Source organism: Nothobranchius furzeri, chromosome 7, assembly GCF_043380555.1.
Source record: "Nothobranchius furzeri strain GRZ-AD chromosome 7, NfurGRZ-RIMD1, whole genome shotgun sequence".
Taxonomy (NCBI): domain Eukaryota; kingdom Metazoa; phylum Chordata; class Actinopteri; order Cyprinodontiformes; family Nothobranchiidae; genus Nothobranchius; species Nothobranchius furzeri.
Window position 1 is genome coordinate 68491214 of NC_091747.1, and position 60948 is coordinate 68552161.

General features: G+C 45.1%; 2 protein-coding genes across 3 annotated transcripts in view; one reads left to right on the top strand and one right to left on the bottom strand.

Moving 5' to 3' along the window:
* LOC107382357 (dual specificity testis-specific protein kinase 2) overlaps positions 1 to 18071 on the top strand; it is a 20145-nt gene extending 2074 nt beyond the window's left edge. The window contains exons 2-10 of the mRNA XM_015954474.3: positions 4740 to 4861; positions 6489 to 6537; positions 6876 to 7022; positions 11578 to 11660; positions 11939 to 12029; positions 12195 to 12278; positions 12410 to 12496; positions 12575 to 12668; positions 16272 to 18071. Coding sequence (XP_015809960.3) covers positions 4740 to 4861; positions 6489 to 6537; positions 6876 to 7022; positions 11578 to 11660; positions 11939 to 12029; positions 12195 to 12278; positions 12410 to 12496; positions 12575 to 12668; positions 16272 to 17443 — 1929 coding nt within the window. The 3' untranslated portion in view covers positions 17444 to 18071. The remainder of the gene's footprint in view (positions 1 to 4739; positions 4862 to 6488; positions 6538 to 6875; positions 7023 to 11577; positions 11661 to 11938; positions 12030 to 12194; positions 12279 to 12409; positions 12497 to 12574; positions 12669 to 16271) is intronic.
* A 14537-nt stretch (positions 18072 to 32608) lies between these two features.
* On the bottom strand, positions 32609 to 58674 carry btr01 (bloodthirsty-related gene family, member 1). Of its 2 annotated transcripts, none has more exons than XM_015954473.3 (11): positions 58576 to 58674; positions 50709 to 51201; positions 43624 to 43798; positions 43259 to 43354; positions 39799 to 39888; positions 39582 to 39725; positions 37301 to 37448; positions 35274 to 35318; positions 35174 to 35200; positions 33932 to 34107; positions 32609 to 33435 (listed from the first exon to the last, which is right to left on the bottom strand). In XM_015954473.3, the coding sequence occupies exons 2-11, from the start codon at positions 51179 to 51181 to the stop codon at positions 33073 to 33075; spliced, it is 1737 nt and encodes a 578-aa protein (XP_015809959.3). In that variant the 5' UTR covers positions 51182 to 51201; positions 58576 to 58674; the 3' UTR covers positions 32609 to 33072. The 2 variants fall into 2 exon arrangements, with proteins under 2 accessions (XP_015809959.3, XP_054607812.2); XM_054751837.2 differs by having other exon boundaries at positions 33247 to 33435; positions 33928 to 34107.
* Positions 58675 to 60948: the final 2274 nt, after the last annotated feature.

Genomic DNA, 60948 nt, shown 5'->3' on the forward strand with positions numbered 1-60948 from the left:
ACAACATGGCATTCCAGCATTTTTAACAGCGTCCTCGTCTTTTCCGACAGTGCGAGCTATTTCTCTCCAAGAATTATTAACAACATGTTGATCACGGTGATCTCTGAGAGCTGAATCCTACAAATGTCCGTATTTACGAACCTCTGCCATACTAGTTCTTGCAGGTCCGCCATGTTTTTCCGCGTCCGACCGTCCGTGTGGTTAGAAATTTTCCTAGGTGCGCGGTGTGGAAAGTTTGGGCCGTGTGGAGACGCGGTGGAGGGGCGTGGTTGTTAAAATGACGCAATTTCGCCGCGCGGAGCCGTGCGGACCTCGCAGACGCGTCAATTATAAACCAGCCTTTACACGTTAGCATCGGCACGACCCCAAACGGTATCAAACGGCACCAGAATTTGGTTTCACACACAGGTCAGATTTGCATTTTTGGTGCCGAGGAGACTCTTTTTCTCAGACCTTCTCCCCTGGGTCAGACTGGGACCGAGGTGACACTACAGACTGATTGGCCGGCTGAAATTATGCCTGCCTTGTCCGATCTGTGAGAAGAATGAGCCAGCGGGTGGTTCCCCGCATGAGAGAAGAGAATAGCTGTGTGTGTGTGTGTGTGCGCACCTGTTCTCCGCATCGGAGCTCTCGTTATTAAAATAACGTGCACAGCAAATTAATACAATAATGTGGTTCAGAGTTTCCAAAAGCAACACAGCCCATGTCCGCCTTTTGGAGCGGACTCCCGCGCGTATTAAACCCCGCTCACAGGTTCGGTGGATTCTGCATTCCTGAGAAGTCCCTCACTGCACCTCCCGTTCCAGACCAAACTCACGCCATCCCGCCCGACACAACCCCGTCCGTGCAGCTAACGTGTAAGCGCCATAGTGAACTACACGATGAAACAGCCAAACGGAACCACTGTCCCATTCCTCGGCATGGAACCCCTTCTCATGGTGCAAAAGAACGCTAATAAAAACAGCACAATCAGAACAGAAGACTAACAACATCCACACAACCCTGGCAATAAAACCTTAACAAACCACATCAAAATAGAACGAAACAACTGAAAAGCGGTTACCCACAATGCACCTTCGCCGCTGCTGTTCCGCAGTGGGCGGAGTCACAACAATAGTCTGGCAACTGTCCATTGACCGCTCTCAGCCATGTGTCAGGATCTATGTTGTCTTTCCAACTGTCTCATTCTACTGGATAACAAATAACGTGACATTTGTCGCAGATTTTTTTCTGTCAATAACTAAAAGCAGTCAACGATAACTGACATTAACGAAAATCCAATCAGAAAATGGAAAAGATAGGCAAATGGCAAAAAGAACCAATCAGCATTTTATGAGGGGAGGGGCAGGGCCAAATGAAAAAAGAACCAATCAGAGCTCAGGTTGGACGTTTGAACAGGCTAGCGGTAACCATATGCCGGTAATAGTTGAACAATTTACGTGTAAAAGAAGAGAAAATGTCCACGGCTGGGAGGACGAGCGGTAAAGTGACGGTGTGTATTTTCCCTGGCGATAGGGGCTACATACCTACATCATTGCAAGCATTGTTTTTGTGTTCAAGTAAGACTTTACGAACGGATGGCCATTAGGGTCAAAAATCCTCAGGAGTACAACCTCCAGCAAAATGACAAGCACATCAGATTCCCTTTCATCAGTGGCAACGAGTGAAGAGGTCAATGTGTAAAACAACAACTTTATTAATGGTGACAGTTTTGTTACCATATGGCGTCGCCTACACACTTAGACCCGCTCCCATGTAATTTAGACCTGATTTTTATGGTTATATGTTACGAAGCCGGCAATATTTTTCAACAACTGGGCATGTTTTCATTCATTTACAATATTTCAATGGATATTTCCAGAGATTAATGGTAAAACTGCACATTGTCCCTTTAACGTGAGCATCTGAAAAGTGTTTGCTTGGTGAGTAGTAAGTAAGTAAGTAAGTAACTTTATTTCTATAGCACCTCTCACAGACAAAAAGGTCACAAAGTGCTTCACAAGTTAAAAGGCAACAACATATAAATACAGTAAAATACAGCCACAATATACATAGTGTCAAATACAACCAATCCGAATGAGACTAAGTTTAAAATGCCTGGAGAAACAAATGGGTTTTGAGATTGCTCTTAAAAACACCAACTGAGTCGATTGAGCGTAAAGACAGAGGTAGCTCATTCCAGAGCCTAGGAGCGACGGCCTGGAATGAGCGATCTCCTCGTGTCCTGAACTGAGTACGTGGGACCATTAAAAGGTTTTTTGATCCAGTGATCTCAGCCTGCGAGAAGGCGTGTAAGGGCAGAGCATGTCTCGAACATACAATGGAGCCAGACCATGCAGCGCTCTGAAAGTCAGCACAAGAATTTTAAAATTGATGCGAAATGTGATTGGAAGCCAATGAAGAGCTTTTAAAATGGGGGTAATGTGGGCCCTTCTGTTGTCACGGGTCAGAATTCTAGCTGCACAATTCTGGACTTGTTGTAAGCGGGACAGCTCTTTTTTGTTTAGACAAGAAAATAAACTATTACAGTAGTCTAAACGGGATGATGTAAACGCGTGACTAATCAACTCAAGATCAGCTTTAGACACCATTGTTCTGAGTTTAGAAATTTGTCTCAAGTGGTAAACACAGTTTCTAGTTAACTGCTTTGAGTGATGTTCAAGAGACATTCCCTTGTCAAAGAAAACTCCAAGGTTTCTAAGGGTAGGTTTTACAGACAAACTCAGATCACCTAACTGCTGGTGAATCCCTGGAACAGCATCATCGGGGGCAATCCACACATCCAGGGTTTCTCCTGGGTTTAACAGTTACAGCGGTAGGAGAGGGTGGAGTGTTGGAGCGGACCATCTGGTCATTTGATGGTTTTCATGCTGTAGCCGTAATATAATCAGTAGGGATGTAAGAAAATATCGATATGGCAATATATCGTGATTTTTTTCCTGCGATTATTACATCGATATTCAAAAGTCGCGTATCTAATTCTTGAAAGAATTTACATGCAAACTTTTGTGTATTTTCTTTTCGTTTTGTGCAATTCAATCGCCACCCGCTAGGTGGCAGCAGTGTGCAACGGGTTTTGTTTCCACGATTGAAATGTAAATCCCTCCATCATGGTTCAGATACCTCATGTTAAACATGTTACGTATCAGTTTGGACTGTTTATTGAACATTCTTACAATAAATTCAGTAAAAAAAATTGCTTGTAACGTCTGACTGAATGTATCGCAATATATCGTGATATATCGTATCGTCTCCCCTGTATCGTGATATGTATCGTATCGCCAGAATTTCAAAAATACACATCCCTGATAATCGGCATTCGCTGTTCTAGCTGTGTTTATGTGAGGATAAAATTTCAGGCAGCTCAGCTCACTTTGCTAAATTAGTGAAGGGAAAACTAAGAAGTTCACCTGAACACCGTTCTTACCTGTAGTGGAATTCTGCATGCTTTCCTCTGCTCTCCGTGGGGATTAGGGCACCGGGAGTGTTTAAACGAGAGAAAAGCGTGAACATGTCAGTGCCTGTCTGAGTAAAGTGTGTAGCGAAGCGGTTTACAGCCTTAAATCAGCCAAATAATTGTAAAAAGTAAAGCTGGCTACTTCGCTGATATTTTGCCTTTTGCTGGTTGTTTTTAGAACATAACCCAAGCGATAAACGAGGGACCACTGTAACAAAAATAATTTAATTGTTTTATTTATTTCTTCCCATTCAGTACTACCCTCTGTTTTCCTGTGGGAGTAGCTACCAACGACTGTAATAGACTTAAATGCTGTTTTAAAAGGGACGTATTCTAAGTATTTAGAGTGCAGTACCAGGATTATGCAAAGTAACAATACACATTACAAAATACCAGGGATGTATATTTTTGAAATTCTGGCGATACGATACATATCACGATACAGGGGAGATGATACGATAAATCACGATATATTGCGATACATTCAGTCAGACGTTACAAGCAATTTTTTTACTGAATTTATTGTAAGAATGTTCAGTAAACAGTCCAAACTGATACGTAACATGTTCAACATGAGGTATCTGAACCATGATGGAGGGATTTACATTTCAATGGTGGAAACAAAACCCGTTGCACACTGCTGCCACCTAGCGGGTGGCGATTGAATTGCACAAAACGAAAAGAAAATACACAAATGTTTGCATGTAAATTCTTTCAAGAATTAGATACACGGCTTTTGAATATCGATGTAATAATCGCAGGAAAATATATCACGATATATTGCCATATCGATATTTTCTTACATCCCTACAAAATACATTTTAAAGTAGGTATTCTGTATTCTGTAACTAGTTTTACAAAGTATTCTCTCCATTACTGCCGACCCAGTTCAGTCGACCAACGCCGGGTTTTCTGACCCTGCATGTAAACTCACTGACTGCTCAGTCAGTGTGTGTGTGTGTGTGTGTGTGTGTGTGTGTGTGTGTGTGTGTGTGTGTGTGTGTGTGTGTGTGTGTGTGTGTGTGTGTGTGTGTGTGTGTGGATTTGTGCAGATCAGGGGGGTGATGGGAAATCCATAAAGCCTATTAGCTCTACTCTATTATTACACAGAAACACGGAAGCCTCCACAGAAGTCTGCCGGTGAACGTCGGTCCCAAACACGTTGTTCACACCTCCAGTCCCTCACGTTACCACCGGAGCACCACCCATCTTCTGGAGAAAGCACGAATTTTCCCATTCCCATTTGGTTCCCTGTTGATTTTTCCTTGTGTTTGCTCCTCAGGTGCAGCACCAGATCACAGGACAAGTGATGGCTCTGAAAATGAACACGCTCGCCAGCAACAAAGCTAACATGCTCCGAGAAGTGCAGCTGATGAACAGACTCAGTCACCCCAACATCCTCCGGTAGGTTCCCCCTCCGTCCGCTGGTCCTCGGGTCTGATCCTGCTGTGGCGAGTTTAAAGTCATGGGAGTAAAATATTCTTGCTGCTCACTTTGGGCTCTTTGGGTTCTACAGCAGACAACCATCTGGTCTTTATGGGGTCCAGAAGTGTTCTGGGCTGTGTAGCTTTGTTTCTGCTCAGCTCTGTGAAGATCCCACTGCAGCACCATGGTTCTGTTGTAGTTCTGCTGTTGCGTTTGGGTCCCGGTTCTGTTTCATGACCTGGTTTGGTCCAAACGTCAGCTGTCAGGGGGTCTTGGTGGACTAAGTGAATCCCAAACCATCAGCCTTCCACCACCGTGCTGACAGCTGTGATCAGCTGTGTGTGCAGCAGTGCATTCTGGGTGAACAGTCTTGTGGTCTGCTCAGATGAAACTTTAAAAGAAAAGAAAGGAAACGATCTTTTCTGCGGCGCCTCTGGAGATAAAAATCAGGAGGCGCTTCACAAAAGCAAAAAATGAAAATGTAAAGTTTATTTTTTCGAAAAATGATTAAAAATGTTTAAAATGAGAAAAAAAACATAAAAAAGTGATTAAAAATGTGAGGAAAGGGAGAGAGAAAATAATAGGAAAGAGGGGAATCAACGGATCGTGGGAAAGGCAGAGTAAGAGCAGAACCAGGAGAGGGAGTTGAAGGTCCCACCAAACCTGAACAGGTGAGTTTAAAGGAGACCACTGAGTCCATTGATCTCAGGCTCAGGGGGAGAGATGTCCAGAGTCTGGGGGCCACAGCAGCAGATGATCTGTCACCTTTGGTCTTTAGCCTGGTGCTGCACAACCAGTAGTCTTTGGTCACTGGACCTCAGGGACCTGCTGGCGGTGTAGGGACTAAGAAGATCACCAATGTAAGATGGTGCTTGTCCATGTAAGGCCCTATAGACCAGAACCAGGACCTTGAAATGAACCCTGAAGTTGACTGGCAGCCAGTGAAGCTGGAGGAGAAGCGGGGTGATGTGGGTGTGTTTGGAGGACTTTACTAACCTGAAGTGAGCTGCCGTGACCTTTTAACCTGCTAACCGAGGCCTATAGAGCCTGAGCTCTTGGGTCTGTTTCTCTGAGTGCTGACCTCTGACCTCAGGCTGAACCTGCTGAGATCATTAGCTGTCTGGATGTTGTCTCCCCGTCGACAATCTTTCTCTGTAGAATCTGGTGAAGACCTTGGACCCGTCCCAGGTGGATGGGTGTCTTTGCTCCTTGTGTAAACACGCCTGTATGCTCCTGAGCAGCAGACTGATTCAACTCCTGCTAGAGGAGCTGATGCTGATCGTTTCTGACTACTAGTCTGATCCTGGACCTGCACGCGCCCCAGGTGGACTCAGGGCAACCACAGGACCGTCTAGGGTTCAGGTCCTCTTCTCCTCGTTAAACAAGATTACGACCAACAGGGTCTGACACACAGAATCTTACAAGTTAAACTCTTGTTTGATGCTTAACGTCAGCTTGGAGCTCAAAAAGAAATACTCATCAGGTTATTTCAGATCAGCCTTAGCTCCAGGAAAGAGCCTGTCCCCCTTAGTGGTGGCGTTGCCCTTGACAAACACCGGGGGCGCTATCGTTCCAGCTGTCATCCGGTTTCTTCCCCTCTCTTCAGGTTTCTTGGGGTCTGCGTGCATGAAGGGCAGCTCCACGCTCTGACTGAGGTAACGGCTTCCTCTCTCATTCTCACTGTGGTGCATGTTTGATGGATGTGTGGAGAACCTTCTGTCTCTTCCTGCTCTGCTCCTGCTCCTTCCCGTCATGCTGCAGGTTCTCTGATGGCTACAGAACCAGAACCCTGACCTTAGAACAGGAGCGTGGTTCTGTATCTGTGAGGACAGTGTGGGTTTGTCTGATGTAGTGAAGTGCTTAGTTTCACACCGAGCTCTGATCAGATCAGCTACATTGATGAAAATGAAAACTGCGGAAAGCTTCCGCGTCTGTCGGGTCACAAACCGCTGATGTTCCGAGTCCACTTACACCCAAACCTTGCTCTGTCTAGTACATTAACGGAGGTAACCTGGAGCAGCTGCTGGACAGCGACCTGTACCTGTCCTGGTGCGTGAGGATCGGCCTGTCTCTGGACATCGCCCGAGGCCTTCAGTACCTGCACAGCAAGGGCATATTCCACAGAGACCTCACCTCCAAGGTAGGGCTTCCACTGATGAGGGTGAAGGAGATCTGTGTTCAACGTTCTCTATGCAGGTCAGACTTTTTTCTGTGTTTGTTTTCGAATTACCACTCGGAAGCGGCCCACGTGATGTCACCAACGACTGTAGAAATGAAGAGCAAACCCTCCGTGAGGTCACCCGTAGGCTTCTGAAGGGACGAATTCAAGCCCTACCTCAGTGGTCCTCAAGGGCCACCGTCCTGCACGTGTTCCACGTCTCTGCTTCAGCACACCTGGTTCACATCGGCTCCTCGGGAGGAGACCAAGTGTCGCAGAGGCCTGTTAATCACTCACTCATTTGAGTCAGGCGTGTGCAGCAGGGGAACCCTGGCTCGAGGACCAGGGTTGGCAGCGCCCTAGTTAACCGAAGCTAGCAGACGTTTGTGGGAGCTTTTAGCCAGAAAAACGCAGCAGAGTGAATCTCGTGAAGCACAGATGTGTGACCTCATAGATGACTTTGCATTAAGAAAAAGGAGATGTGTGTGCAAAAGGCCTCTTCCAGTGTTGAAGGAGGCTCGTTTAATCTGTGCACAGTAAGTTTTGAATCTACATGATCCCAGTGAAACAGTCGGTTTGGAGTGGAGAGGGCCTCAAATCCCCCTTGAGACTAAATAATCGTAGACCTGCAGATGTTTGAAAGCCTTTCGGTGTGATGAGTGGAGGCTCCAGGGCTTTCCGTTTAGTGAGAACACATTTCTGCCCAGCAGACTCGTGAAAAGACGGCGGCAAATCGGACGGACGTTTTTCGTCATCCCAGAGCTCGTACGGCTTTAGTTACTTTAATTTGTCTTCAGTAAGCTTCTCTCTAAACCTCCCATCTTTGGATGGTAACGTGTGTATATATATCAGGGATTTAGTTTGTAAACTTTCTTAAAAGTGTACGATAGCAGGCCATGTTGTTTGTTTTTGCCACCCAGCCACTCGTGAATGCGCACAAAGATGGGGAACGAAAGTCAACATAACTCCTGTTTTATGTTTTTTTCACTGTTTCTAAAGGGGAAACCAATGTACTAAATACCTGCAGTCATCATCCAAAAGCATGTCGTAGTTTTCATAAATACAAAGTGGAAACACAAACCCCACCCCCCTCCTGCTTTTTTCACAAATCGCACACCGATCGTACCACCAAGATTTATAGTCGTTGAAACCCTATTTAAAGGAGCATTATGGAAGTTTGACAGCCAAAACATGTATAGAAATAATAAATGTCTTCTTCATACATTCTCCTGCAATGCCCTGGTCCTGTAGAATGAGCCCTGGCATTTTTACTGTGATTGCCTGTTTTTCTGTAAAATCACAGAAAAAGAGAGATGCTCGGGTCGAGCAGGCTGCTTCATGCGCGTTCACGCTCAGGCATCGCCCGTAGCATTTGCTATCCGTAGCTTTAGCAGCAGAGAGAGAGGCAGTGCCACTTTGTCGCTGTTCCTAACGCCTAGTGACAAAGCTAGCTACATTTCTGAGGACCCTTAGCTACTTTCTGTAGAACTTTCTTCTAGATATTTCCTGCTAATTAGCAACAAAACAGCCATTTTCGCTCCGAACCGTTCTTTGAACGTTGTTTCAGCTGTCATCAAGGATATAAAAGTTACAGATACAAAAGATGTCACTGGTGCTTTAGCTCACCTTGTAAGACGTTGGACTCTCGTGTTAAAGACCCGGGTTCGATTCTGGATGTGAACATAGTTTATTTAGAGTTTCTTTTTTACATTAATGATATATTTATTTACAGTAAGATGCCCAAATTTTTATTTGAGACTCGCCGAACGGCATTGAATTCACAGATAAAAAAGATGTGGGTTCAACTTTCATTTTGGAACAATTTTTCAAGCAAGGGAAGGGAATGATCTGAGCATGCAGGAGGACTGACCCATCATAAACCTTTGTCGGCTGTGCTGAAGAGAAAGCTACAGAACCACATTATTTAATTAATTAGCTGCACGTTCTCCTGTCCTCTGTCCTCCGGGCCACAAATACACACACACACACACACACACACACACACACACACACACACACACACACACACACACACACACACAGGACTGTCTCAGCTGTTATTTGCCTTAAGGAGTGTGCACGTACAGCATGCGCACCTCGTGCACGAACCTACTATTGAAGCTGCTATTACGCTTTTGGCCTGAGGGGGCAATCACGAGCATAAAAATTCAAAACTCTGTAAAGTCCCTTTAAAGCGTGGAATGTCACCTCTCTGGTGGGGGCGGAGACTGAGTTAGTGTGTGAGGTTGAGACGTTCCGACTAGAACACTCAGGGTTGACGCTGGAAGGACTGTTTCTTGGCTGGCCAGGGAACGCCCTGGGATTCCCCCGGAAGAGCTGGCCCAAGTAGCTGTGGAGAGGGAAGTCGGGGTCTCTGCTTATGCTACTCACCTCCGGCAGACGAAAACGGAGGGACAGATGGATGACCTAAAAATGTGTCACACTGAAAATTTTCAACTAGGAAATGAGAAGGGGGACAAAATTAATAAACAAAAGGTAATACAGGATCCAGAGAACGTCAGAATTGTTAGAGATAGCAGCATGACCAGAAGGTAGTGAGGAAGAATAAGCAGAATATATCAGAAGGTCATTAGAGACCCTAAGAAGAGCTGTTTCAGTAGAATGGGCTCTATGAAAACCTGACTGGAAGCTATCATAGATGTTCTGTTCATCAAGAGCAGCTGGGAGTTGTTTAGCCACAACCTTTCCCAAGATCTTGGAGATGAACGGAAGTTTAGAGATGGGTCTGAAGCTGCTATGGAGAGAGGGGTCGAGACTCGTTTTTTTAAGAAGCGGGTGGATTACAGCGTTCTTAAAGTAAGCAGGGACCTGACCAGTGTAACGTGAGGAAATATGGGTTTTCTGTCACAAAGGTGGTGTTGGACTCAGCTGGGTCAAAGCTGGGTCGCTGAGAACTTTCACCCACAGATTAAGACCTGAACGCCAGAGAGTCTGGGAGGAAACCATAACATCTGCCACCTGCAGCTTCGTGCCAGAAGATGTTGTTCCCACAGAAGTAGTCATAACATAACAAGTCTTAAAACTTTGTTTCTTGATTTTAATGTTAAAGTAACCATTATCATTTTGCTCATTATAAATGTGTTTAATCAAATGAATGACTATTAGGCTTTGGGTAATTATAAGAGATTTAATTAATCCATTCCTAATTAAATGATAATGTTGAGGATGTTTGTTGCTGACCTTCACACACAAACATTCACACACACCCACACACATCTTCTCACAGTAAACTCCAAAACACATTTGCTGACGCACACGTTTGCTTTGAGAAGAGAAAGGCTTTTGGTAAGTTTCAGTCTTATGATTTGAGTTCATGCTTGACAACGAAAGAGAGAGGACCTAAAGGGGGGACAGAGCCGGTTGGCTCGTTTCTTCCCCCCCCTTTTCCGCTGTTCCTGCAAGCCAGACAGAATAGCTGAATCGCAACTTCTAACGCAGACTCAATACAGAGTCTTTGATTTCTGAGTGAATTAACTTAAGAAAGCGCATCGACAAAACGCTTTACCATCAACGTGTACCGAGGGCAACTCTGGACCGGTTCGCGGCGCATCTTTGTCTTCTTTGCCAGCCAAGGTGCCCTGGATGAAACATCATCCTAAGGTGACGTCCCGGGTCCAACAGAGGGTCCAATTTTCGGTGAGGCAGAACACGACAGATAGCGTTTTGATGCATCTTTTCCAACTAAACCTAAGTTTATTCAAACCATCACTTTTCACTCAGACACCTGTTTCTTCCTGAAGCAAAATCAGATGCACACACGCATTCATCTCACCTCATGTTCAATTTTCACGTCACTTTGCACACCCACGCATCCATAACCACATCCTATTACTCTCAATCTTCATTCACCGACAGAAGGTCTATTTGAGCAAGAACAGCATATCAACTGTTAAAGATTGTCCCACAAAGTTGCCAATGTTGATTGTTATTTCCTGTTTGTCAATTTCAAAATCATTAGTTTAATTTGAAGAATTAAAACTTTTAATTGTCAAACTGGTTTCCTCATTGAACTGAAACACAGACACTCAGATATTATCGTCAGTTTATCGATGAAAACAACCTTTGAGTCTTCTTAACAATATAACTGAGTAAAGACAGTTTTCCTTACAATATGGCTGAGCTAACCAAAATTTCTTTACACCAGAAACCAGAGAAGCATTAATTATAGAGAGCACGCTGGGACCGATGGACTGAAAAGCACTTTTAAACAAAGATGAGGGTAGGATGTGATGAAGTTTGTGTTTTTTGTGTTCAGTAATGGCGTCGGTAGAGCGTGAGGTGGTCAGAGATGGACATGGCTGAAATCATGCACATGGTTGGATAATAACAAAGCTGGTTCCTTGGGTTCCCTTCGCTCTGGGAAACCAGACTGGAGGAATATTTAACCTCCACACCTCAGAAGGTTGTTTAGATGCAGCAGATGGATGTGGAGACGGCATTTCTTCCGGGGGGGGGAGACGGGGAAACGGCGTAGCCATGAGTTCCTGCTGGGGTCTGACTCTGTGTCTTCCTACAGAACTGTCTGGTACGCTGTGAAAATGGCCTGTTCACTGCAGTGGTGGGAGACTTCGGCCTGGCTGAGAAGATCCCTGATTACAGGTCAGACTGATGGTGTCTTATCTAAACAAATCCAGCATGAGCCCCTGGTGTCCTTCTGTTCCTCAAAAGGTTCTGTAGCCATTGCTGATGGACACGCAAACGTTAGGTGGGCTTTAGAGCTAGCTTACTAGACCGTTTTCACTAAGCAATGCCGTCAGTTGACGTAGATTTGCCGGCAGGGGGTGTGTCTTGTTAAGAGGGCTAATGTGACCTCACTGATGAACATCCAGATAACTAATCATGTCTAAGGCGTTCTAACTCCCAGGCTGGTTTTGCAGTGATGGTGCTGAGAAAAAGGCTTTAGCCATCGTGGGCTCTCCGTACTGGATGGCCCCTGAAGTTCTCCGAGGAGAGCTGTATAACGAGAAGGTAAGTGTGGGTGGTCACCTCGTGCGTCCTGTCGCTCCACTCTTAGCTGCTAAACCCGGCTCCCCTCTCCATCGTCTGTGACCCAACGGGGTGAAGAACTTCCAGATGATTGCCTGTGGTGACACTCATGACCTAGTCTGACTTCTCCTCTCCGTTTTGGCTCAGGTGGATGTGTTTGCATTTGGCATCATCTTGTGTGAGATCATCGCCCGGATTGAAGCAGATCCCGACGTCCTGCCGAGGACAGAGGTAGTGCTCTGCTGCAGGTTTCTGTGGTTCTGATCCGATCCAGCCAACTGAGCTCCGCTTGTTTAGAAGCCAAGATGAGAGATGAGTTCTGTTGTTGGTTTGACCTCAGGTGTGTGTGTGTGTGTGTGTAGGACTTTGGCCTGGACGTGGATGCGTTTGAGAACATGATCGGGGACTGTCCTCCTGCGTTCTTCAGCCTGGCGGTGACCTGCTGTGGTGTGAGTAGCTGCATCGTGTCTCCACTAACACAGCGTCACATTTCAGAGTTCTCACTTCACGTCTTTCGTTCTGCTCAGATGAGCGCAGAGCACCGCCCCTCGTTCTCTGGCGTTGTCTCCACCCTGGAGGCCCTGGGGAAAGAAGGAGACGGAGAGGTGCTCATTAGTCTTGGTAAGCCAGCCAGACACGTGCGTACGATCCACTGGTTCTCAGGTGTTCTGAGCAGTTGCTGTGGGTGACCCGCATTTGAACAGGTGTTGTGCTGAAAAGAGCATGTCTGCCGAGATTTGCGCGATCTGCTGTAGGGGCTGCATGACTTAATTTTTTTTTAAGTCGACCGTCAATTATTGAAAATCGAGTCAACTAAAACGTGCTGGATACCGACCCTCCAGGCCCGGAAATAACACAGTCGCTCCAAAGGGATTAACGGGGCTGACACGCGTTTAGCCGTCAGAGGCGAGGGACTGATGCGGCAATATTACTACCAAGTGAGGCGGAACGAATGCCGCAATATTCGAGCAACGCCATGCTGGCATGGTGCGTTTATAGGACACACCATTGCGGTAATATTACGCTGATATGCCGGCATGTGTGTCCTATAAAAGCACCTCATGACATGTGGGGTCCCCCAAGGCTCAATTCTAGGACCACTACTCTTTAATCTCTATATGCTCCCCCTGAGTCAGGTCATACTTAATAACAACATTGCCCATGACATGTGGGGTCCCCCAAGGCTCAATTCTAGGACCACTACTCTTTAATCTCTATATGCTCCCCCTGAGTCAGGTCATACTTAATAACAACATTGCCCATGACATGTGGGGTCCCCCAAGGCTCAATTCTAGGACCACTACTCTTTAATCTCTATATGCTCCCCCTGAGTCAGGTCATACTTAATAACAACATTGCCCATCATAGCTATGCTGATGACACCCAGATCTACCTAGCCCTATCACCTAGTGACTCTCGTCCACTGGACTCACTCTGTCAGTGCCTAGAGCAAGTAAACGTCTGGATGCAGTCAAACTTCCTTCAACTAAACAAAGACAAGACTGAAGTTATTGTCTTTGGCAACAAGAAGGATAGGATGGATGTTGTTGCTCAGCTAGACTCCAGGGGAATTTATGGGCCATTCCCATCTGTACCTGGTCGGCCCGGCCCGGATAGCATAGCTTGCTCACATATTTTAGTAGCCTGCCTTTCTCCAGGGTGCAACAAGGCTGTTCTTCAGCCTTCTTTCTGAGGTGGTCTGCTTCAGGCTGACCAGGGCCAACACACCCACTGCTGACCAGTGTTGCCAGATCCAAAATCCCACAATATCGTACAGAGAGGCCTAAATTATCGTTTTCAGTACAAATTATCGTACATTATAAATTTGACAATAACGTTCTATAAACGACTTCTCACTCCAATGTAATATAACAAAGAAGGTGTTTTATATTGCCCTGTTTAAATAAACATCTTTAAAACCAGTAATATAATGCCTATAAACGTGGAGAGTGTGTCGGCACCACACCGACCTCCACGCATTGACACAGTATGCACATTTGCGCAGTCCTATTTATTTCATTTCTACATAGGTTAAACGCACGCGACAAAACATCACAGCAGTGGAAAAACTGACCCAATCAATGACAAAGCAGCCTACTCACCTAGTTGCTGATCTCGATCTCCTCATCTGATTCACTGTCTGTCGCAGCAGAATGCCTTTAATCACCTGTACTAAGTGGTCTGTGCTTCTCATTGCAATGTTGTGCTCGGCTAAAAAGCCACATAGCTTGATTTCAGCATTTTTCACATCATTTTCAAACTTCTCTTTTTCATTAGTTTGCTGGAGACATTTAAGAATAGATGTCTGGTTTGGCGCAATCGTTTAACCCTTTCTTTGTGTTTAGCTCCCTTTGCGTGATTCTAGAGAACGGTGATTTCTGATACCATCTGGGTGTTGCAGCAACGACAGAAAGCCTTGGTTTCGTTCCCCGCAACAGGTGCAAGCCATCCTTTGAAAATAGGGTCCAACTCCCACGCAGGACGATAATCTTGTGTCCGGTGTTGCTTTGCTTTACCTTCATCCGTCCCTTCTCTGATTAGAAGCCATTGTCTCGTCGCTCTGTCCTCCTAGCTTAGACTTGACTCGGCGCGCTCGCGGGCAAACAGCAAAAACTGGCGGGCCACTGCCACGTTATATAACCTTACAGTTTCTCGCGAGAGTAGGCCCTATCATGTGATTGGGCTACTGATTGTACAGATCCAGAGTCAGTTTTTGTAATAGACACAATAGCATAAACCTGTAAGCACTGAGGTGAAATCTGACTTCAGAACAGTTTAAAATTATGTAATTGACTTGGGAAAGCCACAGCAAAAGACGGTGTTACTAGATGCAATGTGAAATTATCGTACATTTGAGGATTTTTGAAACTATTGATCGTACATCGTACAGAGCCCGAAATTATGGTACAAATACGATAATTATCGTACATCTGGCAACACTGCTGCTGACTGATAAGCCGGCTTACCAGTCAGCAAATTCACACCTTCCAATGGAGCAAGCCTCTGATTGGTGGGTAGAATCAGCCCACATGGGCTTAAGGCATGCTCAATTCATCATCATTCATTATCGTGCTGATTACCTAGAAGCTGAAAATGTCTCTGACTGCATTCCTTGCATACATAAGCAAGGATGTGTGGAATCAACCGGGCCAGGCTGGGGCCGACTGGAGCTATCCGGGCAGGGCCGACCCGGTACAGATGGGAATGAGGCAAAAGACAAAGACCCAGGTTAGAAATCTTGGTGTTATTATTGACTCAGACCTGAGCTTCTCTGCACATATGAAGGCTATAACTAAATCAGCGTTTTATCACCTTCATCAAACGTCAACAGTCAGAGGTCTCATGTCCAGACCAGACTTGGAGAAACTCATTCATGTGTTCATCTGCAGCAGGCTGGACTACTGCAGTGGTCTCCTAACTGGTCTTCCCATAAAAGCTGTGAAGCAGCTGCAGCTTGTTCAGAATGCTGCTGCTAGAGTCTTACCGAGAACCAAGAGGACGGAGCACATCACTCCTGTTCTTAGATCCCTACACTGGTTACCAGTAAACTACAGAATAGACTACAAAGTGCTGCTACTAGTTTATAAATCACTCAATGGCACGGGACCAAAATACACGTCCGATCTCATTCCTGTATATACACCCAATAGGGAACTGAGATCCCTGGAAACAATCAGCTGGTAGAACCTCGGGTCAGAACCAAACATGGTGGAGATGCATTTAGCTACTATGCTGCTCACATATGGAATCAGCTTCTCCATGACCTCAGACCTGCCCCAGCCCTAGTGTTTAAAACTAAAACCCTCATGTACTCATCAGCCTTTACATGAGTAGTTTCTTACCATGTGTCGTCTCCGCTGTAATCTGTGATGTAATTCTGTCTTCTCCTTTTAGCTCTAAATTATAATTTTTTCTGAGTATATTTTTCATTCGTGTTCTCCTGTTTGTTGTCGTGCCGTTTAATGCTGACTGTGAAGCACATTGAAGCGCCCCTGTGTTTGAAATGTGCTCTATAAATAAAGCTGCCTTGCCTTGTAGCGCAATGCATTTTTCTGCCTCTAGACGGCGCCATCAGAAAAAAACCCTCCGGATTTCTGCTTTAAGGTGCTACCTCTGTATGTTTTGGTGACCTTTACTTTCCAGATCTTTCCTGAACTTGATTTTATTAGCGCCGGCGCTCCGTGTGAAGTCTGATTTGTGCGTCTCTCCTCTCCTGTCACTCAGAACCGGTGGCGGTGGACGTGAGCCCATATCGGCGCCGCAGCTCTCCCTGTGGAGGCCTGGCAAGGAGCCAGTCAGACATGTTGCCTCCTGCGTCTCTGACTTCCCCGCTCCTCGGGACACCTCCGCGGGTCAACCCTTTTTCCCTCAGACAGGACCTGAATGGAGGACGGTGCAAGCTCCTGGACACTCCCAGCAAGTCTGTCATCTCCCTGACCTTCACCTTGCCTGCACTCCGTGATCCCTGCGTCTCCCCCCACCTGCTCAGGGGAACCCCGAGTATTCGAGCTCCACCACGGAGATGCCAGTCACTCCCCTGCACCCCAGAGATCGGCCGGACTGCAGCATTTCCAAGAGTTGGGAAGGAGCAGAGTTCCGATGAGAATGTCCACATATCAAATAGGAAGGATGAGAGGGGCATGGGGACCTCGTGGGTGTCAGAGAGGGGGGAGGAAACATTCCTTGAACAGCATCCAAATGTTACAGAACAAGCAGCTTCCCTGAAGAATGAGGAGGAGGAGGAGGAGGATTCAAGCATTCCTTTAGAGCTGGAGATGGTGTCTCTAGGCCGGCTGGATGAGGAGGCGGAGTGGGAGGAGAGTTTGTGTCTTACTGAACCCATGGACTGTACCAAGTCTCCAGAACCCACAAAGAGAACCCTGAACTCCACACCTCTAAAACCACTGGCCACCTCCACCTCTTGCTCCTCCCTACGTATGAAGAGTTGGAGGTTTCCCATCTCAAACGGACCTCCCTCTTTCCCGCCGCTGCCACGGTTGGACAATAACAACAGCTCAGCCCTTGTGATTGGCCAGCAGGTGCAACTGGGCGGAGGGCGGAGCTCTAACGGCTTCACCGGAGTCCAGCTCCCATTCTCTGACCCCCCTACTTCCTCTGAACAGGATGAGGTCATTTCCTGTCCTGGCTGTTGTCTGGTGGGGTTGAGATTCCCCTCAGTGTGCCTCCGTGGCTCTGCTGCTATTCCCGCCTCCCAGCGCAGGGCTTCGTTACCGCGGCAACGGTCATACCGGAACCTGAACAGTACCATAACGGCGGGCAGTATCTCCTCGTCAGCAGCCAAAAGACTCCTGAGTCACAGCACCAATGGACTCATGGTTTCAGGCTCACCTGTGCGTTGTGAGCCGGGCCAGTCTTTACCTGAGGCCCAGACCTAAACCTCCATATTCCACCTGAGGCAAGCATCAGCACCTAACCCGAAGAGCACCGAGCATTGCCGTGGTGATGCTGAACACCACCAACATCTGTTTGAAAGGTGCTGAACCTGTCACTCCAGTGTAAACAAGGTGGTGCAGCGCCACCATGTGGGCCGGAGGGTAAACCCGACTTCTCATCGAACAAGATTCAAGCAGGAGTTCTAGATGGTTCCTGTTCAGAGAACAGAGGCGGGCCCTGAGCTGTGTGCAGCGCCTCCTGGTAGTGTGGTCAGACTCGGTGTAGCCTCAGTGTCACTAGGTCTGTTGGGTCCCCGCTGATGGAGGTTCTGCTGAGGAGCAGCCGAGACGAGAGCAGCAGGTCCAGAACCAACCGCTGCAACAGGAATATTTATATAAACACGACTTTGTACATTTTATAGACACGTGTGTGTGTGTGTGTGTGTGTGTGTGTGTGTGTGTGTGTGTGTGTGTGTGTGTGTGTGTGTGTGTGTGTGTGTGTGTGTGTGTGTGTGTTTGTTTGTGCGTGCGTGTGTGTGTGTGTGAGAGAGAAATAGAAACAATGCGCGGCTTGTTTTATTTTGCTGTGGAACATCTTCAGATGTGCTGATAATAAACAGTTTGGTGTGAAGTGCTTGTGGTGTTTTTACTTCTAAAAGAGGAGGTGTGGGTATGTGTTGGACCAAAGACTTCAGGTGCTGAGGACTGATGAGCTAACCGCTAGTTACTGTTGTCCAACAGGTAAAACTGGATAAATGAGAATATGGTGCAAACGTTTATGTCAGTAATCCGACGCACTTTACTACGTTGTAGAAAAGCTTTAGTTGGTGATTACAGCTCCTAGGCACCTCTTGTATGCAGAGACCAGTCGCACAGCGCCGCTCAGGAGAGATTCTGGCCAATTTTTCCACACAAACAGCCCCACACCATGATGCTTCCAACCCAAGACGTAGCTGTTCTCGTGCGGTGCCATTTCTTCTAACATGCAGAATGACGCCTTTTATCTGACCGTAATCCCCATTAACTCATGATTATTCTCGGACTCCTCAGACAGGAACCTTAGATGGAACACCTGATCATGATTCCATTTAACATGCTCACAGGAACATTCAGCATTCTGGAAATGCACCCATAACCATTCCCATCAGAATGTTTTTCAATAAGATTATGAAGATCTTGGGAAATGTCTTTCCTGTGTGCCTCTGCATCTTCTTTGGTTAGGCAGGCTAGACGCCCAAGAGACGTACTGCTGCCACAACTGTAATACCACTCAACAGAAGGATGTCTAAACCCCAACTGCACACGGAAAACACATCAGAGCCTGCACCCTACGTCTGTCCACCTCCAGCAAGGTCCGTAAGCAGAACACAGACACTCCGGCAGCCCCCGAAGTCCTAAAAAATATCACTCACAAATATTAAACTTAATTTCAAAGCCTGCAAAGGAGATAAATGTCAACCTAATGGTAGGGTAATGAAAAGTGGGTGTCACGTTGCGAGTTAGGAGGAGGTTAGGACCCAAGATGCAGCAAACACCAGATGACTCGAGGCAGGAGCGGTTTAGAAGTAAACCTAAATCCTTTTTATTAGGATGAGGAACCAAAACACCCAAAAGGGTAGGAAGCCAAAAACCAAAGTCCTGAACACCAGGAGAACGAAAGCTCACGTAGAGCACAAAACCTAGAGACGAGGCACGAAACAATGCTGACACCAAACAATGGACCGACAAGATGTTGAGACACAGACAGGGCTTTATACACTGGGGAGGATGAGAGGGAGATGACCTGCAGGTGTGTGGGGAGAGAGACCAGGTGAACTGAGTTACTAATTAGGGAGGAAATAAACATGACCTAAGAATAAAAACTAAAGACAAGAAGAGCAGGAACATAACTAATAATCTAAGGAGGGGGAAAAAAACACCAATGGGAAAAAATCCACTAGAGACTAATAACATGAACAGCTGTAACTAAGGAAAATGACCTAAGGGAAAAACCTAAAGACCTGAAGGGCAGCAAACATAACTAATATTCTAAGGGGGAAGCTGAAACTAGAGGAAAAACTACAGGGGCGTGACTAAAAGGGGGCCAAGGGAGCACAGGACCTGGGAGGGGGATGCCTGAAGAGGGAAACCTAGAGGGCTGAAGATCTGGGGTCAAATGGGGAACACCAGGAGACACATGAGGAAGATGCAGAACAAGGACACATGAGGGCGCTAGAGACACAAAAGGAGAACCTCAAGAGGGATGGAGAACACAAGAAGACACACGAGGGGAGACGCAGAAGCAGACCATGACAGTGGGAAGAGATTGCGACAGGAGCGGTTCTAGCATCAGAGGTTTAGGGGTGCTGAGCACCTGGAAATCTGCCGGTCAGGCGAGATACATTTCTACATTTTAACACAATTTCATTCTGAAATTTATGAAAGAAAACCAAAATCACTGTTTTCACTGATCCAATTACAGCTTTTAACATCACAACATATATGTTTACCAGGTTCTGCTAACACTGGTCCAGGTTTAGAGAGCCTAGGTCAGTGGGTCCCACCCTTCTGTCCTGGAGGATCCCTTGGCTGTGTGGTAACCTCACCCTCTCAGCATGTAGAAGAGGAAGAAATGACCTTTTGTATAGCACCTTTCACGATAAAGACTACAAGGTGCTTGTATGTGCTGAATTCCCACTAATTTGGCGGGGACCCTGTCAGGGACCGAGTAGTAAAACTCCAGGACCATGGTATAAAAAGAATATCTTCTCAATTTATTTCCATAAATAATTAACCAAAATCAAAACAAAAATGGCCCCAAAGGAAAAAATGGCCACGGAAATAACCTTAACTAAAAGTAGCAAACAAGACACACAGGGGAATTTATACACAAAGGCTAGCCTACAGACATCGAGGAGGGGATAGACAGAGGAAACACCAAGACAAACAGTAAATAAACCTAGGAGACTAAGTCAACAAAGTATAACTACCACAAAAAGTTTAACTAATACCTCCTAACAAAATCTGGTAAACTCAATTAGAGCTTCAGAACGTCTGGTTTCTTCATGATCAAGTCCCCTGCTTCCAGGAGCCAGATGGAACGTTCCATTTCCTGCCTGGAGTTACACTGGGAGTGTCCTCTCTCAAATGAGAATAGTTAATGATCAAATAAACTATGTATACGATAAATTACTAAATGTGTGCACCCATTAGTAAACATCTTACAAGATTGCAACAAAATGAAATAATAAACCAGCGTGTGGGAAAAAAATATGTAAATAATACTAACACTGAGAAATGGCTGGAGGAACCTCCACAGACCCCTTGGTGGATCACGAACCCCAGGTGGGAACCATTGGTCCGGATGTTGTAGTTTTAAATATGAGCAGATTAAAGATGCTCAATGGTTGGAATTGCCCTTTAATATTTGGAAACTTGAAATTGAAGCCAATTGTTTAACTTTGTCTGAATTTCCACAACAAAATCAAATCAAATCAACTTTATTTATATAGCACTTTTCATACAAAAAAAAATGCAACTCAAAGTGCTTCACAGATTAAAATGGCCCCATAGATCCCATATTCCCATCCCAGCCCCCCTCCCCAAGTATAAAACTATTGACAATTACGGTTCCCCTCCCGCACCCAATTTCCAAGGTGGACATACAATCACCCAGACACTCGCGCGCGCGCGCACACACACACACACACACACACACACACACACACACACACACACACACACACACACACACAGACGTGAACAACAGAGTAAAATGACACTAAAAGTACCAGTAATATCTTTAGATCAATTATACGTATTTTCACTAAATGTTATAACATCAACAACCCAGAAATCAAAACTTTTTGATAATTTTTCTTTTTTTTCTTCTTGATTTTAAAAACTAACAAAAACAAAATGGTGGTTTTTATCTCCCACAGCAGATATTTCGGGCAGAGAAAACAATAATCAGTGACTTTGATCTCTGACAAAAGTTACATTTAAACTTAATGTTCAGAATTTTTCTCTCAGAAGTCTCAGAATGAATAATCAAGATTATTTCAGCTGTTCTTTCATGTTGTTCTAAAGGGTTTAGAACCTCATTATTGGGTTTCTTCAGCACCAGCCATCTGCTTACTGAGGAACCTGAGCAGCTTTAACCCTTCAGTCTCTGTTGTCACAGCGTTTCTCCACCGCGCTCGTCTCCCATTGGTCCAGGATCACTCTGTCGTTTCCTTTTGGTTTGGAGGTTCGTGAGCAGCGCGCGCTCTGGACCTGCGTCAAAGTCCCGCCTCCTAGCTTGATTGATTGCCTCAATCAGTTTATACAAGCTTGAAAGATGAAATGGGAGACAGTTAAAATGCTGGATGGTGTGTCAATCAGCAGGAGCTGAGAAGAGTCATGTAGATCCAGGACTGTCCCACAGAACGCAGGAGCCTGGGTCACCTGTAGAACTCTGTTACTTAAATATCCACTTTTCTTAGTGCTAGTTTGAGTTTTTATGAATGTTTTGTATGTTTCAGTACATAAACTGTATAAAGAAGAACTTTTACAACTCATAAGTTAAATAATCATTAAATGATATGATTGGATGAACAAATGTTATATGAATACTAATGAAATGCTTTGATTAATCTGTGCTTAAATTACTGAAGTTGAAATGAATATTATTATTACATTGAAAGATTAACAAGTGTAACCGCCCCTTCTTGTCCGTCCAGGGTAACTGGAGTTTTTTTTTCTTTTTGTTGCCTCAAATCACCGCACATACACAATCAGGCCACAGACACCTGGACCTGGATCCTGCCTCTACAAACAATCAGAATCGGGAATCGATAGGAACCGGAATCAAAACGAGGAACTGGAATCTGAACCGGAATGGTTCAAATTCAAACGATGCCCAAGTCAACAATTGCCCGAGCCTTGCAAGAGTTGTTTTTAGAAAGAGTGATTTGTTTGTTTGAGTAAGTTTGTTAGTGATATTTTAAATGTCAGCGGTAATATAACTAATCAAGGAAAGATTCCCATCGGCATCGGAGCGTCGTCTCACACTTGTGTATTCTCCACGGACAGCGTGCTGACGAGGAGCTCGGCGCACAACAAGAGCACAGTGTCGAGCACTTCCAGTCCTGGAAAGTGGAAACCAATCTGACCGAGTCTTGCTGACTTCTGGTTATTTCATTTGGAGAAATGTTCCATGATTTTAAAACTGAAGCAGAGCTCCTAACCCTCCTGCAGATTTATTTCTGCGCCATGTCAGGACCAGATTGGATTTCCTCAAACCTGACACCAGAGTGGCGGGAAGCATGAAACAATATCAACAAAAAACACTGCATGTGTCACGAGCTGACTGGCGGATCCGTAAAAACACCCAACACAGAATGACAGTTTAACGATGTTTATTAAAAGGAGAGAGGCAGAGGCTAGGTCAGGAGGCAGGAGGTCGTACCAGGAGGTCTGAAGTGAGAATAGTCCGTAGGGGAAATCCAAGAAGCGAAGTCGGGGACGGAGCAGGATCGGAGCCAGAGGATCAGAGAAACAACGGAGCAGACGGGGTAATCCAAGAGTCGAGGTCGGGGACGGAGCAGGGTTCGGGATCAGAAGACAAGGTGAGTGACAGGCTGGATAATTTACTTGCAGGGCTTTCAATAATCTGGCAATGACTGGGTAGCTGGATGGATCTTATATGGCAGGAGGAGCAGGTGTGGTGAATTAGGTAGATGACGGAACAGGTGGAATGAATGGAGCTGATAAGATGCGGGCTGTGGTTGCTGTGGCAACAGGTCTTCGGCAGGAACAGGATCATGACAGCATGACCACACAGCTGTGGATCGATCGTTTGCTGTGGATGACATGGTTCACCTAAGGAACACAGGAGGTGGAAGTCACAAGTGGATTCCTGGACAAGTAGTGAGACAGACTGGTCCAGTGTCCTTTGAAGTCAGAGAGCGTGACACAGATGCTGTACACCGCATCATAGTGACCAGCTGCGTGCCAGAACAGTAGCCGAAAGGGAGACTGAAACTTTGGAACCACCGTTGGCTGAGGTGGAGGAAGATCTTGCCGTACAGGTGGATAACGCAGTTCCGAGCTGTGAGAGTGACTCTTCTGTTAGTCCCAGCTCCGTGATTAATGTGAGGCGTTCGGTACGACCTCGCAAACCTCCCAAACGTTACTTAGAATAATCTTGATGATTGTGGAGTTGTTTTTGTGTTCACTCGTTATTTTAGTTGTACACGCCTGGGTACACTGAGCAAGTGTTAAATTCATGTTTGAAACTTGAAGTGAACTAAAAAATACTCACCTGCTGAGTTCAACATCTTCTTGAACAAAGCCTGCCCCGATGCTCGAGAGCGAGGGACCCTCATCTATGTCGACGACATTCTTGTTCGTCAGCGTACATTAGATGATCACCTGTCCGACCTGGACCATGTCATGGGTCAGCTCGCGGCGGCGGGTGCAAAGATCTCTCTCGCCAAAGGACAGTGGTGCAGGTCGCAAGTTCAGTACGTTGGCCTCCTGGTGGGACCACAGGGAGTGCAGCCTCAACTTGGCAGAATTCAGGGCATTGCCACCATCACCCCTCCGACAAACGTCTCCGAACTTCGGAGCTTCTTGGGGGTCTGCAACTACTCGCGTCAGTTCGTGGAACATTACGCGGGCATAGCACGACCTCTGACTAATCTGTTGAAGAAGGATGTGGCGTTCGAGTGGGCAGAGCAGCACCAGCAGGCCATGGATGACCTGAAGGCCGCAATGTGCTCGGCTCCGTGCTTGGCGCTCCCCGACTGTGACAAGGTGTTCCACCTTGAGGTTGGTTTCTCAGCTCACTGTTTGAGTGCTGGTCTCTACCTGATCTAACACGGGAGGTTCTAGGTCTACCTAATTTAGTTGCAGGTGTTGTAACTGTTTTTTTTGGGGGGGGGGGGGGGGGGGGTTCATTTTAAAAAGGGGGATGATGTGGTGTATTTTCCCCCCTGCACGCTCTGCAGTTGGTACGGTCCTCTGCCCGGTAGTTGGCGCTGTATGTTTTTCCAGAACGAGAAATAAAACACGCTCTGTTAGACTGTCTCCTTTTCACTATTTAAATGAAGACACCACAGTATCTTATCGGAGCATGCTAAAAAATATCCATAAACCATTTAAGCAGCAGACATGCATCTTTTAAAGCAACCTGATCCAAGCCATCATTTTAAGTCATTCTGAGGCCCTGTCCACACGTAGCCGGGGATCTGCCAAAACATAGATATTTTTCTACGTTTTGGCCTGCCATCCACACGAAAACGGATCTTTTTAAAAACTCCGGCCAAAGTGAAGATCTGCGTTTTCTCCGTTTTGGGTGTCTGCGTGTGGACGGACAAAACCGGAGTTTTAAGGTCCGCAACGTCACTTTCCGCGACAAAAAAATGCTGACATCACGTGTGCGACCTGTGTTTACACTAGCCGACAGCATGGATGCCCTCAGAGCTGCGCTCGCTTTATCAACTGTCCAAGCGCTTTCTGCTTGTTTGTTTTTGCAAGCGGAATTACTGCTCCTTGCGGAAGACCACAGACGAAGGACGAGGTTAAGAACGGGGGAAGTACTGCCGCCTACAGGTCTGGTATGTCCTTAACAACGTATTTATCTGGTACGTGTGGACAGAGTTTTTTTTAAAACGAGGTGGAGTGGATGCAAGTTTTTGGAGGGGCGGATATTCGTTTTTAAAAAAACCCGGCTACGTGTGGACTAGGCCTGAGTGCATGTGAAACAATAATTTCAGAACGTCACATTCTCGGAGCTTCAGACCAACAAGCTGTCTAAAACCTGGCAAAAGATTGTAAAATTGGCTTTAAAGAACTGATAACATGCACTCATAGCTGAATAAACAAAACAGATGCCAGTCAGTAAACATTTTTGAAAAAAAATAAATAAATCGAAAAACTCATAATTCATCACTTATTTATCTGCTGGGAGAAAATATGTCACTTCCCATCAAAAATAACTTGCTGGTTGAATCAAAGTAAAATATCGTATCACAGTATCGTACCCTAAGGGGTATGAATGATTATGGGCAGAACTGTATGTCGATGGTTTAAACAAACAACAGCAAAGTCAGACCTGTGAAAAGGTGCAATGCCAAACTTTATTTTGCATCATTAATAGGACACAGAACACTGAAATGTATCTTTGTTCATCATACTGGAATCTAGATAACATTTTACAGTCTTATAATACGTCTGACAACATGAGAGGAGTATGAACACAGATGGCGTTCCTGGGTTTGATGCTGCAGACACCAAACAGCAGTCACGTACAGTACATGAGACATGAGAGGAATCCTACGCTCACTGAAAACAAAAAAAAAACTTCAAAAGTTTAGTTTTAATAAACCAGAAACAAAACACGTGTTGGAGGCGGCAGGTCCAAGGCGATAAATCAGGAGCACCACAGTGCCTTCCTCCTTTATACCAATATGAAGTCATAGCATCTCAACTTTTTTGGCACCTTTGTTCAGGCCCGGAGTGGCTAATCGGGAGGGTCTGGAGAATTCCCGGTGGGCCGCGCGATGTTTGGGCCGCATGGGGCCGGTGCTCTCGTTTTTGTTTTTTATCATTTTATTTTTATTTTTTGGTGCCGGTGTTCAGTCATGGCACTGAGGCCGCCGGGCTGATCACATACGCTCCTCCCGGCTGTCTCTGGCTGGCTCTACCTGCAGGCTGCAGCTCGTTTTTTTCCCCAGTATGCGCCTGTGCGCACCACGTGACCACGCAGTTGACGGAAAGATGGAAAGTAGAAAGAGCAAGGGTGGCGCGGAGAAGGCAAGAATTAAAAAGAGGAAAGCGTTGGAAACAGATGCAGCCAAGGCCGGATTAACCATATGGGCAACTGGGCAATTGACCAGGGCCCACGAACTCTAAGGGGCCCAGGGCAGCAAGCGCACGAGCAAAATACTGTAGGCATGTCTGTAATCTCCCGCATTATATTAAACTAGGGTGACCGTATGTCCGGTTTTCCCCGGACATGTCCACTTTTCACTCTCTGTCCGGGCGTCCGGACTGCGGGTTCTTGTATTGATGAAAATGTCCGGCTTTTCATCCAGGAGCAGGGATCGAATTATGGGGGAGCTGTATATCTTACACATCCAGGGGAGCCGGAAACAAGTTTTCTATCTATATTACATCATTTATGGACTCTTCTGAGCAGAGAGCACAAAGAGCGGCACAGCGCGTTATTGCGCAGCGATCCAGGCAGCTGCGTCCAGCGCACGGTCCATTCTCAAAGTGGCGCAACCAAAAAACTATAATTAGCACACGATCGTTCATGTCCGCACATATTCTCTATTTTCTGTCTTATTTGTGCCTGAAGCGCTCTGCTGCTGCGCAGCTCATCACCTGTGCTGCGCGGTGCTGCGGTGATTTCACCTCAGCATCGAAAGGCGCGCTCCGCTTTGCGGTCAGGAGATCCATTTGATCTGCTCAAAAGTAACTGATGAGGTGAAAAAGTAAGAATCCTGGCAGCAGTTTTTTCTGGAGAGTTTAGAGGAGACGCAGGAAGACGAGAGACAGACAGGACAGGAAATAGTTCAATAAAAACAAGAAAACAAAACTAAGTGTAAAGTAAAATGTAGGTAGATTTATCTCCACTACAAGTTTTTACCAGTATAAAACAATAAGTTATACACATGTCATAGTTATACATCTGATACAATTCAAATCACCTTCAAAACTCAGTCACACACCCAGGGCCGTTTCAAGACATTCTGGGGGCCAAGGCAAAATGACCCCCCCCCCACCCACCCCATAACTGGGCTCCCCAGAAGCCTCTGTGTAATTGTTACCCTCTCCAGTATTGTTAGTTATCCAGTGTTTATAAAAGCTCCTCAGACATTACTGACATGTTCTAATATTATCAGATGAAATTGAAAGCCACTATTTGTGGATTCTCTGAAAGTTTCCATGGAGTGTGTGACAACTTATTTTATCATTGATCCTATCGTCTAATCTCACAGCTGAAACAAGCACCCTTAATAATCTGTGCACAGGAAGCGATGCTGTAGTAAAACAAAAGTTATAATAATTTATTATTATTAAAACCTTGTTGCAGCACTAAAGCAGAAAAATGAGATTTTGCAATACATATGCTAAATATTTACATATGAATTGTTTTAGAGCCCTTTTATTGGCAGAATCTGATATTAATTTAGTTCTTACAAGAAAATGGGTCCCAACGTGGTTTGTGTGGTGTTGCCATAGTGTGACGTCATAGGCACAGATCCCCTGTTCTCTTGTTTGGAAATGGAAATATGGTCACCCTGTACTAAACAAACTGTCCACCCGGGCTTTTGTGCTGCACAGACGCTTCGCTGCCTATGACTAAACGTCAGAAGAGAGTCAGTCTCATGCAGACTGACCAATGAAGAGAGGGCCTCAAGTTAAGACCCTCTCCTCATTGGTCAGTCCACACAAGGTGGGTCAAAGGTTACCCTGAGCGGGTTACGTGATGTCAGGCATTCAAGCATTGAGTATATTTACTGCATATTACAGTAAAATATTCTGTATGTGACCATATTATGGTGATCCTTGGGTCGTGATGATGGGGCCCTTGAATATTGTTGCCCAGGGTACAACGAAGTCTTAATCTGGCCCTGGATGCAGCTAAATGTGCAAAAATGAGCACCTTTTTTTCTCAAACAAGCTTGCGGTCTTTAACTTCAAATGAAGATAAAACGGGTAAGGCAAGTCAAGATGTTAAACTTTACCGGCTGCAAATCACCATTCAAGTTAATTAAGCATCAATAATGAATTATATGGCATCATGACATAACGTTATGTAATATAATTTACAGTATGATGTGACTGATGCCACCAAACTGTCTTGTCAGAGTCAAACACAAGATCCTGTAGGCCTAATAAGCACCAGGCAGAAACCCACAATTCCAGAGCGGGCATGTACTGGTAGGATTACTTATTGAGTCAGTGAACTGAATATTATTGAAATTTATATGATGAAAACTATCCTGGCTCTATATGAAAGTGTCCTAAAATGCTAGATGATTCAGCATTGATCAGAAAGCATGTAAAAAAGGAAAATGAATGCTGAATTGTGACAATTTTCACACAATGTAGTGTCAGAAGAAGAGCCAGGAGCCAGCAGTGAGGGTATTGCTCCTGTTGGGATAGAAGGTGAGCCAACTCATGTGCAAACAAGCAAACATCAGTTTCATTATAATAATTTTAATGCCCAAATAATAGTAGTGACCTGATGTATTTCTGTTAGTAAATGCACAAAGCCCACAACAGATCGTTATTAGAATGAAAGTAAAATTAAATAAGCCTGCATATTTTGCCATAGAAAATATTTTAATTGGTTACAAAGATGTGTTTTCCATATCAAATGTGCCAAAGCTTTACAGATGATTATTTTAATTGTGTGCAGGTGAGTCTAGGGAAACTGGAAAAAGTGTGAAAGGGAGTGCTGAGTCATTTCATTTTAAAGGTTTGAAAATCTCAGAACAGCTGTTTGAACAGAAGGTAGATTGTTATATTGTTAGAGAATGTGTTGTAAAGAACATTGTTGGAGATGTGCACTGATGTTCAAATAAACCTACATTGTAAAGCAACTCTTTCTTGCACTGAATTACAAGGCTTTACCGAGTAGTGTGCTTTTGTAGACTATACATATAAAGTTCTAACATGATTTTAATAATAATTCGTTAAGTGGGCCGGTCTGGGGTCTGAAACTCCAGGGCTGAAAATGTGTCCCACTCCGGCCCTGCCTTTGTTCTTTATTACCTCAAGTTCTGCAAGTCTGTTAGTGTACCGAGACAAAATGATTAAGGGTTAATTTTATTTCTGTGTTTAAAATGAACTTTGTATCACAGCAGAGTTGTGTTGAGACACTGAACAGCTGTATACAGATGTGTTAATGAATGCAACTGTTCTGGATTCAGATTAGGGATCGTCTTGGTAAGAAAACACACAATCACCCAAAAGTCTCCTATTCCTCTGAGTAGGGCTGAAACGATTCCTCGAGTACCTCGAATAATTCGAGTACAAAAAATCCTCGAGTCAAATTCTCTGCCTCGAGGATTCGTTTAATTCATATTTAATTAATTCATGGCTTTGCAAACGCCCGGGGTCATGTTTCACCCGGACCGAAATAAGTGACGCACATGCCCACTGGACTGCGAGTAGCGAATGTAACTTAACTTTCTCTTAAGCCATGGCGGACAATTTGGACCCCGGTGGAGAGCGAAAAAGACAGAAAATGTCAAAGGTGTGGGACCATTTTTCACGTCGTAAGGTGGAAAACGTACTCCAGTGTAAATACAGTAAAACGGATTTAGCCAACCACAACACCACATCCTCCATGCTGCAGCACCTGACCAGGAAACATCCACATGTAAATGTCACTTCTGCAAGCGGACTCGGAGCCTCTACAAGATAATGCATTTTAGCCTGTATTTCTATATATTCTGCGGACACTGTGCGACTTTTTCGTTTGTAGCCCTCAGTTTCAGCTCACACCGTACGTCTGGTAGCAACACGTCGGACTTAAAATGTGCTAAAAAATAGCAGTTTTTACACAATATGTCAGACTTTTTATTGTGTTATTGATATTTGTTGTCCCTCGGGATCGCTGCAGGAGGACGTGGGTAGTTATGAGTGGCAGAGGAAAACGAAAGAAAGTAAATAAATGTTTTGTGATCAGTATAATTTGACAAAACCACGGAAAACATGCTTTCTCGACAATCCTTGTTATTGTGTGAGAAAAAAAAGTGTAGAAATTAAAACGGACGTGTGTTAATAAGGAAACAGGGGCGAGCTGTTTGCGCCGTGAGCGGTTCTGGTGCTGTTTGGGCCGCAGCCGCTCGCAGCGCTACTTCAACAGTTATCCTCCTAGTTTTTGCCTGGCTTGCAGGCTAGCAGATTCTCCCACGAGGGGAAAATCGGCTCAGGTTGTTTACTTATTTTTTGCACAGGCATTTGTTTACTGTGAAGTAAAGTTCAAGTGCTGAAGTTTTGCAAACTTAATTTTGAATAAAACTTGAAGAATAACTGGCAATTGCTTGCTCATTTTGAGAGGTCTTTCATATTTTATAACATGCTATTTGATATAATGGTTTAAAAACACAAAAGGGTAATTTATTAGAGTACTCGATTAATCGAAAAAAGATTCGATAGAGTACTCGATTACAAAAATATTCGATAGCTGCAGCCCTACTTCTGAGTGAGACTCGTGACTAGAACCACCTCTGAGTGTTCGTTTAAAAGGTCTCTGCATGAAGCTTAACAAATCATGAGCTAAACGTCTTTTAATAAAGACAGAAGTCAACAGTTGACAGATCTCCATTTAAATATGTGCAAACATAGACAAACTGTAATGCTTTTGCTCTTTTCATGTGGAAACGGAAGATTTATAGTTATGTTATTTCATTCATAGTTGCCTTGGTAAAGCCACTAATGTGCACAAGAAAAAAGTAAACTAAAACTTGATCCTCTGTCAGTGTTTTACAAAACATATAAAAAATGGATTAAACTGCTCAGAAGAAAAGAAAACGTGGAGGAAGACATTCAGAGCTCTAGTTACTCGTGTCTGGAGCAGAACACACCTTGTGGTTCAGGCTGTAGTTTGAGTTTTACTGGCGAACAAACATAATCAGTTTAGATGTTTTGAAAATATTCTCGGAAACACCTGCTTAGTTTGAGGCTTTTATTGTGAAGGTTTGAATGGGTCATTTTCTTGAGCAATTTGGCTCTTTCCATCTCCAGCGTGGTAGCGGAGTGTGGATTCAGCATGGATGAGCTTTTGGGCTGCAGCCAGTGAAATGCTCCTAATTTAGTTTCCATGTTACTGGGGCTGGGGCACTCCGGTCAGCCGGTTTGGACTAAATATGATTTCAAATGGATGGAAATGTAATGGTACTATTAATAAATGTTAATTTATCATTATTTTAGAAACTAAAGTGACCAGAAAAAATGCACCATGCAACCTTTGGCTGCGAACAAATGCACCCTCGTCAGAGTACGTCCAAATGCAGCAGCGGTTCATTTTCTGACTCATAGAAGAAAGCATGGACGTAATTTGGGGGGGGACAGGGGGGACATGTCCCCCCCACTTTTTCCAAAGTCGTTTTGACCCCTGCACTTTTTACCATCCAAAAACAATATTACGCTATATTAAATTGACACTGGTTGAGCTCTAGGACCAAGCAGAAAACAACCGTTTGTGTTGAAGCCTGTTTCCCATTAGAGCATACTGTAAAGATCCCCCCAACCCCCGTGTCCCCCCCCCCCCCCCACTTCTAAAGTGAAAATTACGTCCATGGAAGAAAGAAAGGCAGTAGCTTTTGTTCAGAAAAGAAAAACATTTTATTCAAACAAAATCCCACAGCGACACCGCAGCGAAACATAGAGGAGGCTCTTTTTATACCATAACCGTGTTTAGCACGGCTGTTCGTACGTCTTACACCCGACTAAACAAACACAAAGTTAAACAAAAATTCTCATCCATTGAACATGTGCACCGTGCTTTCGTTACGCTAATACGCTCGGACTTCTTGTGTGTTGGGCATGATTACATTGCTCAAATATGTCATCCATCATCATTTATTGGACTGATGAACGACCCTAGCGGGGAACGTCCCAGTCCCAGTCGGGCCGAACATCTACTGAGGGGCTGCTGGAAATGCCTCAGATGCCCGGAGATATCCGATCAGGATCAGAAAGTGTAGCAAGTCTTCCTGCTGAGGCAAAACAAGATTCAAACTAAAACAAATGTAATCATGACTGAATTTTATTTTAGTTGAGGAAGACATGTCACAGAAGTCTGATATTAAAATTTGCACCTTATTTAAATAATGCAGACCTTTGGTTCCATTTCTGAATATCGATATTAAACATCAGCTGATTCAGATCCCATCTAAAGCTTTTCTAACGGCGCAGAGGGATGGCCAGTTTGTTACGTTTGTCCTAATCTCCACGTTAGCTGCTGCTCGTCAAGTAATGTTGATTTTTACAGAAAGAAAGTCTGAAAAAGGACAGAATAAATACAACTAAACTTTTTCTCCCCACAGTGTGTGTGTGTGTGTGTGTGTGTTGATGGTTGTTCATTCTGTGTGTCTCTGTAATGCCCTGCGATGGACTGGCAACCTGTCCAGGGTGTACCCCACCCCTGAGACCGCTGGAGATGGGTGCTAGTCCCCCCCCCCCCCCCCCCCCCCCCCAAGCGACCCTGAATGGACAAGCAGGTATAGAAAAAGGATGAACATGTCAAATATTTGGTACTAGAAGAAACTAATGATCTGGACCAATGAATTCCTGCAAAACCTGCCTCCAACCATTTTCACCCCAACCCCCATCCACAAATGACTTTTGTTGTTTAACGTTTAAAAGTAATCAAATTACTTGTAATTTTTATTAACATATTTCAGGCTAGTATTTTTACATTCTTTTTTCCTTCATTTTGCTGCACAACCCATAATTATTTATTGAATCCCGAATCGAAACAGGAAAAATCTCTGTTTCGTGAAGGTTTGAATGATTAACATTTCAACATCAAACACTAGAATTAAACATCGAGTTTGCTGTGGACTCGGAGTCGCTGACTCGTCAGTATGTCAGTGAAATTCGTTAATGCCTTTTGATGATGTTACATGTGAAAACGTCTCGTTTCATTCTGCAACGGGACAGATGATTACTGGAGCTTCGTTCTGTCCTGATTTGTTGGTGCAGGGGCTGAAGAATGGATGAACGGTGTCTAGAAAGCTGCCAGTGAAGGAGTAGATGAGCAGTTTGGCCTCAACGTTGTAGAACGACACCAGACCTTTGTCACAGTCCACGTAGATCCCAATACGAGAAGGTCTGATGTTGATCATCAGGTTGTTAGAAGGAACTCCTCTAAATGCGTAGTCAGTCCGATCCCTCAGGCTGAGGATCCAGTAACCATGGGTGGGGCTTACAGTGATTTTGCCCTTCCTGTTAACAGAGCGTCGAGCGAGTCCCAGGTCCCAGTCCGTCTTTCCTGCAACGTTCACCTAAGATGACAGAAGCGAACAGATTACTCCAACTCTGGCATGGCAAACCCTTGCCCTTGAGGGCCACCATCCTGCAGGTTTTAGTTGTTTCCATGCAACACGTCAGATTCAATCACCTGTTCAGCAGCTCATCAAGCTCTGCAACTGCTAACCACCTGCTCTTTAAACTCAGGTGTGTTGAAGCAGACAAACAACTAAAACATGCCAGATCGCGGACCTGGAGGGACCAGGGTTCCCCACCCATGCTCTAACTGGTCCAGTCATTGACGGGTTGTTGATTTGGACGCAGGCTCCATCCATGTCAGGTGCTGTCGTTGGGCAAGTCAAATAGCTTGATTCAGGTGAACCAGTGCATATCACCACCTTAAATCACGTATCTTCCATGCTTCACCCGTGAAAACATTTGTTTAATTAAATCAAACATACAAGCCACAGGACTCAATCAGGTAAAACTACACATTCATGCACAACTGTTCACATCTGGCAGCTCACCTACCTCCCAGTAATGCCGCCCTGAGCTGAAGCCCTGATGAGCTAGCACACACACCACCCGATCAAATCGCTCTGGGTTGTCTGGTACCAGCTGGTGGCGCTCGCCACAGTGGACCTGCTTCCCATCAGCTGAGATGATGAGGCGTGCATGAGCGGTGCTGGGGTCCAGGGTGATGTCAGCTGAAAGAATGGAAAGAAAACTGTGAATGATGTTTCTACTGTGAAGTCAACCTGAGCTAGCACGTTGAGCTCCAGAGGGGCGTGGCTTTCTCACCTGCCAATGGAAACGCTTCACACAGTTTTGGCATTCTGCTTAAATCGAGTCAACAGCGTATGTTGAGTCGTGGCACAATGTTCCTGACTGAACCGTGTTTGGGGGCAGGCGCGTTGCAAGATTTTCAAAAGTGTGGGGGATGTTGTCTGTGCCTAAAATAAGTTCATGTTATTCATCTTGTTAGTGTAATTTCCATAATAGCGGAGCCTAGCGGCTGTGATGCACATTTAACGCATTTGGAGAGGTGGGCTGGATGCTTTGCTTTTACTGGAAGATTAATTTTTTTTTTTTTTTTTTTCAAAAATTTGGAGATTTTGCTCCATGAATAACGTAAAAACTACTGGTGTGCATGTGCCCTTATGAAAGACTCCTACGTTGAGAGGTAAATATTAGAAGTGCAGGTAATGCATTCTGGTGCCTATAAAGGAAAAATGAATGAAAATTAAATTGTGAGTTTTTACTTCATATTTTAGAAATAAAAATGACGGGGAACACATTTATGACGTCTTTTTAAACGAAATTTTCTAGCGTGACCTGCCTGCTTCACTAAGCCGCTGCTTATTAAGATCCGTCCAAAATTACCGTGGCCCACCCAAAAATGAAAACCTGGCGCCACGCCTGTCATAAACCTCTGCAAATTGTCGTTCTTCACTTTATCAAACTCAGACTTTGTACAGCTAATGTCAAGATGTAAAATTATGAATTCAGTCGAGCTCTTCCGTCCCTCTGCTGTTTCTCCTTGAAACCCGACATCGGCTGTCGGGTTTCAAGGAGAAACAGCAGAGCGAGGGGAAGAAGGAGATGAGGCAAACAGAGCGAGTGCGAGAAACCAGACTGGTGTGGAGGAGAGCAAAACGGCTGGAAAAGTGTGGCTGTTGAATCCCCCACATCCCCCAAGGGTGCGACGCCCATGCCTGGGGGGAAGGGCTAATGAAGACCAATAATAAAAGGTAATTTATTTTAGCTTCTTACCTGCATATTCCTGAACCCGTCTGACTTCTGCAAGGGAAATACAATTAAAATAGTTTTCTTATGATTTTTGGCTTTGTTGTTTGGATGATATGAGTCTTACTTGGGCTGGGCCTGGGGGATGGCACAGGAGGGGTTGATCGCCGGCCTGTCAATAACAGAAAATAAATCCTAAAGCTCGCAATAATAAAACTCATTTTGATGTTTAAAAATATTTCTAAGGAGGTATATGTTGCTGTTTGTTTTCACTATCTTAGAACAATCCTTTTGGCCCCTTTTAGTTCCAGTTCATGCTATTTTAAACCTTTGAGAACAATTTCATTTCCCTTCGTTTCACTTTATTTATAAAGCCCCTTCCGAAACCTTATCGGATGACCAAGGTGCTGAGCAATACAAGAAGCAATAAGAAACGTGTGTAAAAACAGTATATAAACAATCATTCAACACAACAAAAAGACCACACTATGACATCTGCTGTTGGAAAGCCACAACGTCAAAATGCATCCTCAGCAAAGAGAGTGACTGGCACCTGGTTAAAGGCTCATTCCACAGCCTCGGAGCCAACACTGAGAATGCATTTTCTGGTCGGAGCCGGGACTGAACCTGCAACTTTCTGATTACTGGAGAACCTGTTCAACCTCCTGAGCTGCTGTCCCTGACTGATGCAGCACAAACCCATACCGTTGAATATATTTGCTTAGGGAAATGGGCAGAGCTGAAGGAAAGAAGATGCCGAGACAAATAAATGCATATGTGATGCCAAAATATGGGGTGCCATTTGTAAAGTCAAACAGTCATAATCTAACAGCAATATTTTTGGTTATTTAGCATATCATTAGAGAAAAATTGGGAGTTTTAATTTACTAATTAAATATTTATTTTGGAACTAAATATTTAATTTGTAAATTAAATATTTAATTTGTAAATTAAATATTTATTTCCGAAAAAAATATTTAGATCCCAGCTAAATATTTATTTGGGAGCTAAACATTTAGTTTGCAAAATCAGTATTTGGGAAATAAATATTTAAGTCTGACCCAAAAATATAATATAAAAATATATTTCCCAAATACTGATTTTGCAAACTAAATGTTTAGCTCCAAAATAAATATTTAGTTGGGATCTAAATATTTACTTCGGAAAATAAATATTTAATTTACAAATTTTATATTTAGTTCCAAAATAAATATTTAATTAGTAAATTAAATATTTAGTTAGTGAATTAAATATTTATTTTACAAACTAAATATTTAGATCAGACCTAAATATTTAGTTTGCAAAATAAATATTTAACTACAAATTAAATATTTATCTTGCTAATTAAATATTTATTTGGAAACTTTAACATTTATAAATGTATGAATAACATGATGAATATATGACTTCGAAAAAGTGAACTCCCAATTTTTTCTCTCATGATATGCTAAATAACCAAAAATATTGCTGTTAGATTATGACTGTTTGACTTTACAAATGGCACCCCATACCAAAACCACCTTGGGGGTTGTTCATGAGGAAATAACAATATAACATGATTAAAGCTCCAAAAATGGATTTTGCATGATATAAGACCTTTAACTGAATAACTTTAATTTACTAACTTGTGTTGATAAAACAACTATATAATAAACTGCTCTATTTTATTCATTCTACAACACAACATAAACGCAGATAAAATGTGTCCTTCAGATCCTCCACCAGGGGGCAGTAGACGCATAAAAGAGTGGATATTGCAGGTTTCTGCTGAAGGAACTAATCCCGAGTCTCCATCTGGATGTTTTAAGGCCACAGGTGGTTTGATAGCCTTGCAAGTCATCATATGAGAATATATTGTCTGACCACGACCCACAGAGCTCAGTCGTGTTGTTTTGTTCAGTCGCAGTAACATCCCACCTCACTGGTGGAGCTCTGTGATTGGCCCACCAGACCAATAGAGTGCTGTGACTGGTAAGACCAAGACTGTTGGGCCTGCTGAAGACCATGGAAAGCAGATAGACTGACCTGCAAAGCAAAATCCTTTGTCTTCTGCTGCGGTCTGTCTAGATTTCCTGACACCTGGTTTGATGCTGATTTACAACACTGCTGCACAGGGCAAACTGTCCTTTCCAATTTCCTTGAGTTTGAACTTACAGACTTCTGTCAGTTTCTCAATCTCTTCCTCGAGGCGTTCCATCGTCTGATTGACACTGCTGAGAAGCACCCCTGAGGTCAGCTGAGATGGCACAGAGACATTGGACCAGTCCTTGGCCTGTGGGGGGGTGGACAGAGTAGGGAACATCTGCAGGGAAAGAAAAGGCAAAGATAGTGTTCTTCAGAGCCTGGCGATGAAGTTTGTGGGATGTGAGTGTGTTGCCATGTACAGTAAACTCAGATTCACTTGCATTTTCAATAAAAAAGAAGCTATTGCATAGAAAAACCTTTCTTTGGTGAACCAGAAAAGACCCAGGAGCAGAGTTCGAGTAACGAGGGAGCGGGGGTGGGGGGGTGGGGTGGGGGGGCTTCCTCGACTGGGTGATGGGCCTCCTTGGAAGCGCTCAACTGACACAAAGGGGAGCCCAAAAACGAGCCAGTTTCAACTTGCATTACATCATTCGGCGATCCAGTACTTCTGTTGAGCTCATCATGTATACCTTCAGCCCCACCCCCACACCCCCATCTCACAGCGATTTAGCAGAGGTGATTGGATGGACGACTCCTTTCCCAGCTCTTATGGAGGTGATCGGACCGACCCCCCACCACCACCCCCAGAAGCCTCTGTGTGATGAGAACCTGAGGAAATCAAATATTGCAGACCTCTTCCAATGATCTTCTTTTTTTGGCCCCACAGAAAATCATCAAATCAGGTCTTATGAGGCAAGAAGCTTGAAAGGTACTCATCAGCTCCACAAGGGAGAGACGCACACGCACTGAAGGAGACGTTTTGCTCCCGGACTTCCCGTCTCCTGGGGACTGTTGCAATGCAATTCCCCACCAGGACAACAGAGGGCGTAGCTCTTTCTGTGCTATCATGGCACGTATCCGGTCCATGATAGTGGATTTACTAACGTGTTTATGTATTTCAGACACTTTATAACATGGACAAATTTGTCCTTCATTCTCCTCCGCCTCATCGTGCGGTCGCCACCTCCAAACCCACGTTTATCATCGTTTCCGTCCTTAAATTAAACGTTTGCTCCATGTGTGCTCCTTCAGTCACGGGTGAGTAAACGTTCATATTTTCGGACTTCTACCTGGATGCGTTCTGTTCCGCGTCTGACGCTAAATATCTTTTTACTTTTTAACGGGGGAATGGCGGTGCTGTTGACGGATTTACAGGAAGTGACATCCCGACCAATCACAAACTTGCGGGCTCCGCACCGCGGTCACATTCGATGGATAGTTAAAAAAGTTGGGCATGTCTCCGTCACCCTCTGAGCCCGTCGGAGAGCCCTTGCGTCGACACATAACGGCGTTGCCTGTCTGCACCGACGCAGATGGAGAAGTAGAAATCAGCCCTTGCAGAAGTTGAGCTTTAAAACTGTTTTTCCAGAACTGCGCTGCTCTGGGTGGCTGCATGTTGGAGTAGCTCTGTTGACTATATGTAAGTTTTGCCTTTTCTTGGGCATTTTTTCTTCTAGTTTCTCAAGAAAAACTGTATTTTTGGACATTTTACTTTTCTGTTTCTGGTGCTGTGAAGCTTGGAGGATTTTTACTGCTATTTTTTTAACTTTTTTTCATTTTTTGAGCGTTTGTTATGATGCGTAACCATGGCAACAAGCTGGTTTACAATCGGGAGCAGCTGATTAACATTGGGAAGGCTGAAATAATACCTCAACTGAAGCCACAAATCCCACATGAGCTAAAACACAAGAAGCGTGGGTGCAGAGCGGGAGCAAAACGGAGACAGAGAAAGAGGAAATTCAAACCATCTCTTCCATCGATCATAATGGGCAATGTGAGGTCACTGGGCAACAAGATGGAGGAACTCCAAGCCCTTTCAAGGACTCAGGCAGAGTTTCGGCAGTTTCGGAACCGCTGGAGGAGATAATGCAAAGAAGGATTCTCCAGAGAATCAAGAAAATGATGGACAACCCTGAGCATTCTCTTCACAAGACTGTCCGACAACGGAAGAGTGTCTTCAGTCAGAGGCTTCTTCAGTTTGGCTGCAACACTGACCGCTACTGGAGATCCTTCCTGCCAACAGCCATTGTAATATACAACAACTCTTTGATGACTTGATTATTATTATTATTCTGAGCTACTACAGCAATCAGTTTCCCTCTGGGATTAATAAAGTCTTTTTGAATTGAATTGTTTCATTTTAATAGATTAAACTTCATATAATGACATTAAAACACTCCTGAACAGATGAGCACTGCACATACGTCACTTCTACAGGTCTGGACAGGACTGTGTTCCACCATCTGAGTACCTTGAGGAAGAGAATGTAGTCTTCAGACACAGCCAGCTGGCTCAGGGTCCGCCTCCTCTTATTCAGAGCAGCTATCTCCTCCTCCAGCTCTCTCAGTAAACTCTGAGCTCTGTTCTCTGCAACTCGAAGACTCAAATCTATCGCCTGGTGATGAGTGCAATAAATGGTCATTTGTGTTAATGAGAGAAATGAGTGAGGGGAGTTTTGGGTGGCTCACCTCTAGGACTTGGGCCTGGCAGTGCTCCACACTGGAGATCAGCTTGGAGAAAGCACAAACAGTCCCTTCGGTTTCTCTGTCTGCAGCAGCCTGGTTAAAAGAGTTCAATGGTTGGAGGTAGGCATGTTCACTAAAGGGTTTCTAACAGAATCACAAACTTATGCCCACGTTATTATTGGTCACAGATTTGTAAATATCGGGTAAAAAGCACTGGCTGGCTCCGCCTTCCTGCAGGTAAACTGTGTGCAGGTGACGCAGGTGTTGGAGGGGAAATCCACAGGAGCACACTCTCATAGTTCTCAGTTGAAAAAAATGACTCCTGTTTACCTGCGTCATTAGAAAAAAGGGGAGGAGTCATATCTGCAGGTGAGTGGTTGAGCCAGGTGGAGGTGTGGCGAGACTCAGCAGGAGTCCAGTGCAGTGCAGCCACGTACAGTCGTGGCCAAAAGTTTGGAGAATGACACAAATATTAGTTTTCACAAAGTTTGCTGCTGAACTGCTTTTAGATCTTGGTTTCAGGTGTTTCTGTGGTGAACTGAAATATGATTACAAGCACTTCATATGTTTCAGAGGCTTTCATCAACAGTTACATGACATCTATGCAGAGTCAGTGTTTGCAGTGTTGGCCCTTCTTTTTCAGGACCTCTGTAATTCAACTGGGCGTGCTCCCAATCAACATCTGGGCCAAATCCTGACTGATGGCAACCCATCCTGTCATGATCACTTCTTGGAGATTGTCAGAATTACTGGGTTTTTGTTTGTCCACCCGCCTCTTGAGGATTGACCACAAGCTCTCAATGGGATTAAGATCTGGGGAGTTTCAAGGTCATGGGCCCAAAATGTCACCGTTTTAGTCCCTGAGCCACCGAGTTACCACTTTGCCTTGTGGCATGGTGCTCCATCATGCTGCATTGTTCTTCACCAAACTGGTGTTGGATTGTTGGAAGGGGATGCTGTCGGAGGGTGTTTTGGTGCCATTCTTTAGTCTTGGCTGTGTTTTGGGGCGAAATTGTGAGTGACGCACTCCCTTGGATGAGAAGCAACTCCACACATGAATGGTCTCAGGATGCTTTACTGTTGGCATGATGGTAGCGATCACCTTTTCTTCTCCAGACAAGCCTTTTTCCAGATGCCCCGGACAATCGGAAAGGGACTTCATCAGAGAACATGCCCCAGTCCTCAGCAGACCATTCACCATACTTTTTGCAGAAGATCAATCTGTCCCTGGTGTTTTTTTTTGGAGAGAAGGGACTTCTTTGCTGCCCTTCTTGACACCAGGACATCTTCCAAAAGTCTTCACCTCACTGTGCGTGCAGATGCACTCACACCTGCCTGCTGCCATTCCTGAGCAAGCTATGCACTGGCACTCTGATCCCACAACTGAATCCTCGTTAGGAGACGATCCTGGCGCTTGCTGGACTTTCTTGGATGCAACCTCTTTATTTGAAGTTCTTGATGATCCTATGAATTGTTGATTTAGGTGCAATCTTAGTAGTCACAATATCCTTGCATGTGAAGCCATTTTTATGCAATACAATGACGGCTGCACGTGTTTCTTTGCAGGTCACCATGGTTACCCATGGAAGAACAATGATTTCAAGCGTCACCCTCCTTTTAGCTTGTCAAGTCTACCATTCTACCCCAATCAGCCTGACATAATGACCTCCAGCCTTGAGCTCGACAACATTCTCACCTGAGTTAACAGGATGATTACTGACTTGATCTCAGCAGGTCCTTTAATGACAGCAATAAAATGCAGTGGAAAATTTTTTTTGGGATTAAGTTAATTTCCATGGCAAAGAAGGACTCTACAATTCACTCTTCATAACATTCTGGAGTATATGCAAACTGCTATTATAAAAGCTTAAGCAGAAACTTTTCCAACTTCCCATATTCGTGTCATTCTCTAAACTTTTGGCCACAGCTGTAGTACGGTACAGACAACGTCCCCCTGCAGCGCGACAGCCATCAGGCTGTGGCTAAATCAGTTTTAACCGGTTTGGGCTGAAATATTACATTTAAAGTAAGTCGCACTCAACGGCCAAAAATAATGATTACACATGTGTACAGCACTATTGGACACTCATCTGTAGAGGTTATCAGCAGAAAGGTGCATTTAGGTGTTACTTGTCCCGTTACCTCTGGGATGTTTCAGAGCCACAGATTTAAACATCCGGCCATATGAACTAGTCTTATTGCCAGTTAGTGTGCTGCGCTCCATGTTTTCCTGAATCTCATCACAGAAATTCAGGAATGACAAAACAATTGAACCGTATAAAATATGCACTGATAACATGTTTTGTTTTCCTATCGCAGCTCTTTAAAATGTCTCACATCCTGCTGCTTTTGTGTCTAAAATCACTCACAGAAATTCATTTTAAGCATCAATTATCTACAACACCGTCTGACCAAAGGAAAAAAGCTCACACACTCTAATATGTCGTCGGACCACCTTTAGTCATGATTAGGACTCACATTCGCTGTGGCGTTGTTTCCATAAGCTCCTCCAGTGTTATCAGATTTATTTCCGTCCATGTTGCATCAATGTTTCACCAAGATCTGGCACTGATGACAGTAGAGTCTGACCACTGCATCCCAAAGATTCTCAACGGGGTTAAGGTCTGGACTCGGTCTGGATGTCTCATGTTCCCTGAACCATTCTTTCACTATCTGAGCCCGATGAATCGTGGCATCGTCCTCTGGGAATATGGCCGTGCCATCAGGGAAGATGGAATAACATGGTCATTCAGGATATTCAGGTAGTCAGCTGACCTCATTCTTGGAGCACATCCTGTTGCTGAACCTAGACCTGACCAACTGAGGCAAGCCCAGATCATAGCACTGCCCCCACAGGCTTGAACAGAAGCCACTAGGCATGATGGGAGCATCACTTCATCTGCCTCTCTTCTTTCCCTGATGCACCATCACTGTGAAACAGGGTCCATCTGGACTCATCAGACCAGTTTTAGTAAAGCGTTGGACAGCTCTGAACCCAGTTTTAGTCGTTTCTGCATCTCAGATGTTCTCTCTGCTTGATGCCGATGATCTGACCCTTCTCACGCAGACTAACATCTTTTCCATGACCACCAGTTGTGACTTTCCACCTGGTTTCTTTAATAAATGAGATGCACCTGTTGGGTTAAATAACTTGTTGCAGTAATTATCCAACAGGAGGCTCCTACCTGTTTGCTTACTTAGATCCAGGTGGAGACCTTTTTTGGACAGGCAGTGAATTATTTGTTCCTGATTTGTGAGTTTTTGTTTGCCAAACCACTTCCTTTTTGTTTTACACAAATTTTTTAGATAATTTGTGTTTAGGTTGATTCATTGGACCTGCCATGTAAATGGGAGGAGCCTATTATTATTCACCTCTAAAAGGGTCTGATTATGTAGAAAAACCACCCATGTTTCAGTCCCACGCTCCTGTCTCTCCTCTTAAAGCGCTGCTCTGAAGACTCACCCTCAGGTCTCGTACGGCGTTGTGGATCTCCTCCACTTTTGTCTCTCGCTCACTGATGAGGTCCTTCAGCTCCACCTCTGTGAAGCCTAAATGGGCCTGGAAGACAACTGTTATAATTATAACTGATCATCTCAACAAGTCATACCGGCACCTTCACCGGCACAGAGAGGCTTTTCAAACCAGGTTCCTGTCTAATGAAGTGGATCAGTTACAAAATGCAGATGACACGACTATTAGGGTTCATCAGCAATAACCAATGATCATCTGAGCAGTGATCATAACAGACCATGACATCCTACTCAACTCATCTAGACAAAGACCTCAAGCAAGGTACCACCACCTCCTCCCACTTCCTACACACACACCTTCTTGATGTTCCACTCCCTCATGGCGGACACCAGGTCGTGTCCGTGGTGCTCTGCTGTCTCCAAGCACCCGCTGCACACACACATGCTGTCAGTGCGACAGAAGAACTCCAGACCTCGCTGGTGGGTGGGACACGGAAGCAGGTTTGGGGGGACCTCGGCAGGGTCGCTCACACTGGATCCAGATCAGGAAAACCAAGAGTCTGGGGTCAGTTTTGTTACAGAAGCTGAAAACAATCCAATGTGCTTTATGTGTTGCTGTAAATGACTTGCCCCTGTTTGCAAGTCAATCGAGTCACATGAAAGTGAGAGACATAAAGGCTCTGGTAAAATTTTAAATCACTTTCCATTCATCCATTTCTAAATCTTCAAGTAGAGAACTGGAAAAATGTAACTAGATTTTTTTACTTGCAGCCCTTCTTCGTCTTGATGATGTCACTTTGATGAGACGTGCAGTTGTAGTCCTTTCTGTGTTTTCACACAAAACCCTAAAGTAACTTTTTCCACCTGTCTTAAATAGGTGCGTTGTTGGCATCAAAATGTGTCCATAAGATTTGTGAACATCAGATGTGACATCACATATCAAACGGGATCAGAAAACAACCTTGATCTGTATGTACCCTACAGTGGGCATGGAAAGTATTCAGACCCCCATCAATTTTTCACTCGGTTATGTAGCAGCCATTTGATAAAATCAATTAAATTATCTCCTCCTTGAACCGTCACTTTATCGTGGTGGAGGAGTTTGAGTGCCCCAATTATCCTAGGAGCTATGTTGTCTGGGGCACTTTGTGCCCCTGGTAGGGTCTCCCATGACAAATTGGTCTTAGGTGAAGGGTGAGACAAAGAACGGTTCCAAGGATCTTTCATGGATATACAATCAAAGAGTTGGAGTTCCCGGCCCGGAGGGTTACCGGGGTCCCACCCTGGAGCCAGGCCTGGGGTTGGGGCCCGTGAGCGAGCGACTGGTGGCCGGGTTTTCACCCATGGGGCCTGGCCGGGCCCAGCCCGAACCGGATACATGGGCTCATCCAACTGTGGACCACCACCCGCCGGAGGAACATGAAGGGTCCGGTGCGGTGTGGATCGGGTGGCAGACCAAGGCCGGAGCCATTGGCGGTGGCGGGGAAGGAGCAGGAGCTTGTGACAGAGGTTGAGCAGTACCGGCTAGATATAGTCGGACTCACCTCGACACATAGCATTGGCTCTGGGACCCAAGTCCTTGAGAGGGGTTGGACACTCTCCTTTGCTGAAGTTGCTCCGGGTGAGAGGCGGAGGGCTGGGGTTGGCTTTTTGTTAGCCCCAAGACTCTCTGCCTGTGTGTTGGGGTTTGCCCCAGGGGACGAGTGGGTAGCTTCCCTGAGCCTTCGTGTTGGGGAACAGGTCCTGACTGTTGTTTGTGCTTATGGGCCAAATATCAGTTCAGAGCACCCACCCTTTTTGGAGTCCCTGGGACGAGTGCTAGATAGTGCTCCATCAGGGGACTCCATTGTCCTGCTGGGGGACGTCAATGCTCACGTGGGCAATGACAGCATGACCTGGAGGGGTGTGATTGGGAGGAATGGCTCGCCTGATCTGAACTTGAGTGGTGTTTTGTTACTGGACTTCTGTGCAAGCCGCAGTTTGGCCATAACGAACACCATGTTCGAACATAAGGATGCCCATCGGTACACTTGGTACCAGGGCAGCCTAGGTCACAGGTCGATGATAGATTTTGTAGTCGTATCATCTGACCTGCGGCCGTATGTTTTGGACACCCGAGTGAAGAGAGGAGCGGAGCTGTCAACTGATCACCACCTGGTGGTGAGTTGGATCAGATGACAGGGGAAGGTGCCGCGTAGACCTGGTAGACCCAAAAGCATAGTAAGGGTCTGCTGGGAACGCCTGGCAGAAGAACCTGTCAAGACGGTCTTCAACTCCCACCTCCGGCAGAGCTTTGACCAGGTCCCGAGAGCAGTGGGGACATTGACTCCGAGTGGGCCTTGTTCCACTCTGCGATTGTTGAGGCGGCTGTTGTTAGCTGTAGTCGCAAGGTGGCCGGTGCCAGTCATGGTGGCAACCCCCGTACCCGCTGGTGGACACCAGAGGTTCGGGGAACAGTCAGGCTGAAGAAGGAGACCTACAGGGCGTGGCTGGTCTGTGAGTCTCCAGAGGCAGCAGACAGGTACCGGATAGCCAAGCGGAGTGCAGCAGTGGCAGTTGCCGAAGCAAAATCTCGGACGTGGGAGGAGTTTGGTGAGGCCATGGAGAAAGACTATCGATCGGCTCCAAAGAGGTTCTGGCAAACTGTCCGGCGCCTCAGGAGAGGAAGGCAGCAACTCGCTCACACTGTTTTCAGTGGGGATGGGGAGCTGCTGACGTCAACTGGGGCTATAGTCGGACGATGGAAGGAATACTTTGAGGAGCTCCTCAATCCCACCTACGCACATTCCGAGGAGGAACCAGAGCCGGGAAATCTGGGGATGGACTGTCCAATCTCTGGGGCAGAAGTTGCTGAGGTAGTCAAACAACTACACAGCGGCGAAGCCCGGGGGCAGAAGAGATTTGTCCTGGGTATCTCAAGGCTATGGATGTTGTAGGTCTGTCATGGTTGACACGTCTCTACAACATTGCGTGGCCATCGGGGGGCAGTTCCTGTGGAGTGGTAGACCGGGTGGTGGTCCCCATCTTTAAGAAGGGTGACCGGAGGGTGTGTTCCAACTATAGGGGGATCACACTCCTCAGCCTCCCTGGAAAGGTCTACTCCAAGGTACTGGAGAGGGGGGTCCGATCGATAGTTGAATCTCAGATTGAGGAGGATTAATGTGGTTTTCGTCCTGGCCGTGGAACTGTGGACCAGCTCTATACTAGGACTGCACGATATTAGGAAAACCTGCGATATGCGATAACAGTGATTAATATTGCGATGACGATATTACTTGCAATAAATAAAAAACTTAACTCAGAAATAAAACTAATCAAAAACAAAGAAATAAAAAAATGACAAAAAAATCATAAAAATGACAAAAGAAACATCTGTGAGGAAAAGGAAAAAGAAAATGAACAAGAAAAGGCAATCAGTGGATCCTGGGAAAAGCAGAATCATCATAAAGAGCAGAACAAAGCTAATTCAGGTGTTCGCTAACCATCAAAATGAAGTGCCGTCCGCCTCGGGGGCGGGCATCTAACCTAAAAAAACCCACCCAATTGGCCAAATGGGTGAAGAGCTCTATTTGATTTGTTAAAAAAAAAACATCATGCTTCCATTTTATTGTCAGAATGCATTATGTGTATCAAACATTTGAGCTGACAATTCATTACGATATTTATCTGTTCTTTGTGATATGCATGCTGATATCGCGATAACGATATAGTTGCGATATATTGTGCAGCCCCACTCTATACCCTTGCAAGGGTGATGGAGGGGGCATGGGAGTTTGCCCAACCAATCCACATGTGTTTTGTGGATTTGGAGAAGGCTTATGACCGTGTCCCCAGGGGCACCCTGTGGGTGACGCTCCAGGAGTATGGGGTGGGTGGCTTTCTGTAAAGGGCCATTCAGTCCCTTTACCAGAGGAGCGTGAGTTTGGTCAGCATAGCCGGTAGTAAGTCGGACCTGTTCCCGGTGAGGGTTGGACTCCGCCAGGGCTGCCCTTTGTCACCGGTTCTGTTCATTACCTTTATGGACAGAATTTCTAGATGCAGCCGTGGTGTGGAGTGTGTCGCGTTTGGTGGCAAGAGAATCTTGTCTCTGCTTTTTGCGGATGATGTGGTCCTCCTAGCTTCATCCAGCTCTGACCTTCAGCTCTTGCTGGGTAGGTTCGCGGCCGAGTGTGAAGCGGCTGGGATGAGGATCAGCACCTCCAAATCTGAGACCATGGTTCTCGACTGGAAAAGGGTGGCTTGTCAACTCCTGGTCGGGGGAGAGGTCCTACCTCAAGTGGAGGAGTTTAAGTATCTCTGGGTCTTGTTCACGAGTGAGGGTAAGAGGGATCGTGAGATCGACAGGCGGATTGGTTCAGCTTCTGCAGTGATGCGGACGCTGAACCGATCTGTCGTGGTGAAGAGGGAGCTGAGCCAGAAAGCCAGGCTCTCGATTTACCGGTCGATCTACGTCCCAATCCTCACCTATGGTCATGAGCTTTGGGTAATGACCGAAAGAACGAGATCGCGGATACAAGCGGCCGAAATTAGTTTCCTCTGTAGGGTGGCCGGGCTCAGCCTTAGAGATAGGGTGAGGAGCTCGGACATTCGGGAGGGACTCGGAGTAGAACCGCTGCTCCTCCGGATCGAAAGGAGTCAGTTGAGGTGGTTTGGGCATCTGGTCAGGGTGCCTCCTGGACGCCTCCCTGGGGAGGTGTTTCAGGCATGTCCTGCCGGCAGGAGGCCCCCGGGTTGACCCAGTACACTTTGGAGAGGTTACATCTCCAATCTGGTCCGGGAACGCCTTGGGATCCTGCCAGAGGAGCTGGTGGAGGTGGCCGGGGAGAGGACAGTCTGGAGCTCCCTAGTTGGGATGCTGCCCCCGCGACCCGGATAAGCGGAGGAAGACGATTAAATCATTTTTCCCCATTAATGGACACACAGCATGTCATATTAACAGAAAAACACAAAATTTTAGAAATATCTGCAGTTATTAAAGAGCAAGTCACACCAAAATCAACTTTATTATTTGCTTATAACTTGTATAAATGAGTGTCTAAAAGTGTTGCAGACAGTCAGTCTAGCACCCTCTTCAGCTCAAATTTATAGAACACATGTATTTTGTGCCGGCTTGAATTCACGTTAGCCAATGGCTAACGAGAAAGGTGCTACGTAGCCAAGAAAAGTACTACGTAGCAGCTCTGTGGCTATAGGTTATAAAAGCACCGTGGTCTCAGCCAGCCTTGTAGCAGTCGAACTTGGATTAGCCACAAGTGAGTTATGCTTTAGTTAGCATTAGCACTGAGTCAAGAGTCCCAGCAAAGCTTCTAGTATTATAATTATTTAGTTCCAGTAGCTTGGTTGCTAGATATTGTAGTTTAGGGTTTTTTATATGTGACTCTTTCACCAACTTTGAACCGGTTATGCTGGTTTGAAGAGCGTTTCACAAATTAGTCCAAGCCGTTCCAGTAATTAGCCGGATCCTTCCGACTGCTGCTTCCCCAAAACGGAGATTTTGGGCCCAATCTGAGGTGAGTAAGCAAAATAATTACTTTTAACAGCTTCTAAATATCGTTCCCTACCTGTAATTTTGCAGCTATAAATGCTGTATTTATAGCTGCAAAGTAAGCGAGACATGGGTCTTAGGTTTATCTAATATCACTTCACACGGACCCGGTTCTGAACTGGTGCTTACCCGGTTCTCATTAGAACATGTTCATGTCTGATTCTGGACCCTGAGTTAGCTCTGAGAGCAGTCAGATCACTCACCAGCCGTGTAATAAAGCACATATATTAGACAGTTTGTTTTGTACATGATCTAAGTTAAACTAAACGGTCCAGGCTAAAGCCTTGCAGGGGAGTTATTTTTAACCGTCTGTCTTTCTTTACCTTCTAGTTTTAACATGTAATTATTTTAGCGTATTTACACGCGTGTGTTGCTGCACTTAAAAACAACTATAAATATATTTGCTGTTTCTTTATATTTCACATAGCCTCCCAGCAGCTGTGTGTCTGACACTGGGACCATGATGGGAACTCCGCCCAGAGCAGCTTCTACACTCCTGAACAGACCCAGGTGTGATGGAGAGCTTCTGAGCAGCTTCCATCTGAATGACTGGACAAGCTCTGAGCTGTTCTAGGTAAACAATGTTATAAATAATAATACTGTACTCTGTATTCAGTTTTTTTCTCACTTAGCCTGGCAGGTCACCACTGGAGAGGAGTAGCTTCCCAGACCCACACTAACCTCCCGTTTTACCTCAGGGCCTCCTGATCTAACAGAAAAACCTGTAGCTCCATGCTTGCTCTGCTTTCCATGTTTCTCATCTCTGGAAGCTTCCTCCCACAACACTGTGATGTTACATATAATCTTTTTTTTTTTTTTCAGGCTAAATGAACCCAAGAAATCTGCTGTCAGACTGATTGTTGGAGCTACAAATGGTCCAGACTAACATGAAGCCTTGAGGGTGTAGTAAAGGTGAGTTGTTTTCAATCATCATGTTATCTTCATTACAGCCTTTGTGTTTTAACATCATCTATGTTTTTGCTTCATAGCTTATTGCTACACGTGTGTTGCTGCTGTGAGCTTGGAGCTAGATTACATCATGACATCATGAAGGAGGCGGCTGATTCTGGCCCTGCGACACTTGGTGACGTGTGAGCTAATTCACCTGGTAAATAACTTTTACATTAAATATTTTGTTCTTTGCTATCAAAAGTAAATGAATTAATAACCTGCATTATTGTAGGACACTCAGCAAAATATGGAAGCTACACCATGATGCAGGCACATGTTAATATTCAATAAGAGCACATAAGGTGAGCAACACCACATATTATTATTATTATTATTATTATTGTACACGGTCCAGGATTTATTTTCTATATGCATCTCATCATTAGCCTGGCTGATCTCCACTGCAGGAGAGGGTGATGATGAAGGTCGTGTAAAAGCAAGTTAAAGGAAGCAAAATACGGTTGGCTCATTATTCACTTCACACACTGGAATATTGAGTTGTTTAGATCTAATGATCTGTTTCTAATTCACCGTTAGCATTGTTAGCTCAATGTTAGCATCTAGCCTGTTTCACCCGATATTAGAGTAAGACAAAAGATGCCGTGGTTTCTTAGAAGTACAAGAAATACCTTCTGGGTTGTTTCTGTTTACTGGCTTCTGTTTTTTAAACAACTCTGGAGCTTTTTGCCTGTTGGTGTTGAATTACAAATGCTGGCATTACAGTGTTAGCTCGACGCACACTCAGCAACCTCAGTCGTAAACAAAGCCTATATCCTTCTTTTGTTTATTTTTCTACAGAGAAAAAGTGACAAATCCCCAGCCGGCTGAGCCTTCCTTCTATGACTGAGACGTTAGACGGTTTTGTGATTATTTCACTGTAAAATCCTTAATTATTGTACATTTAAAGTAATGCTGCTCTTACCACTGCACTATTTACTCTACCCACCTCTGAAAGTATGATGGTGGGGCCTCAGGGTAGCCATTGTTGTCAGTGGGACCGGCGAAGACAGCATGTGGAGACCCAGGACTGTTCAGCTGCTGGAAACGAGCCATCATCTCAACAAACACAGTCCCTGGCATGTCCCTCGGTCTGGTAGGTGCAAACAGGTTTAACTGGGGGTGTGGATTAGGAGGCTCGCCCCCCATCACTCTTCCTGATGACATCTGCTTGAACTGCTCAGTGATTTCTTTTAGGGTCCGGTTGATATGGAGTTCAGGACGTGTCTGGAAGGACTCTTTGCAGAGGGGACACTGGTAGGACTTTGCCCCCCGTCCTCCAGTTCCTCCATCCCAATAGGAACAGATGCAGGACTGGCAGAAGCTGTGGCCGCATGGTGTTGAGACTGGGTTGTTGAACACCTCCAGACAGATGGAGCAGGTGAACTGATCTTCAGACAGACAGGAAGTCGGCAGCGCCATCCCCCATCAGGATGAGAAAACTGGCAGAGACACAGGAAGACACTTTATTTGGTCCCTTCTCAGCAAATGTTTTGGTTTGGTGTATGGCAATAGAATAGAATAGAATAGAATAGACTTTATTAATCCTACAGCTGGGAAAGTCACTCGTTACAGCAGCACACACCCTTAAAAAGGGAGAAAATAAAGATTATAACTAAAATGGCAAAAGCTATTATTGTAACCTTCATCCACTAAAACAACAAATAAAAAGGAAACTTGTGGTTCCAGAACTATGCAGCATACTGTAAGGGACACAGATGTAACGTCCAGAAATGGTCAGTTTTCACCTACATATTGGCCTACACAAGGTCCGGTCACCTACAGACCTAATTCCACTATCTGAGAGGAGTTTCTATCCTGTCTTCTAAGTCCAGAAGATTCAGTCCTTGTTGACATTTCAGGGGGAACAAGATGCCAGCCTATGTTCCCAAACAAAGCCTTCTTTTGATAAGACCGCAGGATTGCTCTCTCTCATGAAAGAAGAACTTTTACAAATCTTAAGTTAAATAATTATTCAAACATTAATATTAGTATTCATTTAACATTTGTTCATTCAGGCAAATAATTATTGAATGATGTGCAACTGTGGGTCCACTGTTGTTTCTGCTGTACATACACCCTCTTGGACAGATACTTGATTCTTTTCATAATGTCTCTTATTGCCTCTATGCAGATGATATTCAGCTGTACTGCTCCTTTAAAGGGGCATTATGGAAGTGTGACAGCCAAAACATGTATAGAAATAATAAATTTCTTCTTCATACATTCTCCTGCAATGCCCTGGTCCTGTAGAATGAGCCCTGGCATTTTTACTGTGATTGCCTGTTTTTCTGTAAAATCACAGAAAAAGAGAGATGCTCGGGTCGAGCAGGCTGCTTCATGCGCGTTCACGCTCAGGTGTAGCCCGTAGCATTTGCTATCCGTAGCTTTAGCAGCAGAGAGAGAGGCAGTGCCACTTTGTCACTGTTCCTAACGCCTAGTGACAAAGCTAGCTACATTTCTGAGGACCCTTACCCCCAAATTCCACTACCTCCGCTCCGCTGCGGTCCGCCCCCGCCTTCCGCAGCCGCTCGCTTCCGAACTCAATTTTTACTGGTATGCGCTCTACAACGGCTCCGCTCCGGTGCGGAGACCTGAGGTGGGCAAACAAGCATGCGCGGGATTTTCCAGATCTTACGATACAGTCCGAGCAATAAACGCGGAAGTTAGATCCAAACACCCGTTGTGTGGGAGAAGCATCGGCATGAGCTGTTTTAATCTGCCCATCATTTGTGTTGAGAGATCAGCAGTGTTTGGGTCAACAAAGTGTGACTACTTTGATAGCGGAAACTGTATTTATGGCTTACTTTTGTGCATTTAAACTTCAGCCGCCATTGATAGTTGTTAAAAGTTGTTAAACCTGTGCATATGAAACAAAAAACGCCTTTTGTTTATCGATTTATTGTGAAAAACGGAAGCTGTGCTTGCTCCTTTTCCTGTTGGGCCGTTGTGATTTATGTCCATTTACTGCGGAGGTGCTCCGGCGTCCGGCAAAAATAGGATCGATTCTATTTTTGCCGGACGCCGGAACAGAGGGCGGCGCACGGCGCCGCACTGCCGGAGCACGGCCGCAGTAGTGGAATAGCTCTGATTGACTACAACGGGACCGATTTTGCTCCGGCGTTCATGTCGGAGCGGAGCGGAGGTAGTGGAATTTGGGGGTTGGCTATTTTCTGTAGAACTTTCTTCTAGATATTTCCTGCTAATTAGCAGCAAAATAGCCATTTTCACTCCGAACCGTCCTTTGTACGTTGTTTCAGCTGTCATCAAGGATATAAATGTTACAGATACAAAAGACATTACTGGCGCTTTAGCTTACCTAGTAAGACGTCGGACTCTCAAGCAGAAGACCTGGGTTTGATTCTGGATGTGAACATAGTTCATTTAGAGTTTCTTTTTTACATTAATGGTATATTTTTTACAGCAAGATGCCCAACTTTTTATTTGAGACTCGCCGAACGGCATTGAATTCACAGATAAAAAAGATGTGGGTCCAACTTTCATTTTGGAACAATTTTTCAAGCAAGGGAAGGGAATGATCTGAGCATGCAGGAGGACTGACCCATCATAAACCTTTGTCGGCTGTGCTGAAGAGAAAGCTACAGAACCAAATTATTTAATTAATTAGCTGCACGTTCTCCTGTCCTCTGTCCTCTGGGCTACACACACACACACGGGACTTTCTCAGCTGTTATTTTCATTAAGGAGTGTGCACGTACAGCATGTGCGCCTCGTGCACGAGCCTACTATTGAAGCTGCCGTTACGCTTTTGGCCTGAGGGGGCACTCGCGAGCATAAAAGTTCTAAACTCCATAAAGTCCCTTTAAGGCAGGGGTGTCAAATATGCGGCCCGCGGGCCGGATCCGGCCCGCAAGCGGGTTAAATCCGGCCCGCGAGATGGTTGTGTAAACTTTATTTTCATACTTTACAATGTAGAGTGAAAACAAACTTATCCTTGTGAGCAAGTTTTCTCTGTAATGAGTATAAATAAAACAAAGTTGCGCTCAAGGCTCACAAAAGAACTTGAATCACATCCTGAAGTTGGCCGCCACTCAGGATGTGACTTCTGATATTGATGTGCTGGTGAAGCTAAAAGATGTAAAGTAAAATGAGTCAAATATACTTTAAGTGCTGCATGAAACTGATCTTGCCATGTGATCTGTAAGCTCTTTGAATCACTAAGGAATGCTTTTTTTATTGATTAATTTTTTTATTTTTTTCAAATTTTCAAGTACACTTCAGGTGTTGTACTTGTACTACACTGTCCCCAGGCTCCAGCCTTGTTTTATATTGATTGTATTAAAACAAAGAAAACAATCTGAAGTTTTTTTTTATTTACCGGTCCAGCCCACTTGGGACTAGATTTCCCTCAATGTGGCCCCTGAGCTAAAATGAGTTTGACACCCCTGCTTTAAGGTCTCTGAGTTCTATAAACTGTCTGAATTACTAGAGTGTCTATCAGCGATCGCCAGCTGGCTAGAAGATAACTTCCTTCAGTTAAACTCTGAAAAGACTGAATGTCTGATCATTGCCCCTGAGAGATCCTTTTATTTAAAGCTTCTTTTACCTAAACTTTTTATTTTCTTATTTTTAACTCAAATTTGTAATCATCTTTCATCTGTTTATAAAATGTTATAATTATATGACTTTAATTTTTCTGATGTTAATCTGTTTCTGTTTTGAAACCATTATGGCTGCTGAGGAGGGTTGGTGGTGGTGGGAGAAGCTGTTGACTGGTATGACATTTGGAAGTGGTTGGGGGAGGTGGTGTTGGTGGTACCTATTGAAGCAGTGTGTGTGTGTGGAGGATGTCGAATCTGTTAATCAGGTTAAACTTGTCGGCCCAATTCTGGTCCCTTTCAGCAGATTCACCGGCACCACTCTCCCCACTGTGTCCAGTGATCTTTCTGAGGTCTCTCCATGCACCATGATCATTATTCTGATGTTCATGATTGTTAAAGATCAAATCCAGCTCACATATCCATACACAATCATGCACCTAGGACCTTGGGGGGTGGGGAAGTCAGAGGTGCGGGTATGGATCCCATTTCCGCATTCCTGTGGCAACCTGCCCCCCAATTTTATTTGCACATTAAACACTTCCACCGACGACATTCCACACAAACACACACTTAGGGCCTTAGGAGTGAGCACATTCAACGGCATTTTGCAGGGGGATTTTTCAGCCTCATCCCGAGAGCCGGTGCCCACTTCCAATTTTAAACTGCACTTAGACACTGAGAACTGTAGGGGGAGGTGGGGTTGTGTGGTTGCATCAGCTGGCGTAAGCCAGACGATGCCTGCACTGCCCGCTCACCACAGCCATGGAATACATCTCATCAACACGCACCAACACTACATTGGAGCAGGCAGAGGGAGACTAGGGGGTCTTAGCACACCGCCGTTGTCGCTTGGCCTCCCGGGGCTGGAGGCTAGGAGGGGGAGTTGGCCGTCATGTTGGGGTCTAGGGTGGTGGGATGCTTTGCTCAGCGTTGGGCGGGGGTACCTGCTCATCATCACCCCCGCAGAAAGGGGTGGACTCTGGGAACCGGTGTTGGTTATAACCCATGTGCAGCAGTACCGGGACCAGAGTGAATAGGGTGTGTATGGGGAGCATGAGTGGGTGTCCGGCGTGCATTTTTGTAAGTCTTTGGTTGTATGTGTATGTGTGAGTATGAGGGAGGGAGTGTGTGACTGTGTCTGTTTATGACTGTATATGTCAGGTGGGGTCTTGGACTCCTCCCCTCTTCTCGGACTTCTTGTGCTCCTATACATCTTCGCCTGTCCTCCCCCTGCCACACCTGGTGTGGAGTGCGGTGTTTTAAGTATCAGGTGTGACATTAAAAGCAGACGCTTTGATGCTCCACCTGAGAGTAAATCTGTGAGGCTTGTCACCAGCATTCAGACATCAATTCTGTTTGCTTCACAGCCAGACGGGACACAGGGAGAAAATAATAATAAATCCAGCTCAAGCCTGAACTACACCTGATCTGTGTCCTTACGACACACACACACACACACACACACACACACACACACACACACAAGGAGTTTTTCAGGATATTCTGGCTTGGTCAGTATATGGTCTGATGACAGTGAAACCAATATCTGAAATGAGGCGACAGACCTGTAACTCAGTCTTCTGTCACTTTAACCTCAGGTGTAGCAAAATACCAGAATAACAGGAGAAGAGTCTATGTCCCACGTGGAACGGCTGAGAATGAAACAGAACCATATGAGGTCCGGGATCAGATATTGGTTAGAGCTGATCATCAGCAGTCTTCTGCTCTGGGCATACAATCGTGTTTGTTGCTTCTTGCTGAGCAGCTGTAGCCTGGCCTGCCAGACTCGTCCTCTGTCGACCAGAGAACTAGTCTGGTTACTTACAGGCAGAGAGGCGCCTGAGGGGCGGGACTAGCCAGCTCAAAAATATCCACCAATCTTGTGTTGACGTTTCAGTATTTTCTCTGGAATTTAATGACCTGCTTCAAATTTCACATGTATGGAGTTCCAACATCCACGTGACGGACGGCTGTAATTAAAAACGTCATTATGTCCCAAACCATCAGAGATGTTAATGATAAATGACCCGCACTTGTATAGCACCTCTCAGAGTAAGGACTCCAAAGCTCTTTACACTACAGTGTATCATTCATCCATTCACACACTGGTGGTGATGAGCTACATCATAGCCACATGCTGCCCTGGGGCGTGCTGACGGAGGCGAGGCTGCCGATTACAGGCACCACCGGACACAACAGCAGAATTCTCTGTCCGCAGCCGGGATCGAACCTGCAACCTTCCGATTACTGGACAACCCGCTCAACCCGTTGAGCTGCCCGGTGTGAATGTGACACAGCGCTGACACCCCCTTTACAAAGTGCAAACCTAATCAGCAGCTCGGTGAGCAAAAGAACACTTTCCAGAATGTTCACCAGGCCATGGACGTCATTTTCGCTTTAGAAGTGGGGGGGGGGGGGGGAATCTTTACAGTATGCTCTAATGGGAAACCGGCTTCAACACAAACGGTTGTTTTCCGCTTGGTCCTAGAGCTCAACCAGTGTCCGTTTAATATAGCATAATATTGGTTTTGGATGGTAAAAAGTGCAGGGGTCAAAACTTGACTTTGGAAAAAGTGGGGGGGACATGTCCCCCCTGTCCCCCCCCAAAATTACATCCATGCACCAGGCTGATTTTACTGAACACGTGTTCAACTCCATAACATGAAATTAAGGTTAATAATATAACTTAGATCACAAAATCTTCAGTTTTACTAAAACTGGTTGAAGTACAAATGACTACACAAGAAAGACTACTACATCTAGCATTTTGTCTGACCATCGTGATTTTCAAGGACAGCACCAAGTCTTTTAGGCATAGGATGAAAAAAGTGGCGACAAATGGCAACATCTATAGTTTTCCATTCTTCAAGAAGAACCTGTTTTAGAGCCTGGGTGCTGGACGGAGAGAGATGCTCAACCTGCCGCTTCAGAATCCCCCACAGGTGTTGGATTGGGTTCAGATCAGGAGACAGACTTGGACATTCAATCGCCTTCACCCTGTTCGTCTTCAAAAATGCAGCAGCAGCTTTAGACGTGTGTTTTGGATCATTGTCGTGTTGGAAGAGTGCACGACGACCAATGTTGAGTTCATGATACCATCAATGAAATGCAGCTCCCCAACACCAGCAGCACTCATGCAGCCCCACATAAGGACACTGCCGCCCCCGTGTTCACTGCAGGCACCATGCATTCTCTTAGAAATCCTCACCTTTACAACAACATACGGCTTAGAAACCATTAGTTCCAAAAACAGTGATTTTTGTCTCATCACTCCAGAGTCTAGAGTCCCGGTAGTCTTCATCTTTTTCAGCATTGGTCCTAGATAATCCTAGGTATGTTTTTTATGCATGGGCTTCCTTTGTGGACGATACCCATGCACGTCATTCCTCTGCAGTGTGCTCCGTATGGTGTCACGGGAAGCGGTCACTCCAGTTTGGCTTTTCTACTGCTTTAGCTAACTGGAGTGAACCTGCATGGCGATTTTCTTCGACCCTTCTCATCAGAAGACGCTCCTGTCCAGATGTTAACGTAAGTGGACGGTCTGGATGTCTCTGTAAGATGGTTGCACTTCCATCTTTCTTAAAGTTTTGGATCACTTTTGCTACAGTGTTCTGATCTTCTTGTAGCACTCCACCTTTCTGTGTTAAGAAATTACTTCTCAGATTTTGACATTTGTCTATCATGTGTAGCTGTTGCTGACAGCATGAAATGGAAAGGGCTTTTCTTTGTTCAGTGATGCCCTTTTATGGTCACCTGTCTGCTGGACACCTCTTAAAGGAATCATTAGACAACCAGTACCGAGACATTGTGCTTCAGATCTGCTCAGGAAGATCTAGTTGTTGCATCTTTGGGACCAAATTACGAAACACACCGTGTGTGTGTGTGTATTTGTGTGTATGTCTCAGACAGGAATTATTTTATGTCACAGTGACATCATGGCTATTTTTGTCTTAGATGTAATCTAGCCTGTTTCCTGACATCTTCACAAATGAAACACCACCCACGAGACCAGCTGCCCGAGTCTCCGTCAGACTCACCAGTAGCCCTGGTTTCTGTGTGATGAGGAGTCACCACTCAGGTAAATGGCATGGTGGTGACTGGGAGTTGTGGTTTCACACACAACTTATCTAATGACTGCAGATTTACAAACCCCCACACACACACACACACAGTTCTGTTCCACACACATTTGATATCTAACACCTCAGCTGTGATGGAGATAACTGCCTGGTTCTGATTGGCTGTTTCTCTTACCTTGGTCAGAGTCCTCAGATAGTCAGAAGCAGGAGTGTATCTGTCAGTGCTGATTGTCCCTCTCTGTCTCTCACAGCCGAGACTGTTGCCACATCCTTCTCACCTTCCTTTAGTATGTTTGACCACACCCTCTTCAACCCCCACCCACCTGGTTGATCCAACCCAACCTGCTCTGCAGGAGCAGGTCTGTTCTGCAGGTGTGTCTCTGCCCTCCTCTCTCATGATGTCAACCACTTATTTCTAGTTCAGAGGAGCTGGTGTCTATCTCCAGATTCATCAGGTAAGAGGCGGGGCTACACCTGGACAGGTCTCCCGTCCATCACAGGGACACTTCAGTCTCCAGTTAACCTAACAAATATGTTTTTGGTCTGGGGAGAACATTTTGATCTAGACAACCGTAGAATGTCTTTAGAAGACGTACTACAGCATTTAGTTCACACGGGTGTGTTTACTAGTAGTTTAGCAATTTCATGCATTTAGCTCAGATAGTTCTTAATGGAATATTTAAATATGTCATGTCCCTGGAAGGCCTGTCAAAGTGTGTTTCTAGAACAGATCTTCTCTAGAAGGCTGCTGATGTAGTTTTATGCTCTAACTTTTTAGAGAAGTACAAACGAAAAAATTAAACACTATAATGTTTGCATTTAGAAAAGTAGATTTTCAAAAATTTGTGGCCCACAAGGAACTTGACAATTTCAGCCCTCGTCCTACGTGTGGCAGAACCATCGACATATATATATATATATATATATATATATATATATATATATATATATATATATATATATATATATATATATATATATATATACATATATATATACATATATAAGTCAACATATATGTTTCTGTATATATCGTTTCTGTTACTGATAAGGAAATGCGTCCGTTAAGCAGCGCGGTGTGTTGAAGCTGTCATCAGCTGATCAGGAGCTAAAGAGGCAGATGTTTTCATCCAAGTGCATCACGGCCGTGAAGAACGAGAAAGACGTGATGAATATCTACAGCTGCAGGTGTGGATCTGCAGCCGTACCCTTCTTAGTGTGACAGCGGGACGTCCCGAAGGTCCGCTCACCTGTTCACCGCTCAGACGTCCTAATCTTCTACCTTCCTAGATCATCCAGCTGTAACCTGTTCCTGATCATGTGTTTAGTCCCGCTGTAACACTGATGCATCAGTCTCAGACGTCATGGAGCTCAGGTGTTATTAGAACTACCTGTGTGTGTTTACCTCCCAGCTTCAGCTCTTCTGTGGTTGGGTCTGACCCAAGTTAGTAAATGTAAGTCCTCCATCAGGCTTGTGCCTCTTCTAGTGTCATTTTAAAGGATTTTATTTATTTATTTAACCGTTACTAGATTAGTGTAATGCTCCTGTTAGTAGTTCCTCCTGTTAAGTGCTTATTTATTTAAATTATTCAGGTTTATAAAAAACATGTGGACATACATTTTATTATGTTGCAGTCATTAGTCATTTATATTTCACTTTTGTAGTAATTTATAGTAAATTAAGTAAGTTCAATTGAGGGGAACCCATTTTTCTAGCAGTTTAATGAAAAAAGTATCTAAGTAGTTATTTTTCTTGGTAATTAGTTACTTTTATAATCTTGTAACTCAGTTAGTAACTGAGTTATTTTTTTGACAAAGTAATCAGTAACTATAACTAATTACATTTTTAAAGTAACGTTCCCAACACTGAGCTAACCTGAACTGGCCAAGATGGCGCTGTGAGTAGGGTTGGGCATCGAGAATCGATTGGAACCGGTTCCAACTGTTCATTTTTCCCAGAATCGCTCAATGTTTTTTATTTCGATTCCTAGAACGCCAACGGAAGAGGAATCCGCGGCCGACCTCTGTGATCTGCAAATTGTGATCAACGCTTTTCAGAGCTGATCACACCAGCTGTCTGTGTGCAGCACGAGTCCCGAATGAATGACCAGGAACGTTTCAGCCGGAGATGGTGCCTGCGACTCCATGGGGAGGCTGAAAAATCTTCGGAGAAGGTGAAGGAGAGAGTGACGGAGGTCTGCAGAGCCGTGGTCCCAGAAGAGCGGAGATACAACGTGGCGGCAGTGGCGGATATTGTCACATCCTGTCTTGTCTCCCCATTCTGTTCAGTCATGTGTCTCTGTTAACTGCTCCCACCTGCCTCTCGTTTTCCAATCACCCAAGCTCCCAGCCCATCAGTCCTGTGTCTCTTGTTGGTTCATTGTTTCAGTAGTCCAGCGTTCCTGCTTGTCTGCCTGCCTGCCTTTGCACCCGCATGTGGATCCTGCCTCCGCTTCTCTCACCAGCATGCTTGTGACAGAATGAACCAACCTGCTAAAGGATCCAGCGGGGAGGTTCTCCCCTGGGAGTGCCTGCTTCAGTTCCTCAC

Bases quoted from the DNA above. Each gene is read 5' to 3' on its own strand.
- btr01 (XM_015954473.3), bottom strand. From the start codon at position 51,181: ATGGCGCTGCCGACTTCCTGTCTGTCTGAAGATCAGTTCACCTGCTCC. The intron at 43,799-50,708 runs GTGGGTAGAGTA...ATCTGGATCCAG, and splicing joins CCACCATCATACTTTCAGAG to TGTGAGCGACCCTGCCGAGG. The intron at 43,355-43,623 runs GTGTGTGTGTAG...GTTGTCTTCCAG, and splicing joins GGGAGTGGAACATCAAGAAG to GCCCATTTAGGCTTCACAGA.